Genomic DNA, 72089 nt, shown 5'->3' with positions numbered 1-72089 from the left:
ACATGGAAAAGTGCCCTTCCGCTGTGTAGCCAGTACTCCTTGTTTGAGGGTACCTCGGGTGCTCCCAATATCTGCACGCACAAGCTTGTCTCTATAGCTTGGATTTTTCTTATTACAAATAAGGGGCGGATTTTTAAATTCCTTGATCTGGGGGTACGCTTTGCCTAACAAACGTGGGAATGTGAACGCCGGAGACTTATTTCATATGAGCTACATGCGACCACCCTGGCAGAATACTTTAAGGTCAAAAGGATTCCTAGAGGTCTAAGGGTTCATTTACGCCCTACTTTCTTCTCTAACGATCCTGAATACACCAGCGATTTTGAGAAAATTATCAACAAATGTTCCTATGACCTTATTCTGCTGACAATCAAACGTCTGCATACGGCGATCACTGAGCTACAAACACAGAATACAGCCACCGAACAACAGCTGAGAGACTCCTTAACTTCAGAGGAGTTCGGGAAACTGAAGGAATCTGTGGACAACTACATCGCTACCTACCGGAAAGAAACGGAGACAAAGAAAAGATCCAAGTTGTTGCGGGATAACGAGGACTATCATCTGAATCGTGTCTACAAGTGGCAAGACCCTGCATGGCACCAGAAACCAAGTTACAGACGCCCGACGAGACCCGGATCTTTTACCTCCAGCTCCGGAAGCGAAGATACCCGCTCTGCTCCTTTTTTTCGGAAAGGCAGTCAACGTTCACGAGGAGGAGGAGGCGTGCGGGACGCAAGCACCGCAGCCGCCACATCGAGACCAGGACCGAGTCAAGCCGTTCAAACCCGCTCGCAGGTAAGAACCGGTCCCTGCTGATTAATCTCTCTTCACAGATATTGAGTCCTGTTCAGATGTCGGCCCTCCAGAAAGGACTGTCATTTAGTCCTTGTACTCATTTTGATACTTTTTAATTTGATATTGATTTAAACCAGTTTTTCCGTAAATTGCGCCTAAAAGCCCACTTTATGGACAATGGTGACAGAACTGCTGGTCCGGGTGACGGTGAGAGACCCAGTTTACGTTTAAGCGACTTGGGTCTGAAGAACCCGAGCAAATATATGCCCCCTAAATTTTACCATCCTATTGAGACCTATATAGAACTGGTTAGCAGGGATATTAAAACGCACATAGATGGAATCAAGAGAGGTGAATTGCGGTTTACAAATAATGTAACACCAGAAGAACGGACCGCTATTAAATCATTAATGGAAGACAAGAGAATTGTTTTGAAGCCAGCAGATAAAGGGGGCGCTATTGTCCTTATGAATAGGACAAAATATGTAGCGGAGGTGAACCGTCAACTTTCAGACCACGATACATATGAACTTCTAAATACTGATCCTGTCTTTTGTATAAAAAGGAAAATATTGAAAGTTATGGATCATTTTGCTGCATTGGGTGTTTTTGATAGCAATATGTACACCTTTCTGGTTAATCAAACACCGATAACACCTGTTTTTTATGTGCTCCCCAAGGTGCATAAAACCTTGATTGACCCCCCAGGTCGCCCTATAGTGGCCTCGGTAGGATCTATCTTGTCTCCCTTGGCAATAGTGCTTGAGAAAATTCTTACACCTTTGATAAGAGATATTCCTTCCTATCTGGCAGATACACAGGATTTCTTGAACACTATTGCAACATTGGGTCCAGTCCCGTTGGACAGTTTGCTGGTGACGATTGACGTGGTCAGCCTGTATACCTCCATAGAACACAATGGAGGTATACAGGCCGTCAAGTCATTTCTAGAAAAGAGTAATTATTCTGCCATAGAACGTGAATTTTTTATAGAGCTGCTTCACCTCGTCTTGCATGAGAATTATTTTATGTTTGAAGACTCTTACTACCTGCAAAAACGGGGTACCGCGATGGGGTCGAATGTGGCCCCGCCCTATGCAAATGCATACATGTCGAAATTTGAGGATGATTTTGTGTATAAGAGCCATTGGCATCATAACCACATTTTATTGTGGAAAAGATTTATCAACGATATCTTTTGCATATGGGCGGGGTCACAGGAGACCCTAACGTCATTCGCCTTACACCTGAACCACGCATGCACTGGTTTACAGTTTACAGTCACAAGTGACAACCACACGGTTAGCTTCTTGGATACGAGGGTTATCAAGGACTTGAATGGTAATCTTTCAATTGATTTATTCCGGAAGGAGACAGACAGGAATAGTATCCTCCACTTTACCAGTGCTCATCCACCTTCTTTAAAAAAAAGCCATTCCGAAGTCCCAGTATCAGAGGGTTAGACGGATTGTTTCTGATCCTTCGGTACGGCACTTTGAACGGAAGAGATGACTATGAGATTTGAGGAGAGAGGGTACCCACAATCTATCCTAACTAAAACCTTGAATGAATTAAAAACATCTCATAGTTCTGAAAAAGAACATGATAAAAGCCCACGAGTGGCATTGATTCACAAATATCACCCATTCAATCAAAAATTAGATAACATCATGAAAAAACATTGGTATTTGTTAGGCAAAGCGTACCCCCAGATCAGGGAATTTAAAAATCCGCCCCTTATTTGTAATAAGAAAAATCCAAGCTATAGAGACAAGCTTGTGCGTGCAGATATTGGGAGCACCCGAGGTACCCTCAAACAAGGAGTACTGGCTACACAGCGGAAGGGCACTTTTCCATGTCTCCATTGTTTCCAGTGTTCCAATGTTATCAAAGGACCCAATATCCACCACCCACACACTGGACGTACATACGCAGTGAATGGCTTTTTCACATGTGAGTCAGCCAACGTCATATATCTAATAAAATGTCCATGTGGGCTGTTATATATTGGGGAAACCATGCAGAGTGTTAAAGACCGCATTGGAAAACATAAGTCTACGATCAGGACAAAAAATCTACTTTTACCAGTTCCCTCCCATTTTGAAAAGTATAATCACACAATTGCTCAATTAAAGTTCCAGGTCATAGAACAGATCGTTAGACCCAGGCGGGGCGGTGATATTAAAAAACTACTTTTGCGCCGGGAGGCTTACTGGATTCATACCCTTGATACCCTCCATCCAAGGGGTCTCAATAGAGACTACGAAATCATGCATATCTGATCTGTGTTCATAAGTGCATTTTTTCTGTTTATCATTATATATCAACTTCCATGAATTTGGTATTAATTTTCTTTGTATCATTATTTTCTAGACATCAACTACATAAATGAAGGAGTATCTCAGCTGTAATGGTATTTGATAATATTTAATAACATGTAATTACTACTGACATGTGTTCTGATACCTGTTTCGTTTTCGTTTTTGTTTTAGGCAGCCTTAGGCTGCATTCACACGTCCGTGGTGTGTTGCGGACCCGCAAATTGCGGGTCCGCAACACACCAGCCCGTCACCCCCATTGAAATGCCTATTCTTGTCCGCGAGTTGCGGACAAGAATAGGACATGCTCTATCTTTTTGCGGAGTTGCAGACCCAAAGATCAGGGGCCGCGCACCGCAAATGCGGACAGCACACTGTGTGCTGTCCACATCCATTCCGTCCCTATAGAGAATGAATGGGTCCGCACCCGTTCCGCAAAATTGCGGAACGGATGCGGACCCATTTTGCGGACGTGTGAATGGAGCCTTATAAAGACTGGCATTGTAACAGCCTCATTCGTTTCATTGGAGCTGAGCTGCAATACCAGCCATTGTCAAAATCTCTTCTTGCAGTTAGTGAATGAAAACGGCTGGTTATGATCAGAGGTTGAGAACACAATGCAGGGCTTGCTACATTTAATCTTTATAATGAGTTATGCATTATTCTGTTGGTTGAACGGGGATTTCTGCCTGCTAATGTAAGCACAAATTGTTCCATTCACTGACAGCTAACATCTTGAAAAGGGTGAGAAGTTGAAATGCAAAGTATACAAGAACAATGCAGAACTTTTTGTGTATGAAACAGGAATATGTCTTTAAGGGTGCATTCACACAACTGTTTGAATCTTGCCGTCAACAAAACACAGATGCAACCATATAGCCATAGGCTATATTAAGTCTGTTCGTGGCCTATTATCTAAAAAGTTATTTATTTTTTTTACATTAAAAATACAAATAACCAAAAGAAATTTTGTGTTGGTGTTTCAAAAAGCCTTATTGTGACAAATATTCAAAGCTCATACAGTGAGGAACAGAAGTATTTGAACACCCTGTGATTTTGTTTTCCCATTTAGAAATCATGGAGGGGTCTGAAATTCACATTGTAGGTGCATTCCCACTCAGAGACAGAATTTAAACAAAATTCAGGAAATCACATTGTATGATTTTTTTTTTTTTAAGAATTAATTTGTCTTGCACTGCTGAACATAAGTATTTGAACACCTGAGAAAATCAGTGTTAATATTTGGTACAGAAGCCTTTGTTTGCAATTACAGAGGTCAAACGTTTCCTGTAGTTCTTGACCAGGTCGCACACACTGCAGCAGGCATTTTGGCCCATTCCTCCACACAGATCTCCTCTAGATCTGTCAGGTTTCGGGGCTGTCGCTGAGCAACATGGAGTTTCAGCTCCCTCCAAAGATGTTCTATTGGATTTAGGTCTGGAGACTGGCTAGGCCACTCCAGAACCTTGATATGCTTCTTACGGAGCCACTCCTTGGTTATCCTGGCTGTGTGCTTCGGGTCGTTGTCATGTTGGAAGACCCAGCCACAACCCATCTTCAATGCTCTGACTGAGGGAAGGAGGTTGTTGCCCAAAATCTCACAATAAATGGCCCCATTCATCCTCTCCTTAATACAGTGCAGTCGTCCTGTCCCCTTCGCAGAAAAGCACCCCCAAAGCATGATGTTACCACCCCCATGCTTCACAGTAGGGATGTGTTCTTGGGATGCAACTCATCCTTCTTTTTCTTTCAAACACAACGAGTGAAGTTTAGACCAAAAAAATTCTTCTTTGGTCTCATCTGACCACATGACTTTCTCCCATGCCTCCTCTGGATCATCCAGATGGTCATTGGCAAACTTCAGACGGGCCTGGACATGTGATGACCTGAGCAGGGAAACCTTCCGTGCAATGCATGATTTGAAACAATGACTGCGTAGTGTTCTACAATGACCTTTGAAACTGTGGTCCCAGCTCTCTTCATGTCATTGACCAGCTCCCACCTTGTAGTTCTGGGCTGATTCCTCACCTTTCTTATCATCAGTGATACCCCACGAGGTGAGATCTTGCATGGAGACCCAGTCCAAGGGAGACTGAGAGTCGTCTTTAACCTCTTCCATTTTCTAACAATTGCTCCAACAGTTGATGTATTTTCACCAAGCTGCTTGGCAATTGTCCCGTAGCCCTTTCCAGCCTTGTGGAGGTCCACAATTGTATCTCTGGTGTTTTTTGACAGCTCTTTGGTCTTGCCCATGGTAGTAGTTGGCGTCTGACTGACTGTGGGGTGGACTGGTGTCTTTAAAGAGCTCAGAAAGGTGCTACTAAGTTAGATTAATGAGTGGAGTAGAGGTGGACTTTTCAAAGGCACAGTAACAGGTCTTTGGGAGCCAGAATTCTTGCTGTTTCTCAGGTGTTCAAATACTTATGTTCAGCAGTGCAAGACAAATAAATGATTTAAAAATCATACAATGTGATTTCCTTTTTTTTTATTTTATTTTTTATTCTGTCTCTCAGAGTCGGAATGCCCCTACAATGTGAATTTCAGACCCCTCCATGATTTCTAAGTGGAAGAACTTGCAAAATCGCAGGGTGTTCGATTACTTGTTCACAATATCACTGTATGTGTTGTTATTTCTATTTTCTTTCTTTCTTTGTCTTCTTATTTTACTGATTACTTGAGATGGTAATATATCTATTATGTGTGTATACACTAGAGAGAGATTTTCTTTTCACATTATTTCTATTTCTGCTGAAAAATAGAAATAAAGTGTATACACACAAAACAGATATATTACTATCTCAAGTCATCAGTAAAATAAAAAGACAAAGAAAGAAACCAACATATGAACTTTGAATATTTTATTGTCACAATAAGGCTTTTTGAAACACCAACACAAAATTCCTTTTGGTTATTTGTATTTTTAATGTAAAAAAATAAAAGTTACGGTACTTTTTAGATAATAGGCCACAAACAGAATTAATATAGCCTATGGCTATTGGCATATGAGAACTTAAAATATTCTGGGCCAAAAAATGGGTCTTTTTTTTAGAAACATGCCAATAATAGGACATGCTCTGTCTTTTTTTGCAGAGCTGCGCAACAGATATATGCTGGGACCAGAAATATAGTTGTGTGAATGGGGCCTTAGGAAACCAAGCAAGAGCCTCCCCCAATTCCTTTTCTTTCTTTGTATCTCTTTCTCCAGGTCAGTGAAGCTCAGCCTTTCACTACATGGCTGTATAGTCAGTAAATGCGGAATACAGCAGATATGTATTATACCTTCACCACCTTTAGGATGGGGCAGCATGGTAATCTTTGCCTCAAAACCCGACGCGTGACCAAAGATCTCTATGCAGTGTCTTAGGCTACTTTCATACTCGCGTTTTGGGCGGATCCGTCATGGATCACGGATCCGTTACAATAATACAACCTCATGCATCCGTCATGAACGGATCCGTTTGTATTATCTTTAACATAGACAGATTCGTCATAAACTCCATTGAAAGTCAATGGGAGACGGATCCGTTTTCTATTGTGTCAGAGAAAACTGATCCGTCCTGGCACACAATGTAAGTTTTCTCTGGCACAATAGTCTCCCATTGACTTTCAATGGAGTTCATGACGGATCCGTCTTGGGTATGTTAAAGATAATACAACCGGATCTGTTCATAACAGATGCAGATGGTTGTATTATCAGCAACAGAAGCGTTTTACTGAACCCTGCCGAATCCAATTCCTGCGGGTTTCACACTGGCCACTAAGGCTACTTTCACACTAGCGTTCGGGGCTCCGCTTGTGAGTTCCGTTTGAAGGGGCTCACAAGCGGCCCCGAACGGATCCGTCCAGCCCTAATGCATTCTGAATGGATGCAGATCCGCTCAGAATGCATCAGTCTGGCTCCGTTTGTCCTCCGCTCCGCTGGCGGACACCTGAACGCAGCTTGCAGCGTTCAGGTGTCCGCCTGGCCGTGCGGAGGCAAACGGATCCGTCCAGACTTACAATGTAAGTCAATGGGGACGGATCCGTTTGAAGTTGACACAGTATGGCTCAATTTTCAAACGGATCCGTCTCCCATTGACTTTCAATGTAAAGTCAAAACAGATCCGTTTGCATTATCATGAACAAAAAAAAAAAAAATATTTTTTTTTTTTTTTTTTTTTGTTCATGGTAATGCAAACGGATCCGTTCTGAACGGATCTAAGCATTTGCATTATAGGTGCGGATCCGTCTGGGCACATACCAGACGGATCAGACCTAAACGCAGGTGTGAAAGTAGCCTAAGCCTAATAAATAGGTGCCACATCTTGGTCTGTACAGATCACTTTACTGATATCATTACAGGCAGGATTAGAATGACAGATAAGACGAGATCCGCCATTCATAATAGGTGATTGTCAAAGCTTATCTATTCTTTCCTTATGTTGTTATAGCCAAGATGGCAGCCCCCATAATCACGTTCAGGAAATAGAATAAAGAAAATCTACAATCAGAAGATAAAAATAGATTAGAAAAAAAGTATATGATATCTGTTTTTAACTGGCAGGAAAAAAAAATTGGTAACAAATTTCCTTTAACAATCTTCTAGTCTTTTAGTCAGGTGTTAAGGAGTTTCACAAACTGTAGACATAGAATAAAGATCAGTCAACAGCAGCTTGCTGATGGTTTCCATGGAGAAAAATTAGAATTGTTTTAGAATAAACTAAACATTTATTAAGACAGACATTTTAGACACCGGTCTTAATAAGCCCTTTAGCTGGCGGTGGATCCTCCGAAGTTCTGGAGAGGGGCCAGCACCAGTTCTAAATGTAACACAGCTTCCGAGCTGACTTAAATTTAGACCATTTTCTACACCTAAAACAGCCATAGAAAATGATGAATGAGGCTGGCCTGGTTGCCCCTCCCCTTCTCCGCCCACACCACACCCACCTTTTTTTAGACTTGTCTTGAACGGGGAAATGTCACAGATTGTTGTGCAAATAACCTTTGTGCCGCAATCTGCGCCAGAAATGCACATAATATAGGTGTATTTCTGATAATAGATGACCCCCAAAGTGAATACAGCTACTCACGATATATTCCAAGGTCTTAATTTCACATTTGCGGGCTCTAGAGACAAAACTAACTGAAGGGGAGGCCATGTACGTGAAGCATCACTTTCTACGGATCTATTGGTTGTACTGTTCTGCAATCGTTTGTATGACCTGATCCATTAGCTAGCTGCTTCCTGGGTACATTATTTTCGTCTTTGCAGTTCACTCGTTGTTTGCCTAGGATGTTCCTGTGTACGTCAAACAAAGCAAACTTTCCTGGGAGGGACACGGTTAACTTTCTCGGGAGTGTTCTCCTTGTAGACGATTTTACGTCAGCGGCATGTAATTTCATTGTGTCAGGTCAATGCCCTGATTAATCTGGTGTACGATAATAGCCTCACAATATATGCAGAGTGAAAATCTGTAAATTACTAGGATGGGTGATGCCCAGTGGCGGCACCTTTGTGTGATGTATCTACACGTCTCACCCACTGCACCTTCCCTAATTACCTCATCAGTGGGTAACCCTGGGACCCATATGGATCCTGACAGGAAGCCTCTACAAGCCTGAAGTAGTGGGCCTCCATCTTTAGGCAATGTTGTCCCTGTCTGGATGTCCCTGTAAAGAGATTGCATATGGAAGACTGTCTGACAACTCCATATAAAGGCTGTAGTTGTTAGGCAGTGTATCCATAGCAACCAGTAAACACTGTGTCCTTCCACCTGCTGCATTAGGCCTCATGCACACGACCCAATGTATTTTGCAGTACACAAACCGCAGATCCACAAAAAACAGATACTGACCACATGAATCCTCAACTTTCCTCGGTCCCTATTACATTCTTGTCCACAAATAGGACATAAATAGGGAATGTTCCTAAGGCCTCATGCACACGACCGTTTTTCGGGTCCGCATCCGAGCCGCAGTTTTTGCGGCTCGGGTGCGGACCCATTCACTTCAATGGGGCCGCAAAAGATGCGGACAGCACTCCCGCAAAAAAAATATAGCATGTCCTATTCTTGTCCGTTTTTTGGACAAGAATAGGCATGTCTATAATAGGCCTTTTTTTGCGGATGCGCAGTTTGCGGACCGCAAAAAACGGCACGGCCGTGTGCATGAGGCCATAATTTGAGGAATGGATGTAGACAGCACACGGATGACATCCGTTTGCTGCCTGCATTTTTTGCTGCCCTATAGAAATGAATAGGTCAGCTTGAGATCCGCAAAAAATGGGGATCGGATGCAGACCAAAAATACAGTCTTGTGCATGAGGCTTAAATCTGATTTTTCTAGAAAATAAAATTTGGCATTTAGATGCGTTTTCATTTTAAGATAAAGGAGGTCATTTATCAAAGATCGTCTTTTTATGCCAGTCTGTGATAGCTGCCAGGAGAGGCGCCTAATTTATGATGAGGCGCAGTAAGTACACTTTTGGCAGTCCATGCGTCTGGACTGAAAACTACTCCAACCACTGACTGAAGTCGTTTTCACTCCTCTCTTACTCCATTTTCCAGGCGTAATTATTAGTAAATTTACCTGGACTGATGTTCTGGCCCTGCACCCACCACTCCGAAGTGGCAAGGGCAGCGTATAAACACCCTTTCCACAAAATATTGGCATTTTTAAAAAAATCGCAAAAAGGGGTTTTGCAACTTTTTTTTACGCCAAAGTCTATATATGTCTATAAAATAATGAAAACTAGAAATGTGAAATAAATCCTGCAGAAGGGACGTTTCAGACAGCAGGTAACGCACAACACAGGAGCCATTGTACGAGGCCGGGCTCTGCAGGGAGCAGAATAGGAGAACAGTGTTTCCTTGCCTTGTGTACTGAAGGATCAGGGTCAGTGAGGTCTCCTACCTGAAGAAGGTTTGAGGTGGGGTGTTAACAGGAAGAGCAGAGAGGAGGGGGGTCTGTACAGAGGACTTTACTTGTAAGAGGTATTCACAATTATGTAAGACGGCTTAGCAGCACAGTGTTCTATTTATACCCGTCTCTCGGCTTACACAGGGGCCAGTGATCCTCCAAATTCTGTGAAATAATACCAGCCAGGCCGCCGACAAGGAGCCCTGTCATGATCAGGATTTTACTAAATTTACCAGTTTGAGCTTTGCGGTCTCCATTTCCATGAATAATGAACAAATTAAAATAATACAAATATACCGGTAAGTAAAAGCTCTCCGTATCCTATATGAGACGCTCTATTCACAAGCTCATTGGTTTATCAACTAAAAAATGTTCTTAAAGGGGATTTCCACCCAAAATGTCAAATTAGTTATAGCTTAGTATATCGAGTCAATTGAAACTTGGCTGTAGTTATAATGAATGGGCATCCAAGCATAAATGGTATGTTAGGCTATGCTGTGTGTGTAGCTCCCATTCACTGTCTAGGGAGTTCTGGAAACAGTGGAGCGCCAGCCACTCCATTTCCGTAACTCCTACTGTGGGTTATTAACAAAGATCAGACAACCCCTTCAATTATTGTATGGTATAAAATTCTGCCACTTTCTATGATTAGAACATGGACGGCAGGGGGCAATATAACAGGCCACTCCACTACATAGGAAAATATCCATATTATAAATGGCCTATTCGAAGTCAGAGCTCTGGGGCTCAGGAGCTTTAAGTTACAGCCATAATGGTCAGGACATTTTTTTGGCTCATTGTAAAAACGTACACTGACGGCAAGCAGAGATCTTGAAAATGGATAAGAAATTATATAGAAGTTCAATGTGAAATTATGAGAAAGATCAGTTCTGACATATGATAACGGCTGACCTCACTAATATCAGATTGGCTGAGCGTGCATGAAGCATGGGAAGATCAGTGGCCACCAGATACATATGGCACTGCTTATTTTATATAAAAAGAACGAAAAATTTAATATGTAAAATAAAATCCTGGTGAATCTTCTTACTCACCAGGCTGGGTTTCCACAATGACTGTGAATGATCGTTCGGCTGATAACACTTGGGGTGCTTAACAATGACACACTGGCACTTGGGGTACAGGACAATGGCACACTGACAATTGGGTTATATGGAAATTACACTGACACTTGGGGTACAAGAACATGTCTGACACTTGTGGTACAGGACAAGACCACACTGACACTTGTTGTACCAGAGAAGACCACATTGACACTTGGGGTACCGGAGAAGACCACACTGACACTTGGTGTACCGGAGAAGACCACACTGACACTTGGGGTACCGGAGAAGACCACACTGACACTTGGTGTACTGGACAAGACCACACTGACACTTGGGGTACCGGAGAAGACCACACTGACACTTGGGGTACCGGAGAAGACCACACTGACACTTGGGGTACCGGAGAAGACCACACTGACACTTGGGGTACCGGAGAAGACCACACTGACACTTGGTGTACTGGACAAGACCACACTGACACTTGGGGTACCGGAGAAGACCACACTGACACTTGGGGTACCGGAGAAGACCACACTGACACTTGGTGTACTGGACAAGACCACACTGACACTTGGGGTACCGGAGAAGACCACACTGACACTTGGGGTACCGGAGAAGACCACACTGACACTTGGGGTACCGGAGAAGACCACACTGACACTTGGGGTACTGGACAAGACCACACTGACACTTGGTGTACTGGACAAGACCACACTGACACTTGGTGTACTGGACAAGACCACACTGACACTTGGGGTACCGGACAATGGCACACTGACAATTGGGTTATATGGAAATTACACTGACACTTGGGGTACAGGACAAAACCACACTGACACTTGTGGTACAGGACAAGACCACACTGACACTTGGGGTAAAGGACAATGGCATACTGACACTTGGGGTACAGGACAAAACCACACTGACACTTGTGGTACAGGACAAGACCACACTGACACTTGGGGTAAAGGACAATGGCATACTGATACTTGGGGTACAGGAAAAAACCACACTGACACTTGGGTTATATGGAAATTACACTGACACTTGGGGTACAGGACAAAACCACACTGACACTTGTGGTACAGGACAAGACCACACTGACACTTTGGGTACTGGACAAGACCACACTGACACTTTGGGTACTGGACAAGACCACACTGACACTTGGTGTACTGGACAAGACCACACTGACACTTTGGGTACTGGACAAGACCACACTGACACTTGGGGTAAAGGACAATGGCATACTGATACTTGGGGTACAGGAAAAAACCACACTGACACTTGGGTTATATGGAAATTACACTGACACTTGGGGTACAGGACAAAACCACACTGACACTTGTGGTACAGGACAAGACCACACTGACACTTTGGGTACTGGACAAGACCACACTGACACTTTGGGTACTGGACAAGACCACACTGACACTTGGTGTACTGGACAAGACCACACTGACACTTTGGGTACCGGACAATGGCACACTGACAATTGGGTTATATGGAAATTACACTGACACTTGGGGTAAAGGACAAGACCACACTGACACTCGTGGTACAGGACAAGACCACGCTGACACTTGGGGTACCAGAGAAGACCACGCTGACACTTGGGGTACCAGAGAAGACCACGCTGACACTTGGGGTACCAGAGAAGACCACGCTGACACTTGGGGTACCAGAGAAGACCACGCTGACACTTGGGGTACCAGAGAAGACCACGCTGACACTTGGGGTACCAGAGAAGACCACGCTGACACTTAGGGCACAGGACCACGCTGACACTTGGGGTACCAGACAAGACCACACTGACACTTGGGGTACAGGACAATGGCATACTGATACTTGGGGTACTGGAGAAGACCACGCTGACACTTGGGGTACCGGACAAGACCACATTGACACTTGGGGTACTGGAGAAGACCACACTGACACTTGGGGTACTGGAGAAGACCACACTGACACTTGGGGTACAGGACAATGGCATACTGATACTTGGGGTACTGGAGAAGACCACGCTGACACTTGGGGTACCGGACAAGACCACATTGACACTTGGGGTACTGGAGAAGACCACACTGACACTTAGGGTACTGGAGAAGACCACACTGACACTTGGGGTACTGGAGAAGACCACACTGACACTTGGGGTACTGGAGAAGACCACACTGACACTTGGGGTACAGGACAGTGAGATACCATCGGGCACAATGTATCAGTGCAGGTAAAATGTTTCCATCTAGAGTCCAGGATAGCTCACAATGGACTGTCTAGCCTGGTTACAATTGTAGCAAACCCCCAGCTGTGAGAAGTAGTAGAATTGCACCCTCCAGATGTAAAGATGAGTGAACCCATTCACTTTAAACAAGCAGATTTAATGATCGTGTTGATGAATTGAAAACTGCAGAATTTTTCACTGTATAATGATTTAGCTTTATTTACATCAATCCTTTAAGATGGTTTCACACTTTTTGACCATGTTTCTGCACTTTTGAGCAATTTGAAGCATATATTTGTTGAAACGTTTGAGATGTTAGCTGATGCTGTGTGTGAAATACAGCATGAAACGCAGGATACACAAATGTTTTTTAGTTTTTTTTTTGTACTGCTATTTTTGTTCATTAGATGGTGTTTTTTTTCTTTCTGGCTTCATTGAAAAAAAAATGCAGCAGGATGAAATAGCACTTGATGTATTTCAGGCATTTTCACATCAACTTCTCTCTTGCACCAAAGGCCTACTTTGCATATTAAGAGCAAGGATCATAACTCAGGAACGGTGCGTCGGATCAACAAAAGAAAACTGCATTTTAATCAGCTGAACCACAGCTGTGTGTCTATGCAAACATTTGGATAGTCGCAAAATTCATGTGAGTAGGCATCCTAAAGGTGGGGGTGTGGGGTGCATTAACACAGAGTCTTCATAGACATGAACTTGTTAACCCTTTAGTCACCACTCATACGCCTTTTTACGGAGGTCACTAAAGGGGCCTTTTCACGGCAGACAGGTTTAAGTGCTGCACGGGTTCCCCATTCAGCGGAGAGCCGTGCTCCTGCTCGGACAGCCCAGACCGACAGGAGTGCCGATTCTGGCTGTTTAACCCCCTACATTGCACGGGCAATGACAGCAGCCGCATGTACGTGGTGACAGAGGGAGCGGACTTCCTCGGTCTCCCATCGGCACACCACAAAAGGTGCAGGGTGCCAATGTATGTATAAGAAAGCTGGGACCTGGTATAGGCCCCAAGCCGGTCTTGAGTGCTCTCCAGCAGGTTGCACCTCTCTGGTCTGCTGGTCAATGTCAGTAAAGCACTAACATTAAAATGCAATGCACTATGGATTATAATTATAATTTAAAAGCAATCAAAAGATTGCCTGTTATAGTCCTCTTGTGGGACTATTAAGTGGTTAAAAAAAAATAAGAAAAAAAACAATCTCCCCCGTCACTTTTTTTTAAAAAGTTATGAGCCTTGGGATGCAGTGATGCCAAAAGATTTTCTTTTCTTTTTAAAAAGTGGTTTTATTGCACAAAAGTAGTAAAACTTAAAAGAAAAAAAATATGTATTTTGTATCGCTGTTTTTATTTAACGTGAAAACTGAAAAGAGTTCATAAAAGTTAATAAGAAAGTTATGTGTACCCCAAAATGGCGCCATTAAAAACTACAACTGGTCCCGCAAAAAAACAAGCCCTCATACAGCTACATAGACAGATTTTTTTTTTTTTTTTTTAAAAAGGGTTATTAGTCTTGGAAGGCAATGATGAAAAAATGAAGAAAAACACTTGGTCAGTATGGCCCAAAACTGGCTGGTCACTAAGGTGTTAATATCTAATCACTATGGAAATTCCCTTTAAATGTGGTTTAATGTGATGTCACCTGAGTTAATCTGAATCTCACATTTCTGTATAGTGTCCAGGACAAAGTAATCTGTGCAGTGTATCCAATAATAGACAGAACTATCTTGTCTGACCTGGAATACGGGCTTCCAGTGTCCTGCGGGATGCCGCTGCCTTCCCTTTGAAAAACAGGAGATTATTTCTGGAGAGCTGTGCCGCTCCCAGCTGTCCAAATCCACTGTTCACACCAGGCAGAGACATTTACATTCCTATTGTACTTCTCACACTGTCTCATTTCACTATCACTTGCCTTTACATAGTGTATTTATGTAGCTTTTCACTGTCTACGCCTTGCTGCATTCCCCTGGAGAGAGTCAACAAACCTTTATGTTCCTGTTAATTGATTATAATGGTATGTATACTTTTTCAGTCATTTTATTGCTTCACTGCATGTACTATATAAATTAAGCAACTTAATGGAAATAGAGTTGCTTGACAAAATCTCCTATGCATACAGCTCCTATACAGATCTATGTGTCTCCATGGTTACAGGCTACATACAACCCCTGTATGTGGTTTGATTCTGTAGTTATGTGTTATCCTCCTCCATCTGCCCTCTCATCTAGATAGCCTACAGGCAGTAGGAGAGGGAGCAGGAAAGGGGCAACCTATACCGTAACTGCAGGATCAGACTACACTCTGGATTTATTTGTAGTCTGTTACCATGGAGACACATAGCCATAGACACAAAATAGTAGATCTTTACTTTATTTTTTTTCTATTTGACTCGTTTGCAAAAGTATCCATACCTGCTTTAATCTAGCCATAGATATAATGATTTCTTAAAGGTGGTATCCAACAAATGTAAAACTGTTTTTCACTCACACATTTGAAGGACTTGCTTTTCTTTCAAACGAGCACCTGCATCTCCCACAGCACATTTTAACCCCTTCCTACCCTGCATAAAAAATAGTCCCTTACATATAGCCCCAGAGATATACCCCTCAACACAGAAATTGGAGCACCAAAAAGCACATGCCGTAATGTTATGTAAATTCAGGAAACAGATTATCAAATTTTCAAGCACCTAGCTCCAATCTGTGGCATGTGAGAGGACAAAAGCCAGATTGAAAGCAAACTTTATAGCCACTTGAAACCTCAAAAATCGGATCAAGTTGTGTGGAATGATTGTGTTATCGCCCCTGTTTATTGGCGTTCATCACCACTTGTTGCAAACTGAGAGGGACAGAACTGAGACACCTTGGTTTATTATATTATGGCAGCTTGCTATGTGGCTAGGCCAAGATGTCAGCACTGTTCAACATTGTGTGTCCCGGTGGTTGGGAGAACAACGACAAACTGGAATGATAGAAAGAGGTGCACAGAGGGAAATCTCTGCACAAATGTATTGTCTGATTGGACGAATGGTGCATAGTGCCCTTCTTTACTGCAACTGAAAGTCATATCCAAAACCTAGGGTGGCAAACAGTGTCTACACAAACCATCAGAGGGCATTTGCATGACATTGGGTTATGAGCCAGATGTCCAGCTACAGGTGTTCCAATTACCTCACCTCTCAAAGGCTATGATGGTGCACAGCAAGATGGCAATGAAGGTCTCTCCTCTACAATGATGAATCCCGCTTTTATCTCAGATGCAATGATAGCTGGTGACTGTTCTGGAGATCACGTGGGCAACTCCTTAAGGAGGCCTTCACAAGAGAACGTCACACTGGTCCTACTCCTGGGATTATGAAGTGGCATAATGTACGGTAGCTGGACCCTTCTTGTCTTCAGGAAGCTCATTCTACTGTGAGCATCCCGAGTGGCCTAAAAGTGCCAGTAGCGTCTCCAGACTTGTCTCACATTGAGCAAATCTGGGACGTCATTGGTTGAAAATTGCAAAAGGGCATCCAGCATGGCAGAACAACCATTAATAACTAAGCATGCCAAGGAGTGTAAATGCGTGTATTTGTGCTCGTGGCATCCATACTCGATACTGAATAAATCCAGATGTTTTGAATATTTTTCTTTTTATCACACCTACCGATCCTGTGATTTCCATAAATCCATGACTTTTTATTCTTGATGTTGAAATTTCAATGTTGAGGAGCGTATACATGGTATGTAACACCTCTACAATTTTATTCTCTACTGTCTACAGCAGGTGTCAGCAACTTCCCTCACTCCAGCTGTTGTGAAACCACAACTCCCCGCATGTTCCATTCACTTCTATGAGCGTTTAAAAAACAGCCAAGCAAGTGTGCATGCTGGGAGCTGTCATTTCACCACAGCTGGAGTGCCGGAGGTTGCTGATCCCTGGTCTAGAGGGAGATATAGCGCTATAATTCTATGAATTTAGAACAAGAGATGAGATCACTGAGCGTGGTGCAGTACCCAATCATGGCCACTGCTTCTGGTGTCGGCAGCTGACGACAACAATGCTGATCAGAGGGGACACAGGAGGATAGGTCATCAATATCTAAGTCCCAGAAAACACTTATTTAAAATAAATAATTCTAATACACTTAGGTGGAGATTTATCAAACTGGTGCAAAGTAGAACAGACTTAGGTGCCCATAGCAACCAACCAGATTCCACATTTCATTTTTCACAGCTCCTTTGGAAAATGAAAGGTGGAATCTGATTGGTTGCTTTGGACAACTAAGCCAGTTCTACTTTATACCAGTTTGATAAATCTCCCCCTTAGTTTTTTTGTTTGGCACCATTCTTATACGTAGAGATTATAGATGAGCAAAGCGACTTCGGATGCCACATCCGAAGTCGCTTTGCTAAAAAATTCATTCTAATACTGTACGGAGATTCTCCTTACAGTATTAGAATGTATGGGCTCCGATGAGCCAAAGTAAGTTATTCACGAAGTCGCACACGACTTCATAGAATAGCTTCGGTAATTGATTATTACAGTGAAAAACCTTGGAACCGAACTCGGCTTCAGTTTCAAGGTACCACTCTGAACCGAATCCGAGTTTGGTTCCAAGTTTTGAAGTGTTTTTTTCACTGTAATAATCAATTACCGAGGTTATTCAACAAAGTCTCTCGTGACTTCATGAATAACTTACTTCAGCTCATCGTAGCCCATACAATCTAATACTGTACGGAGACTAATCGGATGTACCCTCTGAAGCTTGCTTCGCTCATCTCTAGTTGAGATCACTGGAGTGCCCCACGCCGCCTATGGTTCCCATCTAGTTGCTGACACTGCTTTATCGGTGCCAGTTTTTTTTTATTTTTTTTTTAGCATTGTCAAACATTTGAACTTGATTTTAGGGAAAGTAATACCCCTTTGGCTACATGCACACAAACATACTTTGTTTCCGTGTCCGTTCCATTTTTTTTTTTAGGATAGGATGCGGACCCATTCATTTCAATGGGTCAGCAAAAAATGCGGACAGCACACCCTGTGCTGTCCACATCAGTATGTCCATTCAGTAGCCCCGCAAAGAAAATAGAACATGTCCTATTCTTGTCTGTTTTAGGCATTGTTACAATGGATCCGCAAAAAAAAACGGATGCCATACAGATGTCATCAGTTTTTTTTGCGGACCGCAAAACACATACGGTCGTGTGCATGTAGCCTTTAAATGGTCACTGCGGAGAGTGGATCCCCTTGTGTCACGTAACTATTTGTCATGATGTAAGTGCAGGGCAGCCAGTGTGCGATACTTGTGTCACAATCGCAACAAAAGTGCGAGTCTCACTGCGATCCCATTCCTATGTGCCTGCCCTGCTACACTGTTATACTTGGGTGCGCAACAAGTGTCACGCCCAAAATTGTCATGTAGCTGTATCCTAAAGGTGGGTTTAGACGGGCCGATGGAGTGGCCAGTTGTTGGGAAGGAAGCGTTTCTTCACGACAGCCGGCTGCTCGCTCAGTGAAGGCGAGCGCAAATTTACATGCAGCGATCTCCTTCACAGTATGAGGACAAGGAATCGCTATTGCCATCCCTCATCCCCGTACAGAATTATGGTTTCTGGGCGGCAGATCACTCCTCCTGAGGAAGCAGAACGGCGAAACGTACGTCGAGGAGATAGCGTCCACCTGTCCTGACACTAACTGGTATGACTATTGCTTTTCATCTCTAGTTATCTTTCCAGATATCTTATTATAACTTAACCTCGATCTATGATGTTCAGAGAGTGTGGTTTGTTGTGAGCACATTGAGATATTTTCAGAGGGTGGTTCTCTCTTTCAAACTCAGTGTATAGCATGTTCACTAGACCTTACTCTCTGTCCAGCGTTACTCTATCGATTCACTACCCTTAGATGTACATATTCTGGTCAGGTGGCGCTTCTAAATGGATATTTTCACTATATGCTCATTATTTTGTTATTTTATATGATTATGTTCGGTTAATTTTTGTGAATTTTTGAATAAACATATATTTTTAATCTATGGGATGTGAATCTACTCTTTTTTTGTGTGGCATTTATATAATAAGAATAGAGTATCCCAGTTATTACAGCAACTGTAGCAGCATTTGACCTATTGGTGATTAACAGATCACTCTTTAGACAACACGATCTGCCGACCAAAAACGATAATTGGTGGTGCCTGCACGAACGACAGGATCACCCGATGAACAAGCGTTTTGCTCGTTAGTCAGGTGATCAGGAGCACATTTAGATGGCCAGATTATTGGGAACGAGCGTTTGCAGAAACGGTCGTTACCGATAATCTGGGCGATTATTGGTTCATCTAATTCCATTTTAAGGACTTGGGGGCAGTTGTTCAGAGCAAGTATCTAATGTCTATGACCTCCTTTAACAGAGCTGGATAAAGCTCAGCAGGTTACTAATCAGTGTTCCAAAAAAATGACCACATTTTACTATGAATGTGATCTAGAGATGCTAATTGTGACCTGATTCCTGAAGTCACACTTAATAAAGTAATGGTGTAAAATGTGTAAGGGATCGCTCGCTCTCTGGGGGTCGCAATCACAGAATTCTTCGCAGACAACAGGATTTAATGTCCGAACTGGTGCTTTATTGTGGCACTTCTGCACCCGCACAAACAGAAGCATGAAAATAAACACCTGCCCGTCTGAGCTCTAACTAATACATGGTTCGCTTCCCTGACTCACCTTTAAGCACAGCTTATACACAGGGTCTCAAGGTCCAGGCCTTAGCAGGTCCACTCATCGAACACAAATACATACAGGGAAGAGATCGGGCTACACGTAGCCTCGTGGCCCCTCAGCCCTCCTAGCTGAGACCACCCAGAGCCTCTGTTTCCAAGACTTCTCTTCTCAGACTGACACAAAGAGGGTTGATTTTATCCCTCCTTGATTACAGCAGGCCTCAACTGCGATCATCCTTCGGCAAAAGACAACACCCTTACTGGAAGGGTGTGGACTGACATATCCCACTACCAAACCTATCCACCAGTCCAAATAAAATCCAGCCCAGAACAAAACATAAACAAAACTGTCTCGGCAAACTAAGCTTTGCTGAAACCCCGGCAGCTTTCTGGATTTTCTTTATGTCACCCAGCTGAGGTACCTGGATGGGATATACACGCCTTCCAGCACTGTATACATCACCACAAATGTTGTCAAGTCTTCATCTTCCCTCAAGAAGTTACAAAAATTCTATTCAGTCTTTTCTCAGTTGTACCAGCTAAGCGTTAACCAGTATAGCCACCATCTGAGGATGTATCTGATTCATACAGTTAGACCATGTAGTGGTGAATGATCAGAGAATAAGGCAACACAAAAAAAGTACCAACCTCAAATGAAAACATTCGTACAATGATCCCACTAACTGTCATGGTGGCAGTGCTATAATATGAAAATTCATGGGGGGGGGGGGGGCATGCGGCCCTAGATAACCATGGTGTTGGTATAAGACTAAGAAGGTTACTTGGGAAGGAAGGTCACCATGCTCACAGTATGGGGTGCAGGGCTAGTTAATGGGGTGGGAGTTTCTGACAGATCTGGTGTGGATGGATAGGGCCTGCAGCTAAGTGGATATGGAATAACCTTATTTGATGGGGAAAAACCACATAGAGTACAAGAAAGAAGTAAGGAAGTAAAAGAAGGAATTGCTACTTGCCCTCAGAAATTGAGAGGGTTCTTAAAGTGCCTGCAATTCGGGTGCCACCCCACAGAGTTGAACTTTGTACAAGCTACTGTAAGTGCTTCTCAGTCCATCTGAGAGGTAAAGAACTCTGTGTGTTGCTATATTTTTATACCCCTTGCAAGGTTTAATAGTTGAACCTTTATAACGTTTATTCTGCATCTATGCCTAGCTGTGTCAGTGTGTGGTGCTGCTCCTCCCAGTGTGAGTGTGAAGAGATCAGGACCTTACACTTGGACTGCAAACACCAAGGGTAGACTGCCTGTAGACCCTACTAAGAAGATTCCCTATGGGCCGATGCCTAGGTGTACACCCAAGTCCTTCTCCAGCTGGGTACATAATGTTCTGACATTCCCAGCGTTAATTAATGCCGGGAATACCAGGCACTTATCTACCTGGCCGGTCCTCTTCCTGAATTCAACCGTAGAATAAGGAAACAGAATGTCTACATCAGAGGAGACATCCTGTATGGTAGTGCTGAAAGATCAGGCAGAAACTGAAGGTGCTAGGGTTGGCATGGTGCTGTGGCCTGCATCTCACTCTGTATATTAATTAGAGACAAGTGGAGGAGCAGGGGAGGACAGACCACCTATGCAGCCGTTTCCGCTGCACAGGGGCCCAGGGTGGGAGGGGGGCCATTCTTGAATACTAGTGATCGCTTCCATTTTGGAAGCGCTCACTAGTCTGCAGGAGGCGGGGAGTGAAGTGCTGTGAGTGCTGTACTAATGCCTCATCCCTGGTCTCCTCTGGGCCGCTCTGCACTGTCATAACTGAGGATCTGTCACACTGGTGAATTATAAGGGGGGCATTTTTCTACTGGCACACATTGTAAGGAGAATTTATACGACTGGGGGACTACGGGAAACATGATTACTAGTATGGGCACTATGAGGGCATTATTACTTTTGGGGCACAATAGGAACATTATTACTACTGGGAACAGTGTTAACACAGAATGCACGCTGGCAGATTATTATTTCTATTGGTAGGACTTTAGGGAGCACTATTACTGTGGGGGTCACCCAAACACAGTATCAGCTTAGTGCAATTTTTTGGGGGGACATTATAGATACACTATTAGTGTCAGAAATACTATTTCTTGGGCGCAGTTATTTTTCTTTTGTTAGTTTGTTATTGTTATTTTATTTATTTATCATTTTTTCTTAAACTCTGCAGAGACAAGAGATGGCTGAAAGAAGTCATCATGGTGGTCTGGTCTGAATGGAGAAGATGAGGAAAGAGGACATCTACATGAGCGGAGACATCACTGTAATGGTTTTCAAGTATGTCTTTAACAGTAGGACTGGAGGGAGGGGGTTAGGTTGAGAATTTGGCATGGGGGAGGACGCCGTTTCAATTTTTGCCTCTGGCAGCAGAAAGGCTAAGTGCACCCCTGCCTCTTGCCACAAAGCAGTGAGGGAAGAGGGGGGAGGGGGCCCAGGCACATTCTTTGCACAGGAGCCCTCTGTGGTCAGTATCCGCTCTTGTGGAGGAGGTACAGGTGGACAGAAACTGGCTACTGATGATAGCCACTGCAGAGAGGCAGCTTTTGGAGTGGTATTTTGTGCTACTGTTTAGGGCTGCTGGGGAAGTATTTTGTGTTGCACTGTGGTATTTTTGTGCTGTTGCTGACACCATCTACTTGTGTTGGCCCTGCCTACTTGTGTTGGCCCCACCTTCTGTCAATCTGGACATGCCTACAACATGGGGCCACATTTAAGGGGTTTTCCAGGATTGAAATATTGATGACTTATCCTCAGGATAGGTCATCAATATCCGATTGGCAGGGGTCCGACACCCGGCACCCACACTGATCAGCTGATTGAAGTGAAGGCCGCGCTCCGTGCGAGCGCAGCCCTCCCTTCATTGTTTACTTGCTCGCTATCGACATCGGCAAAAGCAATTGAAATGCATGGGATGGCTTCTTGTAATTACACCTGCTCACTTGAGTTGACTGTGAGCAGGAGCGCGGCCTTGTATTCAACCAGCTGATCGCGGGGGTGCTGGTTGTCGGAGGATAGGTCATCAACAGTGTTGAGCAAAGCGAGCTTCGGATGCTTCGTTCAAAATTTCTGAATAATAATGTACAGTATTAGAATGTATGGGCTACGATTAGCCGAAGTTAGTTATTCAGAAAGTTGCGCGTGACTTCGTTGAATAACTTCGGTAATTGATTTTTAAAGTGGAAAACCACTTAAAAACTTGAAACTAAACTTGGCTTTGGTTACAACTGGTACCTCGGAACCGAAGCCGAGTTTGTTCCAAGTTTTAAAGTGGTTTTTCACTGGAATAATCAATGACCGAAGTTATTCAACAAAGTCACGCGCGACTTCGCCAATAACTTACTTCGGCTCATCGTAACCCATACATTCTAATACTGTACGGAGATTCGTTTGTGAAAAACCACTTTAAAACTTATTAAAGGGAACCTGTCACCTCCAACAAACATCCCAAGCCGGCAGCAGTACCTGAGAGTAGCCAGCAGCATGAGTGTAACGATCATTTTCTTCCTGCAGGCAGATGAAGCAAAAGCTGTAAAAATGTTCTTTAATCCCCTGCCCGATGCACTTCTCTAATCAGGTTTGAAGTCACGGGCCAGCGGCCTCCATGCTTCAAGTCACGGGAACCACGCCCCCTTCCCTGCCCCTTCGCTGTGATTGACAGCGCTTATGCACGACAGTTCGGCTGGCTTTGCCAAACTGCTGGCTGTCAGTCACAGCGAAGGGGCAGGGAAGGGGGCGTGGTTACCGTGACTTGAAGCATGGAGGCCGCTGCCCCCGTGACTTCAAACCTGATTAGAGAAGTGCACCGGGCAGGGGATTAAAGAACGTTTTTACAGCTTTTGCTTCATTTGCCTGCAGGAAGAAAATGATCGTTACAAAGATGCTGCTGGCTACTCTAAGGTACTGCTGTCGGCTTGAGATGTTTGTTGGAGGTGACAGGTTCCCTTTAAAAATGATTATGAAGTTTTGAAAGAAGCGACTTCGGATGACGCATACGAAGCTCGTTTCGCTCAACTTTAGTCATCAATATTAAAATACCAAAAAAAAACTTTAATAGTTCCCAGTTTTTACAGGGCCACTTTAAAGGGGTTGTCTCGCTTCAGCAAATGGCATTTATCATGTAGAGAAAGTTAATACAAAACACTTACTAATGTATTGTGATTGTCCATATTGCCTCCTTTGCTGGCTGGATTCATTTTCCCATCACATTATACACTGCTCGTTTCCATGGTTACAGACCACCCTGCAATCCATCAGTGGTGGTCGTGCTTGTACATTATAGGAATAATCGCCAGGCTCTCTGGTGCCCAGGACCGTGGGACCACACATAGTCCAGCACTTTTTTCTTATAATGTGTAAGCATGACCACCACTGATGGATTGCAGGGTGGTCGTAACCATAGATACGAGCAGTGTATCATCTGATGGAAAAATGAATCCAGCCAGCAAAGGAGGCAATATGGATAATAACAATACATTAGTAAGTGATTTTCTCTACATGATAAATGCTGTTTGGTGGCGTGAGACAATCCCTTTAAATTTCCGTCCTCCCGTCAGTTATTGTGGGCCTTGTGAGCGACACCACCCTGCAGTATAGGGATGAGGCAGACAGAACCCAGTTGGGCGTAGAGTGTGGTGTCACCGCTAGTTATGTACATCATTATTATTATAGACCATTTATCATTATTGCATATTATTATTGTAATATTACTAGTAATCCTCATTATCATAACAAGCTGGGTATCACTATTATTAATAGTATTGTATTATGCAATTGAAATGCAGGATTATTAATATTGCTGTTATTTCACCACATAATGTATAACATTCTAGGGCTCTGCTTGTAACAACCCGTCCAGAAATGATAGGAAGCAGCACTAGAATAACACAGCTGAGCAGCTCCACGTGGGGGCGAAGACCACTCTGTGTTGGCTGCGCTGATATTCTTGTCCTTATCTCATTGGATGCGCCATCTTTCATCTCCTCCCTATTGGTCTCTTGGGACGTCAGTCAATTCTACGAAAGCTTTTTCAGTACCGGGTTTAACGCTCACGGCTTCCTCTGATTGGCCGGCGGAGTTATCAAACAAAAGTAGCCCAGCCCACATTCCAGTGAACTACAGCTGCGTTTTCCCTAGGGGCATAGAGAGCTCGCTGATTGGCTGAGAGTAAAGCGTCAGGGATGACAGCGGATGGTGAGTGGACGAGACGCAGAGGGGGCGTGTCTTGTGTCCAGGAGGGCGGGCGTGGACTGAGTGAGGCTGTCAGTCTGATCCTGAACGTTGAGGAAGGAGCTTCCTTCAGCTGTGCACTGACTATTATTACCCTGACCTCCCACTGGACCTTACAGACCCTCACACTGGATTGAAGCCACTGTAATCACCCTATTTTCCATAGCAACACTGCCACTGTCCTCCAAACAGATACTGGAGACCCCTGCATTGCCAAAGACCAACTTGTTATTCCTCCAGTCCTCCTTTACACTGCACGTCAGTATTTTGTATCCTAGTAATCTATACTCTTCACATCCCACTTGCAATTAACTCTTTGTGTTGCTTATCGAGAAGACCATGGAGATACTGGAGAGCGGAGACCCTGTCATACAATGGGACCGTAAACTGAGTGAGCTGTCCGAGGTGGCCGAGAGCGACTCGCTCTATAATACGGTAAGGAAACAAAATAGCTAATAAAGTTATTTTATTCCTGTCCGTCACAGCACATAGTGGGGTGAGGTAGTCACCGACTTTATTTTTTTATTTTTAATTATAGGATGGATTCATTTTGGGGGTTCACTTATTTTTTTGGGGGTCTTATTCACCTCCAACATATTCTCCGGTGCTTCCCAATGTCTACATCCAAATCCTTAAAGGGCAGACATTGCAGATGTTCTAACGCTCCACATCTGGATCGGGGCCAACATGTATGAGCACAGCTGTGATTATGGGAATGGGGGGGGGAGGTGACACATCTGAAACCGTTAAAGTTTTTCGCTGCTCTTTTTGGAATTTAAAAAAAAAGTTTCTCTCCAAAGTGGTCGACTTTTCCACCGGCTCTGTGGCCCTGCGTTGCCGGTTACCCTCCTAGACCCTTAGGACCGGTTTTGTAGATGTCGCTTCGTCCTTGTTCCTCAGTTAACACTACTTTTCAGCAGGTGTACTTTGAGGCTAGGTGCCGTAAGTTTTGGAGCAGCTGCTGCTTCTAATTTACATCAGATGTAGGCAGCAGTTTCAGAACTTAAAGGGGAACTCCGGAAATATGTAAAAGTGCATCAGTACATGCTGAAATAAATTCTCCGGTGGTTCCAACCTTGAGTAGAAATGAATGTGGGACGAGGGGTTGTCAAGTTGTCACGCACCTCCGGTAACTACACGTATCCTAGCAACCCTGACAGTTTACAGGACTGACCCTTTCATCCTTGTAGTGCATACATCCCCTTTTCTAACATGCTTTGGTGCACATTTACTAAGACTGATTTCAGACGTCAGTCTTGGTAAAAAGTCCTGTGGAGTCGGAGCTGATGAATTTATTAAATAGCATCTTAAGAAATTTGCTGCTTCTTCAGCCTCCTACAAAAACACGTCATCGACCTAAAGTGCCCAAAGGTTGCTTTTTGTGTAAACTACCCATTGTGCAAACATTTGCACCAGAAACACTGGAGTGGAGATTTATCAAAGCTGGTGCAAAGGAAAACCGGCTTAGTTGCCCCTAGCAACCAATCAGATTCCACTTTTTACTTTTCGGAGCTCCTTTGGGAACTGAAAGGTGGAATCTGATTGGTCTCTATGCGCAACTAAAGCACTTTTCCTTTGCGCCAGTTTGAAAATCTCCCTTAGGCCTTATGCACACAACCGTAGGTGTCCCGTTGGCATATTGCGGACCCGCAATACACGGGCACTGTTCCGTGTGCATTCCGCATCACGGATGCGGACCCATTCACTTCAATGGTTCTGCAAATCTGGAGATGCGGAACGGAAGAGGGGATCCCTACGGAAGCACTACGAAGTGCTTCCGTGGGGTTTCGTCCCGTACTTGCGTTCCGCAAAAAGATAGAACATGTCCTATCTTTTTGCAGAACGGGCGGATCGCGGACCCATTAAAGTGAATGGGTTCGCGATCCGCTACGGCTGCCCCAAGGTCGGTGTTCGTGCATTGCGGCCCGCAATTTGCAGTCCACAGCACGGCCACGGGGTGCACACGTTCGTGTGCAGGAGGCCTTACTGTGTACAGCTTTCATACATTCCCTTTCGCGTGCCAGTTGCTATTGTCAAGATCTCTGTTTGCAGTCAGTGACTAGGACATTTTGGTTTACATTTGGAGGCTGACAGCAGCACAAATCTCTTTTCTGTTCTGATAGTTTGCTACAGTGTATCAGCCTACATTCCAGGCTGCTCAGTTCACAGAGGATTGTCTACCCTGGATACAATTGCAGAAGACTCTCGGCTGTTGTCAGGTCTATACACGTTTTCAGCTTCTGAATGTGAATAACTATTCCCATTCACTGACTGAAAGCAGAGATCTTGAAAAGAGTATTAGAAAGTTGCAGGACCTTTCACTATGAAGCTTTATTTTTATAAAACTGTAAACCTGATTTTCTTGTACCCTATTAGTGCATGCTGAGATAATTGTGGGTTCCCTTCATTCAGGACCTTCAGCTGGAGCAGAGACCACCTATAAAGAACCACTCTTGATGGAGACCCCGGAACGTCCATACATTACATAGACAGCCCATTGATTCATATAGGAACCATGTAATGCTCGATTTGTCCTGTGGGTGCGCTGCAGGGAACATGGTTCCCCTACAGCTTGTAGGTGATCTCTGGAGGACATAGGATATTGTCCAAAGTGTATATATTCATAGTGACAGGCTTGCCCAGGGGAGGGCCCACTATTAGGGATGGATAGGTTGTCAGTTGTCAGCTTTCTGCATTCTAATGCTGGGTGGGACCTGAAGGGGAGGTAATCTGTAACCCTCAGGGTTGGGAGGACTGATAAACAGGATTTACTGAGAAGGTCAACGTATCTGCTCCGAGGTGAAGCAATGACCTTTCCAGCAAACCATCATGTTTGTGTTTTCCTTTGTATTCCAGGAACACCCTCCCCCCCTTCTCCATACAATTAACATATATGATCCAGGTGCGCCGTATAGGGACTCCATTGGCTCTGTTGAAGTAAAGGGTAATGAAGGAAACCTGAGAATGACAGCACTTGTTACATGCTCTCCCACCAAGGATGGTTAATAGGACCCATCATTGACAGCACCCCACTAATCATACCTGAACTAATCATTTTGTGTTTCCATGGTTACAGAATACCCCCCAAACCCTTTTTTCCATCCATCCCTTGCTTTTTGGCCTCCTTCACACGGTCCGTATTTGTAAGCCAAATACAGAAGAAGCACACATTTTCCTATTATACCTTTTCTCTGTAGGTTCCACTACTGGTTTTGGGCTCATGCGCACGACCGTTGGATATTTTGCGGTCCACAAATTGCAGTTCCACCCACAAAACACGGATACTGGCCATGTGCATTCCACATTTTGCGGATCTGAATGGCCGGCCCCTAAAAGAACAGTCCTATCCTTGTCTGTAATGCGGACAATAGGTCATGTTCTGTTTTCTTGCGGAACGTCCATACGGACACGGAATCATTTCCGTTTTTTTTGGCGGCCCTATTGAAGTGAATAGATCTGCATACGGGCCACAAAAAAACGGAATGGACATGAAAAAAAATACGTTTGTGTGCAAGAGCACTTTTTGCTTTCAAATATTGATCAAATACTGACCGTGTGAAAGAGGCCCTTACTATCATACGTTTGGTAGCAGGTAGAAGAGATAATAGGGGTGATTTACTAAGGCCCCCCCTCCCCCTCCATACTGCTGTAAGATGGGCTAATTTATGTCAAGGCGAATAAAGGCTCATCTAAGGCAGTCTGTGCGCCTGGAAAGAAAAACGACTCCAGCCCCTGTTGCCTGTTTCCAAGCGTAAATGTTAGTAAATTTGCCGTTGCCGGAGTCCCATCATGGCCCCGACAGGCCCCCACCCCGCTGAACTGCCAAACGCAACGTAAAACTGGCCGTGCGACTAAATTTAGTTGCACAGCCGGTAGAAAAAAAGAACATGCGACTATTGTTATAACTATAGTTGCAAGTCCCTTAATAATTGATCCCCAACGACTGCTGGATGAGACTACACAGGGATTGTTTGTAGTCTGTTACCACGGAGACCAGAGAGACAAATTTTTGTAAAATTCCTATTCAAACATTTTCAGGTAATACATAGGGGACCCCTTCTTTGGCAGCCCTCACCCTGAACCACATTAATTATTGGGGACAGAGCAGGCTGTGTGGTCAGGATGGCCACCACTGGTCCACAAGCCTCCGACCAGCACCGGAAGTAGACCATCGAGCAATTTCTGGAGTGACTTTTGCCCAATGCCACATTACCAGGCATGGCGGATTCACCAGGTTTTTTGTTAGTTTAGTATGAGCAGTAGGTATTTGCTTTCTTTAACCCTGCATGTCCTTGCTTGTCCACCGCTCACCCTGTAGATGTAGTCAGCCTAAATTCACTGCTGTGGAATTCTTGGCCACGCTACAGAATGTCTGGAAAGGATCATTCTGGTACCAGGAGCCCCCGGGCCCCTGTACCAGGCTCTGAGAAATGACACCTTTGTACTTTCTTCAAGGGCCCGACTATAGGGGAGACCTATCATGACATATTATATACGGATCCTACACATCATAACGGAAACGGGATGCATCCGTTATGCAGCCCATAGACTTCTATTATAACTGGCATTCCGTCATAGAATTGGGTTATGGTCCGTGGTAACGGAATCCATAACGCAATTCACCAAACGAAGTGTGAACGAATTTCATAAGCGGAAATTCCCTCATCTCTCGCTACTATCATACAGTAACTGCATGGTGTTATCTCCTGCACCTCGCCCTTATCTTGATGCCAGTAGATAGGACTGAGGTCTACAAAATAACTGCTTCCGGTAAAATCTGTATAGTGGTTACTAGTCCTAGAGCTTTACTTCTTGCCAAGTTTATAGGGGCACACGGCTGGGTGGGCGGCTGGGCCTCTGTTTTGTTACTAACCCTTTGAAATCTGATCTGGGACAGCTTCCGTCTGCAGATGACAAATATCACTAGAGCAGATGCTGCTGGCACCACTGATGCTCCACGGTATACCACATACAGTACGTATTGGTTTTAAACACTGTGAAAATGGGTAACTGAATGTTTAGTTTTCCCTCAGGGTGTTGGGCACTCCCTACTATTTACAGTATTGCTGGACCCCCCTATGCTAAAGTGATCCTGTCTGTACTGAGTGTAGTTCATCCACCTATACATAGGGTGGGCGGAGCATGACACAAATTCCTGCAGAAATAAAGTTATAGAAGCTATGTGCATAAAGTCAGGGGAAGTATGATTATTATTTTTTTGTAATATTTTTTTTTTATTCAGACGATTTCCCTTTAATTTTCTTCTTTTAAATAAAGGACAATCCATTTAATAACTGGTTTCTTTCACCTCAGCCACAAAGAGCAGTGTAGTTGTAACAGTGTCTGCGGGGTTGGTGCCAGGCGGAATAAGAGCCTTATAATAACATAGCTAAATATATATCTCAGCATACGCTGGATCTGTGTGTGGGGGAAGGGCCCACCATCCGACAAAGAGCCCCTTCACGCCCAGCTTCTGTTCCGCTAGTGAAGAGATAAGTGTATTGTTTATAATGAAATGACGAAACCGAAATGAGGGGTGTAAATGAGGGTGCGCGGAGGGGTGTAAAATCCCCATTAAATACAACAGCTTAGATTCATTCTGGGAAAGCTGGGTGACAACCAGTAGGGCCGCCATGTATGACCAGATCTGACCACCTAAATAACTAATAAAGACCCTGCAAACCCCAGACCCATAAGCACATACAGATCCCAGACCCATACTTGCCAACATTTCAAAAGTCAAAATAGGAATATTTAAAGGGGTTTTCTAAGATTTGTATACTGATGACCTATCCTCAGGATAGGTCATCAGTATCTGATCCTGGGGTCCGACACCTGGGCTGTTTGAGAGGGCACCAGCGCTCCTGTGAACACCGCGGCCTTCTCGCAGCTCGCTAAGCACAGCGCTGTGCTTGGTATCGTGCTCAGCCCCATTCACTTCAATGGGCTGAGCTGCTCCTAGGCCACGTGACACATGAACATGTCACTCGGCCTAGCAGGGATGGGCAACCTGCGGCACTCCAGCTGTTGTGAAACTACAACTCCCAGCATGCGTACTTTGTCTGCTTTTTTCTGAACTCTCTTTAAGAAATGCCTCAGGTTGCCCACCCCTGGGTAGGGAAAGCTGAGAAATACAGACCCCAGACCAGACAACCTAAATAAATACAGACCCGAGACCAGACCACATGAATACAGGTCTCAGATGTTGCACCAAGCTTAATTTGCCTTCTCCTCCAGAAGTCCGGGAGTCTCTGCTTATCCGTGAGTCCAATATGACTGAGCCCATAAGACTTGTATATAATTCAGGGTAGTGTTGAGCCGTTGTCCACAGCAGCCAATCAGATTCCAGCTTATATCTTTGAGAGCTGGTTAGAATATGAGGGAAGAGAACTGATTGGCTGTTGTGGGCAGCTGTTCTTTCTCCTTTGCCAGGTCCTGGATGTGCTTGGCACTATATGGCTGGACTTTGTGAAGGGTTCTGCACATTCCTCTCCCCCCTCTTTTACCTCAAGTGACTTTCCAGCTGCAGACTGACTGGAATCTTGGCTTATCCTCGAATACAGACATTTCCTCAGTGTGGGTCTATGCAGGATCTCTGTTATCGTGGTCCCATATCCTCAGGCAAAGTCTTAACGGCCTAGGTTGTTATTTATTTGCCACCCTTGGTTTGGCCTATACTTGTTTTATCACATCTGGTCAGTCAGGGTCACGCTGCAACCCCGCGGCTCTGAAAGAGTCAGGAATCTGCATCTATTTCAGGCGCCACCCAGCTTTCCCAAACTCCTGAATGGTGGATCCTCCTAAGTATGCCGCAACAAGCAGGTGGAGACCAGACTGTAGAGCTAGACCGATCTGACATTCAGGACTGCTAGAAAACCTTCTTTGGTAGCCATTCAGCTTTCCCAGGAGCAGATATACCTGGAAATGCTGGAATATCATTTTATACTCATGCCACACATCATGGTGGAAATGTTTTTGGAGGTTCATCAGTGACTGCAGCTCCTACAAGGGTTGTCGTTCGGGTTTTCCACACCCCAGAATGGTAAACTCGCCCATTGATGCAGCAGTACAGGAGTGGACAACCCGAGCAGTAACCGTGACTATTCTGAGGGGCACAAGGTTGTCATTAAAGGGGGTCCCTCCAGAGATACGTTACATAAAGTGCTCACTGGGGGATTTTTGAGGGCTTTCCATTGAAGAACTTTAAAGTCAACCTCTTCCCCTTCCAACCCCTGTCTAAAAATGGCTGACAACAGGGAACACTAGCCTGTATTGATGTGCACCGCAAATCAAGACCTTACAATCCGTATCCCTTTAAGAAAGGATTCCAGTTGACAGAGGTTTCAGATTTCCTGCATCCTACATTAATTCCTTCCATGGGAAACTGTGACCTAGCTTCGCCAGAATCCTTCCATCTGACTCAGGGTGGGCTGGACATTTTCTGCCTCCCCCCATTCCCATTGTGGGAACCTTCCATTTTTTGGCATTTGTTTGGTTCCTTTTAAATTTCACTGGAATGCGTTAAAAATGGCCCCCAACTTGTCTCATTGCGCTGGAGAAAAGTCATCTGTTTCTCCAGCTATATTAGTAATTGTAAACAGCAGCCCCCCGAGTGGTAATGTTACATCTGTGTGGAATGTGACTCTGCAGACCGACAGTGCGGTTAGGCCTTGTTCACACTTGTCTTTTTCATGGACGTGTGCTATCTGCATTTTCCACAGACAACACGCGTACCTATTGATTTTAATGTGTTCACTCATCATGGAGACATGCACTACTTTGTCCGTGTTGCAAACCAAACATGACCATTAAAGTCTATAGGTCCTAGAAAAACCACTGACACAACATGGACGGCATCCGTGTTCTGTCAGTGTTTCACCGATCATTGGTAGGAGATGTTCTGGAAATTTATTTTTATCTGAGCAGCGTCCATGGTATATGGATGACACACGGACCAAACAGGGATTCTTCACGGATGGATTTTCTACGGACACTAGACACTAAAATGTGAACGAAGCCTGATGTTTATGATCTGTGGAAAGTTGGGTGACAACTCTTAAAGGGGTTGTCTCATGAAGCCAACATTGTAATCAGCTGATCGCCTTGAGAAACCCCTGTCAATTAGCTTTTAGCCATATCTGCCGGGGCCGTTTTCTTTTCTTGCTCGACCTCTTTTATTGCATTCCCCTTGTAATAAAAATTTTGGAGCACCTATTCTTATTAATTTTATTATTCCTGCTAGGGGTTATGAATGAATTGTTAGCGGTTTACAATGAAGGTCCAGATGGGTGTTACCAGTTGGGAGACTGTCCCTGTGCAGTCTGATGCTGTACAATCAGTGCTGACACCCTCCAACTGGTAACACCCATCTGGACCTTTTATTACAAACTGCTAGCAATTCACTCATAGTTTCTAGTAGGAATAATAAAAGAATGGCACAACACAGTCTTAAGAATAGATGCTCCATAATTATTACATGGAGAATGCAAGTAGTTACCGTACTGAAACAGACATGTCAGGAGAGGTGACGGGTCCTCTTTAATGACATCCATATGCCCTGTAAGCCCACTGTAGTGGTTGTCGCCCATCAGCTTTGCAGGAGACCGCAGTGACTACGACTTGTATTTCTAAGGGAAATGCTCCTGAGGACTGAAGTGCATAATAAGCCATGTATGGAAAACTGAAAATTGCTACCAGGCCCTTCAGTCAGGGCAGAACTGCTCAAGTTGGTTGTCACTTTCCCTTAAACCACCATCAAAGACTCTGTTGTCTCCATACAGGAGGACCAGTGTTCTGTGGGTGCCAGCACCCTCACTTTTGGGGCTGGGCTACTGTAAAAGGGTAATTCAGACAACAAAGACTCATTGAAAGCCCCTACGAGCCGCAGAATTTCTGTGCGGTGCTCTCTCTGTATTCTGGTATATGTTACATTTCACAAGACTTCCTTTTTTCTTCTTCTGTTGCATCTGTTTGTGGGAAAGCTGGATGACACCGAATATGGCCATTGTTACAGCCTTTCCAGATCCCTAAATTTCAAACCAGTTATGCCCCAATCTAGGGGCAATGAATGGAGCGGCCGGGTGGGCATGCTCATGACTTCTCTATTCATTTCTATGAGAAAGCTGAGTACAGCACTTGCCTATCTCCAGAGTTCCCATAGAAATGAATGGAGCAGCAGCACGCATGTCCGACCTGCCGCTCCGTGGGGGACCCTGTGGATAGGGGATAAGGTATACCCCTTTAAGGTACAGTATGTCTACATGGAGCAAATATACGTTGGAAAAATCCAACCTGTATTTGCTGTGGGAATCGGCTGCAAATGCACAGATCATCTTTTTTTTTTTTTTTTACATTGTTCATGTTGCGTAAAACAGGCCTAAATCCATGTAAAAAATGCTATATGAGCATACCCTAAGACCCTTTACATGGGCTGATGGGAACGCCAGTCTGCATCAGGCCATGTACAAACAAATTGCATGTGGGCATGTGGCCGACCGGCGCTCCTTCACGGCTTGCGTAAAAAAACAAACCTTCCTTACATGGGGCAATTTTACCCCCGAACTAACAGCAATCAAGGATATACATACAAGTCAGTTGGCGCCTGTTTAAAAGAGCCTTTCACTTTTTATTAAATAGTTTGAAACTTTTTTTTAATGTTTTTGTTAACCCTTTGAGGACCAAGGGACATATTTGTCCCATGTTTTTAATTGCCTGTATCGTCTGATTAAGAACTTAAAATACTTTTTTTTTTTGTTTGAGTCAAAATATAATTTCTTATCAACAAATGGTTTTAGCTTTTTGCCAGTTATTTCATGAAATGGCTTAGTTACAGCAACTGAAGTGTACGGACTTCAGTTGCTGTAAAAAAAAAAAAATGGAGCTTCTTTTGGCCTTCCTGTAAAAGTAACCTAAATATTCACATTTGTCCCGTGTCATAACTCCTCCCCCAAAAATGACACCAGTGTGGAAATGGTTTTATTTATTGTTCAAATACATTCTTAAATGGAAAAAAATATCATTATTTTTATATTGATGACGGTAATCTTATGGTCCTCAAAGGGTTTTTAACAGGCAGTTGGATTATTTTCATTACTTTCCTGTCTGTTGTCTTTGTACCCGAGTCTAAAAATCTGTATTTGTTCATTGCTCCTATCAGATCTAATCCTGCATATAGTCCGCTCCCCCTCTGAGACTAATGGACTTTCCCTTAGAATAGAAAGTCCTCCTATGCTGCAGCTATATACGGACTGCATCAATCCGACTCGGAGGGGGAATGTAGTTGCAAGTTGCACTTGTAAATGTTTTGCTAAAAGCTGTCTCCATTTTTTTTTGTCTAATACCTGAGTTGTAGCATTTTTTCACTTTAGCATTTTCTTTGTGGTATTTGCATAGTCAGCAAGTTTGTACTTTCCAAAGAACTGTCAGGATGGCGTACAACTTTCTAAACTGTACCTCATCCCAACACTGCATTCACATGGCTGTATGTGTTCTGTGAAATGTGGTCCACGTCATGGCCACGTTTCCTGGACCCACCACAGTTCATGTGAGATGAACTCATTGCACTGTAGTGATCTATGATGCTGTGAGTTCCAGCCCAACCGCCGGTCTACTGTCCCGTACTCAAATGATGCTGTGAGTACAAGAGAGTAGACCTGCGGTGGGGCTGGAACTCACAGCGTCCTAGACATGGGGCCTGAAGAAAAACGCAACATGGATATAATAATGACCTAGAGCGAGCTACTGTAGTGCATGAAAATGCATCCAATGACATGAGAAGCAGTGAATAAACGTGAAGGAGGATGGGAGTAGGCAATCCACAGTGCTGACACAACATGGTATCTTCAGTCTTCATACAAATTGCAAGTGTTGAGCTACCTTCACACGTGAAAAACGGACGTGTGACAGCTGTTTTTGTAATGGCTGTCATATGGATTTTTTATATTTTTTTTAAACCAGTTGATGTCAATGCGACTATTTAGATGGTTGTTTTTTTTTGTTTTGTTTTTTTAAATGGGTGGTGAATAGCATCCATCAAAAAATAGGACGTCCTATTTTTGGCCAGTTTCACCGCCTGACAAGCCCCATTGAAATCAATGGGACATTTTTTAATGGCCGCTTAGACTGGAATACACCCGTCTGACAGCCGTTAAAAAGGGGTACACTAGTGAAAAATAGTGTTTTAAGGGTTAAAATAAAAATGATAAAAGATTAATCACCTCTCCACTTGCACAAGCAGAGACAGTTGATCCTCTTTTTCAGCGTGATCGCTGGGAGAGCATGGTGACGTCATCACACTGGAAGCACTGGTCCTTCTGCATCAAGTGAGGAACGACTGTTCCTGCATGTGGATGAGGTGAGTAAAAGTAATAGAAAATGGATGCAAAAATGGCAGTGAAAAACTAACAGTGTTTCCATTTTTCATGTCGTGTGAACGTAGCCGTAATCTTAAAATATAACAGGAGATGGTAAAAGATAGAGCTAAGATAAAAGGAAAGGGAGGAAGATGGCTAGTGGCTTATATGGCTGGGGAGGCAACAGGGAGAGAGAGTTGGTAGAATGTCTGCCCAGTATTTCCTTTATTCTGGGAGAAAGCTTTAGGGTTTTGGGAATGTTGAGAGCCAAGGAACCCAAAGTTTTAGAAACTTGTTTCTTCAAACTGACCTTATCCACCCAATCTTGGAAAGAAGATGGAATCACTTGCCTCCAATAAAGAGGGACCAGGGATTTAGCTGCAGCAATCAGGTGCGTGGAAGGTTAGATCTGGTAAGGGAAAATGTGTTGTCCTACTTCGCTGAGATGTCCACTGAGCAGACCTTCCAAATGGATAGCTGTATCTGATGCTAATAAGGCGTAATCAAGGGACAATTCCACCATCTGTGGGAGAGATCCTGTCTTTCACACATCGGCAACCAATACCATTATCAGTCAGCTAATGTGCTTGAACTATTCAGGAGTATGGTATCATCTAGTACTTTATAGTGGTTCTCCTGTAATCTAAGGCAAGACGAAAAACCATAAGACTTTTGCAGAACACCTATTTCAGAGTTGGACAGAGAAATACCTAGCTCTCTCCCAAGCACACAAAAATTCTGTTTTTTTTAGTAAAAGGGCTACAGTGACCAAGGTGAGCTTGAAGGTATGACAATTTCCAAATGGATGAGTTTTTAGCTGTAGCTGTTCTCTCAAACTCTTATAAGAGACGTCTGGAGAAGGATGTTGTGTCTACTGTCTGGCACAGGCTTTCTGTATGACGTTGTGCCAGAAAGGATATCTCCTTTCCATTAAGAGCCTGCCTGATTATCTCCTTATCTAGCAGGCCAGGTATTGGGAGGAGTTCCTGTATGGTTAAAGATTGGAATTTGAGACAAAGGCCATGGTAGGTGTCCCTATCTTCCTGCAAGTAATCTGGGATGTAGCTAGCTGAAAGTACAGGAGATGGCATTGGCATCAAATTATGACACGGGAATCCCACATTTCACTTTTTTTTTAATTTTTAAAGGGAACCTGTCATCAACTTTATGCTGCCCATAGTAACGGCAGCATAAAGAAGAGACAGGTGAGTTGATTTCAGAGGTCTGCCATTTAAAAGTTAAAAATAAGGGGCTGCAATGATTATGATGCTGGTTCTCAGCAACCACTTACTTTTAGCTCAGCATTTCTGTCACTATTTTATGCTGCCCTCAGTGAGGTCAGCATAAAATTGATGACGGGTTCCCTATAAGCAGTTAATCTCTCACTTCCCCTGGTTGACTTTAGTCTTAAGTCTTCCAGTGTAGAGTCCTCTCGTCATGATTCTACCCAAAGTAGGCAACCAGTAGATCAGGATCTGCAGGTAGATCTTGTGCGGGTTCTGAGTAAATCTCAATGTCTTCAGCTGGATATACACTAGATTTTGTAGATTGTAAGCCCTTGTGGGCAGGGCCCTCTCTCCTTCTGTAGCAGTTTGTAACTAGTCTTGTTCATGCTTATTGCAGTTGTCTGTATTATGTACAGTACAGACCAAAAGTTTGGACACACCTTCTCATTCAAAGAGTTTTCTTTATTTTCATGACTATGAAAATTGTAGATTCACACTGAAGGCATCAAAACTATGAATTAACACATGTTTGTTATGTATATAATTCCACAAGTGTGAAACAACTGAAAATATGTCATATTCTAGGTTCTTCAAAGTAGCCACCTTTTGCTTTGATTACTGCTTTGCACACTCTTGGCATTCTCTTGATGAGCTTCAAGAGGTAGTCCCCTGAAATGGCTTTCACTTCACAGGTGTGCCCTGTCAGGTTTAATAAGTGGGATTTCTTGCCTTATAAATGGGGTTGGGACCATCAGTTGCGTTGAGGAGAAGTCAGGTGGATACACAGCTGATAGTCCTACTGAATAGACTGTTAGAATTTGTATTATGGCAAGAAAAAAGCAGCTAAGTAAAGAAAAACGAGTGGCCATCGTTACTTTAAGAAATGAAGGTCAGTCAGTCAGCCGAAAAATTGGGAAAACTTTGAAAGTAAGGGCTATTTGATCATGAAGGAGAGTGATGGGGTGCTGCGCCAGATGACCTGGCCTCCACAGTCACCGGACCTGAACCCAATCGAGATGGTTTGGGGTGAGCTGGACCGCAGAGTGAAGGCAAAAGGGCCAACAAGTGCTAAGCATCTCTGGGAACTCCTTCAAGACTGTTGGAAGACCATTTCAGGGGACTACCTCTTGAAGCTCATCAAGAGAATGCCAAGAGTGTGCAAAGCAGTAATCAAAGCAAAAGGTGGCTACTTTGAAGAACCTAGAATATGACATATTTTCAGTTGTTTCACACTTGTTTGTTATGTATATAATTCCACATGTGTTAATTCATAGTTTGGATGCCTTCATAGTCATGAAAATAAAGAAAACTCTTTGAATGAGAAGGTGTGTCCAAACTTTTGGTCTGTACTGTATGTATACCCCTTTTTCATGTGTACAGTTCCATGGAATGAATGGTGCTTTAATAATCGACTAGACTTTCACAGCAGGTCTATAAAGTTCTGATGTCAACGTCATATAGTTAAACAGCAGCTTGACGATCTTGGCTTCTAATGGTAGGCTCAAAGAACTTTACAAGTATTCACAAGGTTTTTCCTAGATGTGTCTTGTGGTGAGGGTCTAAGGGACCTTTTTTGGCAATTAAAGTAAGTTCCAGTTCATGATATAGCATCTCATTTGGCTTCATTTACATGGAGAAGTTATCGGCACTGCATGTGTCCGAACAATCATTTGGCGCATACACTTTTATTGTTGTCGTCAGGACATCCACATTTACACAGTGTGATGTGTTTCTGATGACCGATGACATGAAAGATGAGATCAAGCAAGAGACTATCTCCATCAGTTCCTAACACAGTAAATGGAGTGGCAGCATTCATGCACGACTGCTGCTCAGTTCAAAAAGTGGATGTCGGTTCCAGCAGTAGCACCCATAGTGATCAGACACATCACCTATCTTATGGATCGAAGACAAGTGTTGATTCTGTGAAATCTTTTAAAGGTAACAGTCTGTGACATATACGTGGTCGCTTCTTTTTTTAATCATGGTAGATATTTAGTATCTTCTATACTTCTACCCTAGAGCTCTACCTCAGCATAGTTTGGTTTCCTGATCTAGGTATTTACTACTCTCCTCCTCTTGACCCCCTGATGGACAGTTTGGCCAAGACATCTGTATTTTTCTTCTTGTAAACTTTTTCAGTCTGAGTCACTGTTTCTGGTGGAGGATGGGAAGAAAGTTGAAAAATAGCCAAACAAAATACAGATGTTGGAGTTGGGGCTGATCACTAATGGCTGCCAGATGCGACTGCGATTTCCCCAGCACTTGGAAGGCTTGGGGAGGAGGGGAGGTTTTAGTCATTCTGGTATTGCTAGCCCTTGAAGTAAACAATGAGACTGGTGGTGTCCTGTCATTTCTTCATATTGTTTAGATCTTATGGTCAGACCTAGGTTTTAATGATTCAGCCTAGAAGTTTTATTATAATCACTATCTTAGTCCAGCTGTTTCTCTTTGAGTCCTTGATTTATTGCATTTAGCTATTTTTTAAGTATTTCTGTTGCTTTCCAAATCATACATTTCTGGACCAGTGTTGTACATTTCCACCCGATATCACCTTCCTAGGTCTCTATTTAAAGGGTCCCTCCAAGACTTAAACACTGATGGCTTATCTGAGGATAGGCCATGAATGTCTGACTGCTAGCGGTCTGCCCTCTGGGGCTCGTTGTTTGGTCCCATTTAAGTGCTGATCAAGGGCAGTCCCGGAGTTTAAACCCCACCAATCAAACAATTATGGCCTACCCTAAGGTTACATAGAACTGAATTAACAGAATTTCTCACCACAGTATCTCAATGGCCACACCCAACCTATGTTTTACATATGCTCCCTTGTGAATGGGATGCATACAGGTGCCGGGTTCTAGGGATTTAGATCAGGCATGCTCAACCTGCGGCCCTCCAGCTGTTGCAAAACTACAACTCCCAGCATGCCCGAACAGCCTACAGCAAGGCATTGTGGGAGTTGTAGTTTTACAACAGCTGGAGGGCCGCAGCTTGAGCATGCCCGATTTACATAATCCAGACCTTCTGTATGTGTTATACCAAGCACCAACTTTTTGCAGTGATCTTGTCATCTGCACAGTAGTTGTAAGGCCTCCTGCACATGACCGTATTCATTTTGCGGTTTGCACTTGATTCTAGGTGGACAACTTGTGGGTTTCTGTCTTCTAATAAGTCAGGCATGTGTTTCATAACCATAACTTGCCTTTGTTTTGTTTTTTGTTTTTTTTTGTGAATATTGTGTTTTCAACAACCATTTTGGAAGCATAAAGCGGACTGTTCATGGTACTTTGCCCAGAGGGGCAAACAAGAGTGTGTGGTCTCCTGTATGTATTTCATGCTCCATGTTTACGTCAGTGTCCACGTGCGTTCCCTTTAATTGACATTTTCCATGTGTACAGACACCCAGGCGTACTGAATGGGATTAGTTCAGTGACAGACAATTGAAATGTCAGTTCCCCTTGGGTGATTAGTCATGTGGCATTAGCAGTACCTGGCAGGTTAATTAGGAGCCTGGCATTTAAATCTTCTCCGCATTCTCTATGCTAACAAGTCCTGTTACATAGACCTGTACTATAATATATTTCATTGGAAATCAGTAGGGTGCCCTTGGAGAGGTCACTTCAGGCCACAAACAGTTATTACTGGCCACTAAAAAAAATTGTGCATAACTTTTGTAATGTAACTGGAGTTTTCAAAAAAATGACAACAGGGACTGTAAGTTTAGTTATTTATATTTGATATCATTTCAAATAGAATTTAGAAAGTAGTGCCTAGGTATTGTCCATGTTTTTTCTTCTTCACCTGTTGACCTGTCAAGCAATGTATACTTACTTGTTCCCTACCACTAGGTTTTAGCTCAGTGGATCCCGAGAGCCATCTTCACAGCACTTTCGATCCCTGCATGTAAACTTCCTTCAGGAGCAGGGTCACATGCCCCAGAAGTGAGCCATTGGCTGCAGGGCATGCGTGACCCCATCCCTGAACTAATTTTACATGCTGGGACTGGCCTGGACCCCAAAACTGAAACCCAGTGACAGGGAACTGATAAGTATAGTTCCCTTGACAGGTCCTGCTTTTGGTTTAAAAAAAAAAGTGGACAACACCTTTAAAGTTACATTGTGGAATCAAGCAGGCTTTGTGGCATACAATAGATGAGGTGTGTTTGGCTCCATGAAAGTCTCCTCACCTCCTCCATGAGGAATGCATTATGTCTGTCTGGCAGACCTCTTTTTTGTTAGCCTGCCATCATCCCAAAGCTTCTGCAGAAGAGTTCAAATTGACTATGCATCTATAAAACTATATAAAGCACTGCTGCTCTTGGGTTCTGTGGTGGCATCATAGTAGTAATATACTTTTAAGGTCAGTCTCCATTTTGAAAAAATCAGCATGTCTTGTTTGTCTGCGTTTGACGGCCCAACCCTAGAAGGAATCTTTGAGTCCTTTGAGTCCCCAGCTGAAGATGGAGGATACCAAGAGATGGACACTAGATTTGTAGATAATGTGTATGAAAAGTCCCTAGCATGGCCATATCACCCAACAGAGGCCGATGTATCTGCAGGACTATGAGTATCTTCTAGAACTAAAGTCCCTGTTGTTTGGCATTAGTCAACCTACTTTATTAAAAAGCCTCTCATTTTGAGAGCAGAGGGAGTTAATTTTTTGTGGCTGCATTTTCAGATCCCATCCAGGCCCCACCATAGTTTGTTTTTCTGGTTAAGTCATCCAGTTTGGCCCACAGAACGTTTAGCTTTCTGGAAACTTCACACTGCACTCCATCGTGCTAGCTAGAGATATGCAAAGTGACTCAACATTAATACCATTTTCTGTAAGCCCTTTCAATCCTTGGCCAGCTCCAGGGGTCTCTAAGGGCTGACAAACTGGACAACACCATTATAGACAGTTGCCAAGAAAAATGACGCCGATGCTTAAGTAAAAACTCCTTTGCATGTGAATACACTAGGACTGTTGTCCTTGGTTAAATTATTCAGAAATGTTACTGTACTTTAAAAAAAAATATATAACTTTTGGGGAAATATTAAAAACAAACGCTTGTAGAGTAAGGCCAGATAGCTAAATGAGGCCCTACACGGGAACAAAAATTTGAGCCTCTGTTGGGGCTTATAGGGGGGTAATGGAAGGATGACCCTGTGTGCATCTGGTTCATGGGGCCCCCATTAATTAAGAGAGATTGGAGGTCTCTATATTTCCCATTGGTTTCCCATCAGGTAGTCATGCATGAACAATCAAGTTCTGGGACAGCTTCATTCTTAAATTTGTATGAAGGTGCTACCTGTTTATGGCCTCAGATTACAGCTTCATTCTTAAATTTGTATGAAGGTGCTACCTGTTTATGGCCTCAGATTACAATTTACCTCTAACACTTGTAATGCGTCAATACTGATGATCCATTCAATCTGCCCTAATAGTAGTCCACTTTTTTACCTGGGTGTCTTGTAATACATTCCCCACCCCCTACCACTAACGGTGTTCACTGCATACCTGGTTGTGTCTGTTTTCCTGCTAAAGGGCCATTATGCAACCCTGCGCCTCCGCTATGGACTCTGACATAGGAAATTAAGGTCACCATGAACCATATTGGATTTGGCTCTGATTCTGCAGATACAGCAATAACTAGATGACATGTAGCTGTCATCCACAGATACTGCTGTATTGACTTTTTAAAGGCTGGAATCACACATGTTTTTATAAAAAAAATTAAGCCAAAGCCACGAGTGCATTCAGGGGGAATGAGAAATAAAAAAGGAGAACTTCTTCTGGATCCACTTCTGGCCCTGACTCAAAAAAACTACATAAGAAACGACTTTTTAGCCTGAAGAGTAATTTGGCTCCCAGTTGTATTAAACTTCTATAATCCAGAAAAGTTCCTTACAGACCTATTAAAAAATAGGTTTCGGTAAGAAGATTTGTTCCCATCATGCCTCAGGATAGAGCCCACTCTTTGTAAGAGCGTTCTCATGTACTTATAGTGGACCTCTACTCAATAAATGCATTGTATATGAGGAATAGAAGGAAAGTGACAGCTGCTCTGAATATATGTCAGGATCAGAATAGTTGTCACGTTTCACGCAAGTACAGCCATTTCTCAAGTAAATAAAATATATTGTACTGCCCCCAACGCTTGAACACTTGCTGCCAGGTTCTGCCAAAGATTATGGCTTATTGTGGAGGTACCAGCAGCAGGACAACCTGTAATCCGGTTTTTTTACGCGGACAACCCCTTTAAGGATTTGTTTGATTGATGATATCACCATCATGATGTCATCAGAAACATTCCCTTTGTAAGCAGAAATTGAATTAGTTGTTCCCGAGCCCTGGTGCCTCACAGAGAGCCCTAAGGCTCTTCTGCCACTTAAGAGGGTACACGGTAGGTTTGGTACCCCTTTACTTCCATCGTCTGCCCCTGAACACCCTTTGTGGCCCCATATGGAGTAAGTCTGCTTCTCGTTTCTGTTTGTTACATTCTGACCCGCTGTGGACTTTAACAGCCCACACATGGAATCCAAAAGTTCAGATAATTGCTGACTGGCTTACATCACTTGCTGCCTTCTTAAAGGGCCAGCACATTTTCACAGATATGACTGTAGAGAACTGTGCGTTTATATACAATACACCTCAGGAGCGGTGAGTTTCTGTTTTTCTTTCCACAGCTTTACATACATGAGGGCGTTAGTGTTATGCAGAAAGGTTTTCTAGGAAGAACATGGTGTGATGTGACTAGCCATTTTAACCCCAGGGTAGCGCCTATCAGTTTAGTGTCCTGGCATTGTAATGGGTCACTGCTTCCTATTCTATGCTATTAGAATTATCCAACTCTTACACTTAGTTATACCACCGACAGAGGTCAAATTCTGACTGTCGCCTAACTTTCCTAGAGCCCTGAATGGCAACTATGTCTAGTAATGTTGTAGGACAGCCATGCTTCTTTTTCATATATAAATAGATCTGCCTTTCAGAGGCTTGGGAAAGCTAGGTAACAACCTCTGGATTGGCAGCCATACTGCTGTTTACCCATTTCTTGGAAACCACTCTAACCAACAATAAAATGGATTATTAATGACGCAGTTTGGATGTTCATTAGCTCACCGCTGGACCCCCTGCTGCGTCCTAGCCAGGGATTACAAATATCGCCAATTAATCCTTCGCTGCCTGTGGAAGATGATACCGCATTTATGAGTAAAGTTCCTGGAAAACCGCTTTCAGTAGGCCTATTGATTCCAGGCGTAATTAACACTTCACCCCCCGCAAGGCCTGTGTTTTGTTACTGGTTGGGGCCTATAATGAAGGCAGCGCCCCTATACACGTGAAACACTGATGGAAAGCAGATCTCTATAATGTGGCTGCACTGGAGGCCTCATAGTGTTCACACCTTTCTTAGCTGAATGTCTGAGAAAGTTGGGTGACACCATTACAGTCCTTGCAAAAAAATATGTTTTGGCTCACCTATAGCTCTGAATGGCATATCCGCTATGTTTGCAGTCGCCCCCATCCGAAATGGTTCACTGTAATCATACGATACATACAATAGGTACATTTCTAAATCGTCATACAGTATGATATCCGTATATCAGCATCTCCATACAACCACCTAAGCAGCAGAATCCCGTAATACCAAAGTGAATGCTCTAATACCAGACATACAGTTACCAATGGTTCCATATATAAAGTTATCTAATAAAAGCTCTATACAGCATCTAAATATTACCGCTGTACCGGTTCGGGGCAGTCCAGGACCACACAAAATCTTGATCAAGGTCGGGAATGCTAAAATATATATATATATATATATATATATATATATATATATTAGGCCGCACACTATATCGCCAAAGCAATCGCAATAAATCGCAATCGCCAATTGGCCGACCTAAAAATGCTGCAATTGTATTACCAGAATTTTCGCTTTATAAGACAAACTTTTTTTCCCCCAAAAGTGGGGGGGGGGGAAATGGCAGTGCGTCTTATAAAGCGATGGTTGACTTTTTACGTGGCTGACACGGATGTATCTCCGGCCGCTATGCTGCACCGCGCGGCCGGCGATACATCAGTTACAGTGCAGGGAGGGAGGAGGGGCTGAAGGCAAGTCGTTATTTTAATGAACAAATGTTCTTCTATTTAGTCTATTTATTTGTTCTGTGCAGTGCTGTTAAGAAAATGGCAAGTTTTGTATTTTGTACTTTTGCAGTAATGCAAATATGTTATTTAATTTAGTAAAAGATGTTTTATTTTAAAAAACACTGCGCATTTCAGTTCTTGAGTTAAGCATAACTACATTTCAACATTATCAGTAATTTCGGTGTGCTTTTGCCTTGAAAATCCAAGCAAATAGACCTCTAGCACAATTCCCTTCAAATATCGCATCGCATATCGTTATCGCAATTTTTAGGGCCCTAATCGCAATCACACAAAATTCCCATATCGTGCAGCCCTAATATATATATATCATTGGTTGCTATGGGCAACTTTACACCAGTTTGATAAATCTCCCCCATTGACTCACTCTGTCTGTCTAGTCATGGGGAATTTAAAGGGAAACTCCCCCAAATAATGTGGTCTCCTCTGCCCTGTGTCTCTGAGGCCAGTAGTCTATGCAGTGATTGTTTTATTTGAATGTCGCACCCCCAGCTTTGCGGCCAACTGGAGTCATTCCTTGCTGGGAGGGGTTCTCCTGTGATGGACTCCAGATGTTGTTTAATGCTGGCTGGACCTGGCAGCCTCCATACACAAGACACTGATTTCCTGATCAAGGCCAGAATCCTGCTCATCTGTGTGCAGCGAGGTCCTAGAGATCCGGCCATTGTAATTTTAAGTCTGTTCAGTATACACACACACACAGTAAAATTCCTTTAATCTGGCATTTGATAATCCGGTACTCATTTCTGCAGCAAAGAACCACAATATAATGTGAATTAGGAACTTTTTATGGTTGCAGATTTTGTGTCCATGAAGGTTCTCAAACTTTACAAGTGAGTTTTATTTACTGTCCGATAATCCAGAATATCTGATAAAGCAGCTCCTAATTGTTGTTGGTGCTGAATTAAAAGGGTATTTAGGGCTTCAGTGGAGGGGCTGTTCTCCGTTTATTTTATTTATTTATTGTATGCACTTATATAGCGCTAACATATTCTGCAGCGCTTTACAGACATTAGCATTAAGCTGCCCCCAATGGGGCTCACAATCTAGGTTCCCTATCAGTATGTCTTTGGAGTGCGGGAGGAAACCCACACAAACACGGGGAGAACATACAAACTCCATGCAGATGTTGCTAACCACTGAGCCACCGTGCTGCCCGTGACACTGTGTGAACTGTATGGAGAGTGCACCAGGGTGAGGGACTAGGTGGATAGAAGTCATTGGACCCCCATTATCTTCATTCACTGGGACCCTCATCTATCAGGCATTTATGGCATATGGTGTAAATAAACTGCTATAACTGGGAACACCACGTTAAAGAAATGTTGCAGTGTAGCACTGCTGCAGTGTCTGTGGGCGCACTGTAAGGCTACTTTCACACACGCGTTTTTTGAGGATTCATCATGGATCTGCAAAAACGCTTCCGTTACAATAATACAAACGCATGCATCCGTCATGAACGGATCCGGTTGTATTATGTCTTCTATAGCCATGACGGATCCGTCTTGAACACCATTGAAAGTCAACGTGGGACGGATCCGTTTTCTATTGTGTCAGAAAAAACTTATCTGTCCCCATTGACTGACATTGTGTGCCAGGACGGATCTGTTTGGCTCCGCTGCAGGCAACGTTTTGGTGTCCGCCCCCACAACACAATGGTGACTGATCGGGGGGCAAACTGATGCATTCTGAGCGGATCCTTTTCCATTCAGAAGGCATTAGGGCAAAACTGATCCGTTTTGGACCGCTTGTGAGAGCCCATGACGGATCTCACAAACGGAAAGCCAAAACGCCAGTGTGAAGGTAGCCTTACAATTATAGAGCCCACTGAAAGGATGACTGATAGGAGCGGTAAGGCTACTTTCACACTGGCGTTTCTGGGTCCGCTTGTGAGATACGTTTCAGGGCTCTCACAGGCGGCCCAAAACGGATCAGTTCAGCCCCAATGCATTCTGAATGGATAAGGATCTGTTCAGAATGCATCAATTTGGCTGCGTTTGATCTCTGTTGCGTTTTTTAGACTGTCACTAAAATGCAGCTTGCAGCGTTTTGGTGACCGTCTGACTATGCAGAGCCAAACGGATCCGTCTAGACTTACAATGTAAGTCAATGGGTACGGATCCGTTTTTCACTGACACAATATGGTGCAATTGAAAACGGATCCGTTTTCCATTGACTTTCAATGTAAGTCAAGACGGATCCGTTTTGACTTAGACTTTTTTTGAATGAGTAATGCAAACGGATCCGTTATTAATGGATACAAGTGTTTGCATTATCTGTGCGGATCCGTCTGTGCAGATACAAGACGGATCCGCACAAAACGTGAGTGTGAAAGTAGCCTAAGACTTTACATATGGGGACGGCCACATTTTACCTGTCACATTTAACCCTTGCCTAGGATGACCATTACAGATCAACTCTTCACTATGACACTTAGAGGGGGTACTGAGCCCGGGTCTCCCACTCTATGACTTCCCAATGCTGTATTGTGGGGGAATGTGGGCATGGCTCTGTAAGTTCTAGTTTTCCAGAATAAGGTACAAGGCAGTTATGAAGCTTCTTCAGGAGCTGCCACCAACCTTTGAAGAACCCACACTTTCTCTATTAGATAACTGCATATATAGCAATTTAATAAGATACAGTTTATTAAGTTAGAAACTTTAGCTTTAGCTGAAAATTTTGCATGTATAGGATAATGCATTCTGTTAAGGTTGTCGGAAGGCGCAAACTAACAGCAAAATTTACCTTCTTGTCGACTTTGCTTGCTTTTGGTCCTCCTAGAAGGAAAAAAAAAAATCAAATTCCATCAGCATTCCGTAAAGAGAGTGTGTGAGCTTTCAGGTATCTCTCGTCCTCGGCTGGCATGCCATCCCCCCTCCTCTGCTGGACGATGATGGATTCCTGTCTCATGAAGAGATTCTTTGTACTTTTTTTCCTTCCAGGTAACACCTGGGCTCGCATTTCTGCGCTCAGCGAGTCTGGATAACGCCGAGACTTGTTTACGTACCTCTAGGCTTGGAATATAAAACTGTAGTTCAGTGATATGGCGAGGCTTAGAGGCTAGCTTAACCCCTTCCCCCGCCCTGCCCTCCCAAATTCTAGGGTAAGATTAGAACTGCATTCCAGTACCATAATAATGCTCATCTAGTGGGTTTGAAAGTACCCTTCAAAAAATTCAGTCAGGGCGACATAGAATTGATTGTGCTCGCAGAAATTCAGAGTCAGTAAGTTAGTCCCATGACACTCTGAAGCCCATCTAGGAACAAGCAAGGCGTCAGGAGGATAGGACTGGCATTGAATGGCCATTTAGTGAATACAGTTGTCCACTGCTCTGTAAAAACAGTGGGTATCTAATCTGATGGGCACATCACCCTTGCGAATAAGTCATATTCATCTGCCATCCACCAATAAAAAATTAAAAAGCAGTATGTTATGAAGATCTTTTCACAGGTCAAAATGGCTGCTGACCTGCTAGAACAAGTAGTCTTCAAGTCATGGTGAGGCTAAGTGTGGGGACATTACCACTCCAGCAGCATCGCCATCTTGAGATGTTGCCAACTTAACCACATGGCCGGCCACTGTTTTGGGTTAACCTGTATGTGACAGATATTTTGAAATGTGTCACGTTTTGGACTTCTCATGGTAGACTCCATCCTAATATATGGGAGCTTGGGTCATGGGTGACCATATGACCTGGTAGTGCAGAGATTACCAAGACAGATGATTGTCAGTGTTCTGAGGGGCAGGTCACCTACCAGGGGCTGCTTACTTTTCCTTTTTGCCCCCTGCTGCTCTAGTCAACACTGAGCCCGGGGCTCCCTTTGGTCCATGGCCAGTAAGGATCTCAGTAGACACCGTAATGAGAATGTGGATTTGGTCAGGGGACCCTCGGCTGGAAAATAAATCAGACTCTGTTCCTGCCTATGTTATCAAGGAGGGAGAATGGGGGCTGTATGTGCGGATGATGCAATGCTGCCCGACTCTGTGTAATCCACAATGTGGAAAGTATGAGCAGCCACAAACATCTGGTCCTCATCTCTCCTCTCTGGCCCTGCCTGCCTGTACTCAAACCTCATCCTGGACACCATATTGCCTGGCATCATGGGGCTGTTATTGTCTCCGTCGCCCTTTTCTCTTCCCATCCCTTTCCACTTCGATGCCAATTTCCAGTTCACAGTCACTTGTTTCCACTCACTGACAACAAGCAGCGACCTCATGAAAGTGATGAAGAATTGACACTCAAAGTATATTAGAAAGTGTCACCCCATTCCTATGCCAGATCCAACTGTTTCCAAGGAGATATCCTGGCATTATCCGCCTTTCCCCACATTCCTGCAGTTTCCAATTATTTTTTTTTTGTCAGAAAATGTGCCATGAGTCATGGAAAACTGATCAGGTTTCAGACTCGGAGTGTTTGTCTGGATATGTGGTTACTCCACGTAACTGTCTGGATTTACTTTTCTTCTGTGGATCTGACCTTTTTTAACGCCGTCGCTGCTGTAGATGTCTCTTTCTTTATTACTTTTCCTGCAGGAAAGGGTTAAAAGGGTTTTCTGAGATTGTATTATTTTTTTTACTGAAGACCTATTCTCTGGATAGGTCATCAGTTTCTGATGGATGGGGGTCCAACACCTGGGACCCTCTACCGATGAGCCGTTTTGAGAAGGCACCAGCGTTCCTGTGAGCACTGCGGCCTTCCGTCAGCTCACCAAGCCCAGTGCTGTATCGCCCTCAGCCCCCATGCACTTCTATAGGACTGAGCTGCTCCTAGGCCACATGAATGATGAACGTGATGTCGCTGGCCTAGGAAAAACAGAGGAGCACTGCTGCCTTCTCAAACAGCTGATTGGCGGGGGTCCCAGGTGTTGGACCCCACCAATTAGATACTGATGATCTATTCAGAAGATAGGTCATCAGTATCAAAATCTCAGAAAACCCCTTTAAGGCTCATAAAATTTAAACTGACAGATCACCCTCTCCTTTCTCCATTTTTAAAGTGGCCGTTCAGAAATTAAAGAGACGCTAGACTTTAAATCAACAGCGTACAATGGAAAAATATAGCGGTACAGTAAGTGTTCCTGGAGGTTGTACTGACGATGATGGGGGGCATGGATTAGATGTAAATATATATAGGCCTCCTGACTCACCCCTGGGAGATAATCATAGAGCAGTTGGATTTTAAGCCTGATCCTCTTATTTTTGGGGAGATAAGCCACCTCCAGAGACTTCTCACCCATTGAGAATACATGCACACTCACAACTTTCGAGAAGTGTGATACTGAATTGCAGTACATTAAAGAGGTTGTGTTTTTTCAGATATTGATGACCTATCCTCAGGATATCAGATCGACCGGGGTCGATTACGACCTAGTAAGTGGTTTGTACAAACCTTTGAATTGTCGCATTGAATACCAGTTAGAAAAATAAACTGTCCGCACCCCAGAGGCTGATGGGAGATGCCCGTAGCCCCGCACTGCGTCTTTGTACATATGTGTTTGCAGAGGCATTTCACACTGATGGGCGGCTGGTTCATGACAAGTTCACACTCCGCTTTGCCTGTACTGTACACACAATGGGCGTTTGTATTTGGACATCCATATGGGATGTGCTCAGCTGGGGAGAGGGCCGGAGACTGCTGTTTACTTAGGAGGGAGGGGAGGCCTGGTAGCATCCTGTCCTACCCTGCGTCCCATCACCAAAACAATAAAATCATTATACAGTCATTCAGCAGTTCTGTCTCTTCCTGGGAAAGCTGGGTGACAGACAGTATGCCTTCTACAGGGTTCACCCTGAAACAGATGTAGACTACCTTGCTAGTAATGGCAGCCGTATTGATTGTAATCTACATTTCCTAGGAGAAAATGCATGAGGACATTTGATGCCGCAGTGCTTCCTAGCCCAGAAGGTTCTCCAGAGATATAGCTTCATGTACTTGCATTGTTCACTAGTGTCCACCATACTTCAGGAACTTCAGAGACTCTTTTAGGAAGTTGGAGGGTGTCAGCTGCTGAAAATAGCAGAACCGACTTAAAAGGAAGCTCAGGAAAAAAAAACAACATAAAATGTCCTGATCTCCCTGTGTAGGGTTGTCTGTATCATAAGTGACGCGGTGGTGACATAGTCACCAAAGAAAAGGAGTACCCAGAGCACATTGTATTGTCACGGCTCCCGGATTGGTCCAGGATCTTGAACTCTTATGTTTTGTGTTTATATGGGGCCTTTAAGATGTTTTACAGAGAACTTTTTGCTTCTCTTGCAGTATTCACATTACTCGGCTAGAAGTCATCCTGTTTACACTGTGCTGCTTGTCACTTGCTGTGGTCCTAGTGGGAGGTCTAGGCCGACCTACTGGTGGCCTGTTTACATTCCCCCATACACCCTGTCACCCAAACTATAAACACTGTCCCATATTGTCTTTTCCCACTATTGTAGTGCTGTCCTGTCATTATATACATCCTATATCTTAACTATATCCATCTCCAGAAATGCTGGGTAACTACCATACTCTCTCTTCTTGTATCAATGTATTGAAAATTTTAATGTTTACGAGTCTGGCAAAGTTGGGTGATAGCCCTTGTGTGTACGATAATGATTCCCAATCAGTTTTGAGGTGGACGTTAGTAACTGTGATTGTCGTAGCGTTCCCAAAATATCTGCCCTTCCTAGTCATGTGAGTAATACTATTGTTACCCAGTAATAATATGAGAGGCCTAACTTCTGTTTTTTCCTTTCACAGCACTTCTCGGAGCTCCTCGATGACACAGCCCTGTTAGATGCCATTGGACAACTCATTGAGGACCCTTTCCTGACAGAGAAATATGAAATGATGGAAGTGGATAATCCGAGTTCTCCATCTCCCATGATTAAGGCAGAACATAGTTACTCCCTATGTGGAGATTCACGCCCACAGTCGCCCTTCACTCATGGATCTTCAGATGACAACTTTAGTGATGGTATAAATAATTATTTTTTTGTATGGGGTGGTGGTGCTGTTTGGTATAAGAGGAATATACTGCAAGTACCTCATGATCATTCTGGCCTCATGTATGATCTTGTCACCGGTATGATTGCTGTAAGTTGGGGTGTGATAAGTGGAGACTGAGGTGAAATAATGTGGCCCCAATGAATGTAAGGCTCCTATACTTGGGGTGTGATAAGCGGGGCCTGAGGTGAAATATTGTGAAATAATGAATATAAGGCTCCTATACTTGGGGTGTGATAAGCAGGGCCTGAGGGGAAATATTGTGGCCCCAATGAATGTAAGGCTCCTATACTTGGGGTGTGATAAGCGGGGCCTGAGGTGAAATATTGTGAAATAATGAATATAAGCTCCTATACTTGGGGTGTGATAAGCAGGGCCTGAGGGGAAATATTGTGAAATAATGAATATAAGGCTCCTATACTTGGGGTGTGATAAGCAGGGCCTGAGGGGAAATATTGTGGCCCCAATGAATGTAAGGCTCCTATACTTGGGGTGTGATAAGCGGGGCCTGAGGTGAAATATTGTGAAATAATGAATATAAGCTCCTATACTTGGGGTGTGATAAGCAGGGCCTGAGGGGAAATATTGTGAAATAATGAATATAAGGCTCCTATACTTGGGGTGTGATAAGCAGGGCCTGAGGGGAAATATTGTGAAATAATGAATATAAGCTCCTATACTTGGGGTGTGATAAGCAGGGCCTGAGGGGAAATATTGTGAAATAATGAATGTAAGGCTCCTATACTTTGGTGTGATAAGCAGGGCCTGAGGTGAAATATTGTGAAATAATGAATATAAGCTCCTATACTTGGGGTGTGATAAGCAGGGCCTGAGGTGAAATATTGTGGCCCCAATGAATGTAAGGCTCCTATACTTGGGGTGTGATAAGCGGGGCCTGAGGGGAAATATTGTGAAATAATGAATATAAGGCTCTAGGGCTGCACGATAAATCGAAAAAATAATCAAATCGCGATAATCGGCAAATGCGATATGGCGATTTGGCCGACCCGAAAATGCAGTGATTATATATGAAGGGGCCCCGCGCACATAACTGGCTTTGTGTGTAAAGTATTTTACTAGTGTGTGAAACAATCTCTCTCCTATTGATAACAGGTCCAGCCTCTGTACTCACTGTCACGATGAATGCACTGCAGCGAGCGGACCGGCCGGCGCGTGACTGATGTCACTTAGTAACGCTCCTGCTTCCTGAAGTGGGAGGAGCGTTACTAAGTGACGTCAGTCACGCGCCGGCCGGCCAGCTCGCTGCCGCTCGTTGTAGTGCATTCATAGTGACAGTGAGTACAGAGGCTGGACCTGTTATCAATAGGAGAGAGATTGTTTCACACACTAGTAAAGTACTTTACACACAAAGCCAGTTATGTGCGCAGTTTAGGACACATGAGGGGACACATAGGGCCATGAGGGGGACCAGCATAAGATGCTATATGTCTTATGCTGCCCCCCCCCCCCGGCCCTATGTGTCATAGCACACATCCCCCATAACAGTGTCCTCCACAGATCCACCCCATAACAGCGTCCTCCACAGATCCACCCCATAACAGCGTCCTCCACAGATCCACCCCATAACAGCGTCCTCCACAGATCCACCCCATAACAGCGTCCTCCACAGATCCACCCCATAACAGCGTCCTCCACAGATCCACCCCATAACAGCGTCCTCCACAGATCCACCCCATAACAGCGTCCTCCACAGATCCACCCCATAACAGCGTCCTCCACAGATCCACCCCATAACAGCGTCCTCCACAGATCCACCCCATAACAGCGTCCTCCACAGATCCACCCCATAACAGCGTCCTCCACAGATCCACCCCATAACAGCGTCCTCCACAGATCCACCCCATAACAGCGTCCTCCACAGATCCACCCCATAACAGCGTCCTCCACAGATCCACCCCATAACAGCGTCCTCCACAGATCCACCCCATAACAGCGTCCTCCACAGATCCACCCCATAACAGCGTCCTCCACAGATCCACCCCATAACAGCGTCCTCCACAGATCCACCCCATAACAGCGTCCTCCACAGATCCACCCCATAACAGCGTCCTCCACAGATCCACCCCATAACAGCGTCCTCCACAGATCCACCCCATAACAGCGTCCTCCACAGATCCACCCCATAACAGCGTCCTCCACAGATCCACCCCATAACAGCGTCCTCCACAGATCCACCCCATAACAGCGTCCTCCACAGATCCACCCCATAACAGCGTCCTCCACAGATCCACCCCATAACAGCGTCCTCCACAGATCCACCCCATAACAGCGTCCTCCACAGATCCACCCCATAACAGCGTCCTCCACAGATCCAACCCATAACAGCGTCCTCCACAGATCCACCCCATAACAGCGTCCTCCACAGATCCACCCCATAACAGCGTCCTCCACAGATCCACCCCATAACAGCGTCCTCCACAGATCCACCCCATAACAGCGTCCTCCACAGATCCACCCCATAACAGCGTCCTCCACAGATCCACCCCATAACAGCGTCCTCCACAGATCCACCCCATAACAGCGTCCTCCACAGATCCACCCCATAACAGCGTCCTCCACAGATCCACCCCATAACAGCGTCCTCCACAGATCCACCCCATAACAGCGTCCTCCACAGATCCACCCCATAACAGCGTCCTCCACAGATCCACCCCATAACAGCGTCCTCCACAGATCCACCCCATAACAGCGTCCTCCACAGATCCACCCCATAACAGCGTCCTCCACAGATCCACCCCATAACAGCCTCCTCCACAGATCCACCCCATAACAGCGTCCTCCACAGATCCACCCCATAACAGCGTCCTCCACAGATCCACCCCATAACAGCGTCCTCCACAGATCCACCCCATAACAGCGTCCTCCACAGATCCACCCCATAGCAGCGTCCTCCACAGATCCACCCCATAGCAGCGTCCTCCACAGATCCACCCCATAGCAGCGTCCTCCACAGATCCACCCCATAGCAGCGTCCTCCACAGATCCACCCCATAGCAGCGTCCTCCACAGATCCACCCCATAGCAGCGTCCTCCACAGATCCACCCCATAGCAGCGTCCTCCACAGATCCACCCCATAGCAGCGTCCTCCACAGATCCACCCCATAGCAGCGTCCTCCACAGATCCACCCCATAGCAGCGTCCTCCACAGATCCACCCCATAGCAGCGTCCTCCACAGATCCACCCCATAGCAGTGTCCTCCACAGATCCACCCCATAACAGCGTCCTCCACAGATCCACCCCATAACAGCGTCCTCCACAGATCCACCCCATAACAGCGTCCTCCACAGATCCCCCATAACTATGTCATACCCAGCCGCGTCAGCGGCTCATATGGGAAAATCCAAGCAAATAGACCTCTAGCACAATTCCCTTTAAAATATCGCATCGCATATCGTTATCGCAATTTTTAGGGCCCTAATCGCAGTCGCACAAAATTCCCATATCGTGCAGCCCTATAAGGCTCCTATACTTGGGTGTGATAAGTGGTGCCTGAGGGGAAATATTGTGGCCCCAATGAATGTAAGGCTCCTATACTTGGGGTGTGATAAGCGGGGCCTGAGGTGAAATACTGTGAAATAATGAATGTAAGGTTCCTGTAGTCAAACAATTACCAAATAGACACTGAAGAAAGAGACATGAACAGCGCCTTATCCTGGACTAAATATTAGTCTGGTCTCATTGGGGCCCCTTTTTTATGTTTTGCTAAAGGGGCCCATGGTCACTTGGACATCAGGAAATGAAAAAATAAGTTTGACAGAGTGAGTGGAGAATGTAACCATCCCTGATGTTTGCTAGTGACAAGGAACAAGTTGGTGTTATTTCCTGGAGCTGAAGGCAGGGAAAGGGCAGACATTACAGGTATAGCTGGTCTTTTATGTTTGGATAACCTGACACTTTCCCTGAGAAGCAATGCAGGAGATGCTTCCGCCTATGTATTTAGATATTGTACCGAAGAACATTGAAGGATTAGGAAGGGTTAAAGTCTCAGCACAGAAACACCCGGAAGCCATAAGGTGGTGTGTCCTGCTGACGTCAAGATCACACTTTACAGGCCAAATGTCTAATTCCTTCCTTGCTGGATGGCTGTCAGGTCCTCAGTGCTTTGTCCCATGGCGGTAGAGGTTTGGGAGAGTATGTGGGTCAGCCAGAAGTGTGACACATTTCAGGGTTTCTCAATGTCATCCCATTGTTCGCCTCATGAAGATATGAAACCTATCTCTCGATAAACACTACATGCTCTGTGTAGCTGGATATAAACCGCTTATCCTCATAATCGGGGAGCGGCCCTTGATTTAAAGAGTACCCGTCACCTCTTCTGACATATCGTTTCTGGAGCATTGTTTATAAGAACTGTGTATTGTGCCACTCCTCTGTTATTCCCCCTGGAAATGTATCCACACATTTCCAGGTGGAAAAACTGAGGGACGTCACAGCTTGTTCTAAGAAGGGTGCACTAGATCTGTTATTTCATGGAAAGTTCATTGCTTATATGTGTCACTGTGCTTTCTGCAGACCCTGAGTGGCTTATGCATTGCTGTGGCAGGGGTCATTATAATTATTGCACTCTCCTCTCCCATTCTAATCCTATATTCTTTTCTTCAAAGGGGATCTTACAAGTGAGGACTGGTGCCTTGGAGGGCAGCTCACTCCTACCAAAGTTAAGATGGAAGTCCCTGTAGAAAGTCCAGGCTTGGCTCCTTCTGTTACCCTTACCACCAACACGGTGACAACACCTCTTGAGGTGGAAGTACTGCCACAACTGCCAGAGACAGACCAGGTAAGTGCCATGTCACACCTAATGTCACCTCGTGCACTGCCACATGGCTATTTCCAGCTGTCCTGTACAGAATGAATTGTGTGGCAGTTCATGCCGCTCCATCAGGACAGAGGAACGTGACCCCATTCTTGGGATCCAAGAGGTCCACCTTCCACCAGCTAGGTAGCTATCACCAGTGTAGAGGGGATAACTTTAATACTTGGCACAACCCCTTTAATAGAACCTGGAGATAAGTGACTGGTGGAGAAATGTGGCTTTGCTTATCTCTTTTGGGTACTATAAGGTCAGGTAAAAATATAATCTGCCATATAAATGTTTCTTCTCACGGCGTACTGTCTGACATGCCTCAAACATCCTACAAAAGTGCTTTATGGTCAAGAAAACCTGATAATCTGGTATGTGACAGAAATGGCTCCATACTGGATTAGCAGGACTTTACTTGATAGTCTGGCATTTCCCAGGTATTTGGTGGCTCCTGATGACGATCAATATCCACCTTATCCCGTATGTTTCACAACTTACGATGATGGTAAAGTCCAAGACAAATGTGCTGGCATCCACCCGTGTGTCAGTGATGTCTGTGCTGTCAGAGCGGGGACTTTGTCCGCTCTCATCAGTGTAAACGGGGTATGGGTGTCAATAAGCTGTGCCATCCGATTGTGCATGATATCCCCTAATCCAGCACCTCTGTATTACAATGTGTGGCCTCATCTCACTGATCTTCCTAATATCTGCCCTATTGTATAATTGCAGCACAAGCCTGTGAGCCCAAAGTCCATGCCACAGATTAAACTGGAGCCCCATGAGGTGGATCAGTTCCTGAACTTGTGTCCTAAAGAAGGTGCGATCCTCTCCATGTCCCCAAGTTTCTTCCAGTTGGATCATCTTTACTCTACTTACCTATTCCTCCCTCCCTGCAGCTGCCTCATCCGATGGTCTACAGCTGCCTCCGACTCCTCCCAGCAGTCATGGAAGCGACTCTGAAGGAGGCCAAAGCCCCAGCAGATCCCTTCCACCCTCCAGCCCTGTCCAGTCACAGTCTGGAAACAAAGGAACTGTTCGCAGTCCATCAGCGCTCTCCAATTCTCCTCTGCTGACTGCTCCCCATGTAAGTCCCCTGTGATACAGCAGCCACAGGTGTAGCAGAGCTGAGTTGGTAATTTCAAACCAATTATTTCATGATATGTAATCTATTGTTTACCTGGGACTGTAGTTTTCACAAGGCAGCCACATTTCTGTATATATCGTGCTAGTGGAGCAAGGGGTAACGCCACTGTCCTGGGTGCAATCATGGAGTCCAAAGTCTCCTCTGAAAAGATGTGCTAGTAGCAAGGCCGATAACACCGATCAATAGCATCAATGTTGTAGTGTAGCTTGAAATCTGATGCTCCATTGAGTCCATGGGTTCCAGCGTTTGTTGTGTCATGTTACTTTACTTAAAGTGAGCTTCCAACTTTACAGATTTAATTTCTGTGTTGATCACTGTGAGCTCATTTACATCCCTTTCTTCCCAGAATTCCAGAGGAGCATGTATGGCCTATAAGTCTCCTCACGCCGACTAAGGCGCTCTCTCCCCAAGGAGAGATAGTACCCCCCCATGTGTTGATTACTTTAATGATCTATAGTTATGAGCTTTGGAGCTCTGTTTTTCTGATTCGGAGCCCCAGATCCACTGCTCCCCTTCAAACCGCTATACCGTTATATGACACAATTCTACCGTCCTGCAGTCCCCACTAGGGGGAGCATGCTGCATGTGGATTTACTATTGAATTCAACTGAAGCAGTGAAACTCTGTCTTCGGGGTGCTGCTTTTAGTGGAACGTTATGTTATATATTTATGTCTATGTAGGGGGTTTGGAGCGTTGTAGCAGAAAAATAAGGCTCTGACGTCTATAAAGGTCCACTATATTATAGACAGTATACCCATGACTACATCTCTGGACAGGACCAACCTATTGATCTTACTCTGGCATACAAAGGGTGTACATGCAAAATTTCCTATAGACTTTGGTGTAGTAATGAGAAAACAGTGCCACTTCAGGTAACAGGTAGACATTGCAGACATATTTTAATTTTTTTTTTTTTTTTTTTAATAGAAGAGGTTTAATGCATAGCCTGTCACAGATTTACAGAAAGTTTTATTTGCAGAAACTGCAGGGCACTGGACCCCTCATCCTCACGGAAGAAGAGAAAAGAACGCTAGTGGCTGAAGGATACCCCATTCCCACTAAACTACCACTCACTAAGGCTGAAGAGAAGGCTCTTAAGAAAATCCGCAGGAAGATCAAGAACAAGGTACAGAACCTCTGCTTGTCTATCACTATATGGGGGTAGATCTGGTAGGAGGCTTTAGGACTAAAGTGCAGAGTTAGAGATAAAGCTTTCCCAGCATCTAAGGGGTTACATCACACTGTAATGAGATCATCACTGCACTGATAGATATGTATACATGCATGTATACACATTAGTGAATCTATTACGGGTCGGCAGTGGCTTATGTAGGCCTACATGGCTACCACAGCCTTGCATTCAGCCTTGTAATCGGTAGTTTTAATGTCGGCACTTACCGCAGGGACTTCAGTGCCACTCATTGAAACAATGTAAAAGGCCCCACTATAGGACCCTATGTAAAGTTAGTGTATTATATTATTAGTATTACTCATGATTATCTCACAATGCATAGGAGCCGTCTGTCAGGTTACATACATTTGCCTCTGACTTGGGACTATTTTGCCCCATGCTAGATTCAGGCCTTCTGTTTTGCCCCATGCTAGATTATCAGGATTTCTGGACCATTGGTCTGTACAGTGATGCTCAGGTACAACTCTAAATAAACAGTAGGAAAGGCAGAACCACCACTCTTCTCATAAACTCCTCCCCCAATTGCTGGACACGCCCACATAATGACAGCTGGATTGCCCCTATTAAGAGCGCCTGCCGATGCAGTGCCAGTTTTAGTAATATATACAAACATTGTATAAAATGAGAGAAAGCAAAACCGCATACAAAGGCTACACATCTTGATATTAAAATGTATAATTTATTTAGAAACACAAAGCCAAAAATTAAAAACATTGTATACAATTACAACATTGTGTTAGGACCAACAATACGTCCAACACACATACATACCTATAGTCACCAAGTCCTAAATAGGGACACATATAAGACGCCAAAGGAGTACACAATTCATGATATATAATAAATATGACATCAAAATGGTACAAATACTCATCGAATGTAGAGATAGGCGGACATGGTGTAGAGGTATAACGCCCCACACATATCGCCGGATCAACCAGCTTCCTCAGGGGTCTCTGAGACAAAGCAATTGTTTTCGTTCATTACAAAAAATATATAGAAAATTTGGTAATAATCATCATGTTGGTCAATAATTAAAAAAATATGATAATAAATACCTTCATAGAAAAAATGTGGGGGATACAGTCAGCACAACCCTATATGCAGGTGCACATCGCTATGGCGAAATACATATACAAAGAAAAAGACACAAATGCAATAGCACTCTGAAACCAGCACTCCGCCCTGCCTCCATGCTGGATGTTGAATGAGGCATTTGTGTACATTTTGGCCAAAGCGTAATAAGCCACTCACCACGTCAAGGTCGCCTCTATGAGTGGTCCCTAACACTAGTTCCTACCTGTTTATGGGCCATGACAGCCACACAAAGTCCAGGGAGCGCAGGCACAGCATGCACGCCAAGCACACTCTGCTTTTAACCCCGTCCAGTGCCATTACAGCTTTCATCGGATCCAGGGATGCAAGTACCAACATGCATGCTGAGCCCACCATATACTTCTCCTGGAGCCAAATGGCTACTGGTAGGCCCTGTAGAAGTAGACTCGGTTTTATACTGACTTTAAAACCAGCCTCCAGGGCAGATTAACTGGTCAGGTGTGCATGACTGCATGGAGATCACCACGCCTCCAATATATACTACAAAGAAAAAATGTGGGGGATACAGTCAGCACAACCCTATATGCAGGTGCACATCGCTATGGCGAAATACATATACAAAGAAAAAGACACAAATGCAATAGCACTCTTGCCTCATTCAACATCCAGCATGGAGGCAGGGCGGAGTGCTGGTTGCAGAGTGCTATTGAATTTGTGTCTTTTTCTTTAAATACCTTCATATTCCAAAATAATAAATATAAATACAAAAATAATATATGCGTGCATATATATATTTATATATATATATATATATATATATATATATATATTAACATAATAGTGGTGGTCCAAAATATCAATCGTGTTCACACCATAAATAAATAAATACAATGTATTTTTTGTAATGGACGAAAACAACTTTGGTTGCATTGTCTGCATATAGGGCGCATTGTGGAACATAACATTGTTATTTTTTGCATATGTATGCTAATATACCTCTATATAATCCTGAGTGCACTTCCTGTATTTGGAGTGCATGGTGGAACGCATCATTGTTGTTTAGCGCATGCGCATACTAACATGTAGGGCAATTTAGATATATTTCTGGTGAATGGAATGCATTGTGTTCATACTTCCGGTTGGATGCCATTTTGCGCATGCGTGATTCTGTTCTAAACACGCTGGCCTATCTAGGGTAGCGCCACCTCGCTTTATATCGCTGCGATGTGGGCTCTGCACCGGGGACGCTAATTTACCATCACCACACCTCCTTGCCTCCCTCAATATACTCTCAAACAGGTGACTATTATTTTCTTTGAATTATTAATGTATATATACTTTGGGCACAATTGCTTTGTCTCAGAGACCCCTGAGGAAGCTGGTTGATCCGGCGATACGTGTGGGGCGTTATACCTCTACACCATGTCCGCCTAACTCTACATTCGATGAGTATTTGAACCATTTTGATGTCATATTTAATTATATATCATAAATTTTTATACTCCTTTGGCAGCTTATATGTGTCCCTATTTAGGACTTGGTGACTATAGGTATGTGTGTTGGACGTATAGTCGGTTCTAACAAAATGTTGTAATTGTATACAATGTTTTTAATTTTTGGCTTTGTGTTTCTAAATAAATTATAGAATTTAATATCAAGATGTGCAGCCTTTGTATGCGGTTTTGCTGTCTCTCATTTTATATGGTTTCAAATTAATTTGGTGTGCCCCTTGACTCCATCTTTTGCTTGATATACATACATTGGGTCTTTTCAGATCTCTGCCCAGGAAAGTCGCAGAAAAAAGAAAGAATATATGGACAGCCTGGAGAAAAGGTAACGACATTTCATCAGCCCTGGCTGCCCATACCGTTTCTGGGAAAGCTGGGTGGCAGCCATTATGGCACTTATCATGGAGCATCTCACTTTCCCAGGTTCCTAAATGGAAAATGCATAGCTTTCTGAGACACTTGAATGGCAAACTACTATGTTCTCTGCTGACACATCATGTTTAGCTAGACATATGTGCCACCCAGGAGTCAGGGAAAGCCTGGTGACAACCCATATGGGAGCTATAATGGGGACTATAAATTGGGGGTCACCCAGCTTTCCATTTTAGGGGGACTTGCTCTTTCATTACCACCAGATCTCAACCCCGTTTCTTATGCTGACTTCTCTGACATTGTCTTCCTTCAATAGGGTTGAGAATTGTTCCTCTGAAAATAACGACCTGCGCAAGAAAGTGGAAGTCTTAGAATCCACTAACAGGTGAGACGATACTCCAATATTTTTCCCTATATCTCCCCCTTTGTATGAGCTGATCTATGTGGATGACACAATTCTTTGCAGTATAGGGGTTTACTATTGGTTACACACCTTTTAGCCTTGTGGATCTTATGTGAAGCAAATCTAAGACTCTTCCCGTTAATATAGGTAGGATATACTAAACCCCTCCTAAAATTGTGTTTTATTCCTCAGGACCCTCTTACAACAGCTACAGCGTCTACAGGCAATGGTGGCCGGAAAAGTATCCCACTCATATAAAGCCGCCAGCACCCAAACAAGTACCTGCCTCATGGTGAGTGAATGGCTGCACTCCTTGACTTCTTCACAAACATATTTACATTCCTTTAATTGTTTTCCCTTTTTACTGCCACCACTAGAGGGAGCTCACTGCATTCAGCTTTTTTTTTATTATTGAGAACAATTTGAACAGTATAAGGCCTCATGCACACGACTGTATTTTTGGTCCGTGTCCGATTTGCATTTTTTGCGGTTCGCACATGGACCAAGGGTCTGCACACATGGGTCTGCAAAAAAAAATGTCATCCTTGTGCTGTCTGCAGCCGTTTCACAAGAATAAGCTTTTATTTTCAGTGGGTGCTGTGAAAAATGCGGGATGCACACAGACCACACCCATATTTTGTGGATCCACGATTTGCGGACCTCAAAACAGATATGGTCTATATGTGGTGAGCTCCCCCTAGTGGCGTTGGCTGGCAGGTAGAATTTTATCATTTACCTATGAAGATGTTTGCATAAATCAGTGTACTGCACCAGAGCTCTAGGACAATCCGGTCACATGATGGACATGATGTCTCAAGAATAAGACGTTGTCGCTACCATATTGTTATGCAGCCATAGAATTTGAACAGCAGGGACATGATTTCTATGGGGGCTGTACTGGTACCTTTAGACTAGATACTTTGATACCATCACGCGAGAGAGTCATCACCCAGTCTATCATCACCTTGGAATCCCCTTATGATTCCTGGAAGGAGACAGAATTCTTTTTAACGATCATTTGTTGCCCTTTTCCTCACCTGACTATGGTTTCCATTACGTTGTTTATCTGGGCCATGCTAAATCTAACGTAACTAGAGCTGTCAGGGCCGTGGGGTTTCCGTGTGCTTTAGCTCATGTGCTGATCTAATTGTTACATGTACATCTTGAGCATGCAGGAACAATAGAAAACTGCCATGTTGTGGCTTGTTGAAAAATTCAGCCTGCCCAGTTGAGTATTATACCCTGTGGGCAGTTCGTCTATTCACAAGTCTGGATTCCAGACGTGTGACCGGCCTGACCACTGGTTTACTGATCTGAACTCACAGCATTATACGGGTACTCTGATGGGAAACACGACTGGAATCGGGCTCAGACTGGCCCACAGGGCAATAGGTGAATCCCCCGGTGGGCCCCAGACAAAGTTAAGGCCCCCAGTCCCCCAGCACAGCATCTTAACCAGCCCTAATCCATGTAAAAACTGGGTAGATTATTTAAAAACTACCTGGTTTATTATTATAGATGCACCAGGTGGCTGAGATGACTTCTAGATACAGAAGCAGGCCAACTCGTATCCTCTTTCCCCAGGAACCTGCCTTCTTGAAGTTGTTGCAGGGACCCTCATAATGAATCATCCTGAGCATCTTATTGCTGCCTGCCGCTATGTGAGCAGGTAGTATTTGCATGTAGGTCCATAGTGGGCCCCCAGAATGAATTTTACCAGTAGGCCCTAGGCACCCCAGTCCAACGCTGTCTGGAATACAGACTTGGGAAGTGCGCAGGAGCCCCCTGACCACCTTTTACATGGTGCGCATTATGTGCAGTCTTTCAAAATCTCATCTACATAGTGCAGAAATGTTTCATGCTTAAATTGACCTGCAGAATGGATTTTTAAATCCACAGCATGCCGACTCATGTCGTAGATCTGGAGCAGATTTCATGCATGGGGAGATTTTATAATGGCGGATGCAGGTTTGCTGAAGATCAGCATTAAAAAATGCACATCCTAAATAATAAATACATTATTTAAAAAAATATTTATTTTCCATGGTTATTTCCTTCCATGCTGCTCTGTGTATAACCTGATCTCCTGTGATGATGCCTTATACCGTGTGAATGCTGCAGACATCATATGCAACAATACATGATCACAGGAGCCTGGATTATAAAGAGACTGGCATGGGAGCAAGGTAGTCCTCATGGGAGGTGAGTAGTCTTCTCTTTTTATTTTCTCGTCAGCTCATCCTCTGTCCGCAGATTTGCTGCTGATTTCCCTACAGATTCTTGAAGAATTACTGTGGAAAAAATCACAACAATTCCACGTGTGTGTATGTAGCTTAAAGATTCTTCCTGCCACCACTAGGGGGAACCCATTGCATTGGAATTCATTGAGTTTAAGTGGAGCTTTAGAAGGTTGGAGCTACACCTAGACTTTTTGTTGCACTTTTAATTCATTTTAACTATTGTATGACCGCTACAGTGCACAATATTGCATACAAGTCTGTTAAAATGCTTTGGACTACAGTTGTCCCAGTTAAAAGTGCTCCAAAATGTCTAGGTGTAGCTCCAGCCTGAATCCAGATGCAGCGAGCTCCCTTTAGTGCTGGCTGTGTGAACGGAGGAATTAGAGCTCCAATAAAGAGTTCTGGATTCATAGCTTAGAATTATAGGTACACTTTCCTACAAGAGACCCCTACCATTAATTAGTTTACCAAGCATTATAATAACCATATAAAGACATTACCCACTAAACCACCGTAGGCAGCCATGGCTGTTGGATATCATTATTAACCCCTTCTTCACATTAGTTATTAGGTATTAGCTGCAAAAGCTCTACAAACCACCAAAAGAAAGACAAGAATCCGAGCACTAACCCACTCCTCCGTACTGCACGACCCTAGTGAGGAGGAGTTTTGGTGGAGCAGCAGATGAGCATGCGCTCCATTCAGTATCTGTGAAGCAGATGCAAACAGCAGGTTAGAGCGCTTATCTTGCAATGAACTTCACCCACATTCTGCAAGTTCTCCATATGGATACAATGGATGGTGGAGTCGAGATTGGCTCACCCTCTGATGTAATGGTTTTATTTGCAGGGGTAATATAAGGACCTCCACAATTGGCTTATCATGTAAATCTGTCCAAATGTCACTATATGACTTCAGAAAAATACTCACTTCCTTGCCTGACGCCTTCTATTGTTTTGTACCCCTTCAGGTGGTTGTCTTGTGCTTTGCAGTCATTTTTGGCAGTTTTACGCAGACTTTTGACCCATACCCATCAGCCACCAAGACGTTACCAGAGCCAATTGTGCATTCAGCGCAGGAGTCATACGCAGCATCGATAGGTGAGTGCCCGTCTTCAGATGTATATGGCCTATGAAGAAGTCTAAATTTATTTCCTCAGCAATGACCATGAATGGTTTCTCTCATAGTGAGATCTAGAAGCATCCTTTCCTTCGAGGAGCATCATGGGTGGGAAGAGTTATATAGCTCCGCAGTCACAGTGGATTCTCCTGACTCCTGGGAGAGGAGCAAAGAAATCATCTCTCAGCATCACAGAGCCACAGAAGAGGAGCTCAGCCTTTCACAGGAGAAGCCACACACACTGTCCAATGACAGCAGCCTGGATCCAGCAGTACGGCATAGGTGAGCGCAGAGGATTGGGGTACACCAATGGAAACTGTGCAGAGTGGTGCAGTGCCCATTATGTAGCTGAATAGAGAGGAGCAGTGTGCATAATATATGAAAGAATAGAGGGGTACAGAAGAGATGTGGGGTACAGAGGCACAATTTATAGCAGAATAGAGGGGAGCAGTGCACACAATATGTAGCAGAATAGAGGGGAGCAGTACAGCAGAGATGAGGGGTGCAGAGGGCACAACATGAAGCAGTGCACACAATATGTAGCAGAATAGAGGGAAGCAGTGCTCAATATATAGCAGAATAGAGAGGAGCAGTGCACACAACATGTAGCAGAATAGAGGGAAGCAGTGCTCAATATATAGCAGAAGAGAATGGAGCAGTGCAGCAGAGATTAGGGGTGCAGAGGCACAATATGTAGCAGAATAGAGGGGAGCAGTGCACACAACATGTAGCAGAATAGAGGGGAGCAGTGCATACAATATGTAGCAGAATAGAGGGGAGCAGTGCACACAACATGTAGCAGAATAGAGGGGAGCAGTGCACACAACATGTAGCAGAATAGAGGGGAGCAGTGCATACAATATGTAGCAGAATAGAGGGGAGCAGTGCACACAACATGTAGCAGAATAGAGGGGAGCAGTGCACACAATATGTAGCAGACTAGAGGGGAGCAGTGCACACAATATGTAGCAGACTAGAGGGGAGCAGTGCACACAATATGTAGCAGACTAGAGGGGAGCAGTGCACACAATATGTAGCAGACTAGAGGGGAGCAGTGCAGGAGGCACAACATGTAGCAGAATAGAGGGGAGCAGTGCACACAATATGTAGCAGACTAGAGGGGAGCAGTGCACACAACATGTAGCAGAATAGAGGGGAGCAGTGCACACAACATGTAGCAGAATAGAGGGGAGCAGTGCTCAATATATAGCAGAAGAGAATGGAGCAGTGCAGCAGAGATTAGGGGTGCAGAGGCACAATATATATCAGAATAGACGGGAAGGGTACAGGGACACAATATGTAGCAGAATTGAGGGGAGCGGTACAGCAGAAATGAGGGTGCATGGGCACAATATATAGCAGAATGGAGGGCAGCAGTACAGGTGAGATGAGGGGTGCAGGGAGAACAATATGCATAGCAGAATAGAGGGGAATACAGCAGAGATCAGAGGTACCAGAGAACACAACATACAATGCATTTAGAAAGTCTTGAGACCATTTTGATATGTTGCGCCTTGTGCAAAAAAATTTTAACTTTTGTTTTCCCCCATCAATCTCCCCTCAGTACTTTAAATTGAGAAAGTGGAAACAGAATTCTAGAAACATTTGCAACTTTATTAAAAAGGAAAAACAAAAATTTTGCATGGACATAAGTATTCAGACACTTTGCTATGACACTTGAAATTTAGCTCTGGGGACTCTCATTTCTCTGCATCTTTGAGATGTTTCTACTAATTTCTCTCTAATTTCAATTGATTGGATGTGATTTGGAAATACACATCCCTGTCTATATAAGATCTCACAACTGATAATGCATCACAGAGCAAAAACCAAGCCATGAGGAGGAAAGAACTGCCTGTAAAGCTCAGAGAAAGAATTGTGTGAAGGCACAGATTTTAAGAAAGTACACTGAAAAGTTCCCAAGAGCACAATGGCCTCCATAATTCATACAAGGAAGATTTTTGGAACAACCAGGACTCTTCATAGAGCTGGCTGCTTCACCAAACTGAAGTAATCTGGGAAAAAGAGCCTTGGTAAGAGAGGTTAGCAAAAACCTAATGGTCACACTGGCTAAGCTCCAAAGAGAATAGGTACACATGGGAGAAACTACCAGAAGGTCCACCATCACTGCAGCATTCTATCAATCTGGGATTTATAGAAGAGTGGCCAGAAAGAAGCCTCTCCTTTAGTAAAAAAATAAATAAAAAAGCACCTAAAGGACTATCAAGACAGTAAGAAACAAGATGGTCTGCTCTGATGCATCCAAGATTGAACCTTTTGGCCTCAATTCTAAGTATCAGATCTGGAGGAAACCTGGCACTGCTCATAACTTTCCCAAAACGATCCCTAAAGTGAAGCATGGTGGAAGCATCATCATAACATGGGGGTGTTTTTCAGTAGCTGGGACAGGGAAACTGGTCAGAGTGGATGGAAATCTAAATGGTTCAATCCAAAATAGAAGAAATATATAGTTGGGACTATCCTCCACTGAGACTGTTCACAATGTTCCGTGTAGGTAGTCAGGGCCATACAAAGTCCAGTGGTGCTCAATGTGTGAGAAGATAGGTCCATAGATCAATTCACAAGTAAAATGAAGCAACATGGCACTCATCATAAAGTGTCTTCTTTTATTTATTCCACAATGTGCAAGAACAGAACGAGAGGAATACAAAAGGAGAGCAAGCGGCTTATGAGACCGGACCTTGAGAAAGTGTCTGGAGATGCAAAATGGCCATTAGCTGCTTACTCTCCTGTTTTATTCCTCCCGTCCTGTTCTTGCACATTGTGGAATAAATAAATCAGTTTACTTGTGGACTGGGAAGCTGAATGGAGAAATATTCTTAATGAAAATATATCTGGACCTCAGACTAGGCCGTAGGGTCTCCTTCCAACAGGACAATGACTCTAATCACACAGCCAAGACAACACAGGAGTGGCTTAGGGACAACTCTGTGAATGTTCTTGAGTGACCCAGCCATAACCCCAACTGGAACCCAATCAAACACCTCTGAAGAGACCTGAAAATGGTTGTACACTGATGGTCCCCACCCAACGTGATGGCTTGGTGGATCTGCAGAGAACATTACAGAAAATCCCCAAATCTAGGTGTGCAATCCTTGCAACATTATACCCAAGAAGACTGGAGGCTGTAATCGCTGGCAAAGTTCCTTCAACTAAGTTCTGAGTAAGGAGTCTGAAAACTTATGTCACTGCAAGATTTTATTTTTTTTTTCTTTTCAATAAATTAGGACCGATTTTGGACATTCTGTTTTCACTTTGTCATTATGGAGTACTGACTGCAGAATGATGGAGGAAAAACTTGAACTTTTTTTTTTTTTTTTGCCCAAGGCCACAACATATCAAAATGTGAAAAAACTGAGAGGGTCTAAAGACTTTCCAAATGCACTGCATATAACAGAATGGATGGAAGAGAAGAGGGGTGCAGGGGGCACAATATATAGCAGAATAGACATAGCCATACAGGACAAAGACCGTTCAGGAGAGGGAACCATTCAGGAGAGATTAGGGGTGCAGGAGGCACAATATATAGCAGACTAGAGGGGAGTGGTGCAGAGAACACATTACATGGTAGAATATTGGGGTGCAGTATGAAAGTTTTGTGTGTGCTGATTATTCTTTCTCCTTCAGGTTCCATTCGGATTTTGGACAAAATGAAGTGACAAAAGTAATAGAACTGGACAGAAGAGTAAACGCCACGTCCTAATATCCGCTTCCCTCAGCTTTTCTTCCTTCAGCTCCTGCTTCCCCAACTGACGCAGCCACCCCTCAAGTTCCCACTCTGAGCCGGCCCTTCGGACTTCATGCCTCTCTTGTCAGGTGGAGGAGGCTGGGACTCTAGACTTGACACTGGCGGATGATAACAGCAAGCAGAGTTCTAAGGAGCGCCCCCAATTTCCTGCTGCTCTGACAACGAGACTTTTAAAGCGCATGGTCGCAGGATAATGATGATTCATAGAATTGTGAAGGAAAACGTTTCCACTGTCCATCGCCAGAGAGTGAATAAGATTGGACTTTTTATTTATTCAGTGATACTGTTAAACCTTTTAATCCAAGATCTTAGATGCATGTTCTGTAGACCTTGGGTGGCGGAGAAGATCGAGAGGATTACATTCCATCCCAGACATTACTATTATAATTCAGCCCACCAAACGTGTCATACTCTAACAGGCACTGCCAGTAGAAGCCTTGCTGGGGTTTATGGCACCGCTCATTCTAAACGGCCTAAGGTTTTCATAATCCCACGTCCTTTACCACTTTGCCCTGTATCAGTCAGTGCCTTATATACTTGGATTGTATTCAACCCTTTGCCTATAACCCCCATCACTGTGCCTCTCCAGTGCTCTTTATGTACTGAGACAGTTCCCACGGGGTTGTTTCTCAATAGTCCATATAAATGTGTTGCATTAACATTGACCCAATTGGCTCTGTTTCCAGTACTTCCCCTATTGCCACAGAGCTGTCCCTCCTGCTGTTGTAAATAGTATTTATTAGTTTTATTTGCTACTTTCCATCATTGATGGCCCAAAAGAGGGCACTGATCCCCCAGCCCCATTATATGATATTATTAAACCCTTATAAGCGGCACAGTGCCCCAAGGACAATCCGATGAGTAAGATGCAGGTAGCAGTCATCCTACCAAGGAATATAATTCAAATCCTCGTCCCCTGTGGTCCCATGATTCTCTGCAAACCAGTGGTCAGCTGGGAATCTTGGGAGGGAGGATTCATCCAGAAGACCTGTTTCAGTTTACGGCCTATTTCTTCTGTATCTCCTTAAACCATCCGGTCTTTGTTGGACACTTCTGCCTCACTGCTGTGTACCGTTTACAGCTATAGTATCCAATAAAGAACCAATGGTTTATACGGCTACTTTCACACTATCGTTTCTATTTTCCAGTATTGAGATCCGTCATAGGGTCTCAATACCGGAAAAAACTCTTCCGTTTTGTCCCCATTTATTGTCAATGGGGACAAAACGTAACTGAACTGAACGGAATGCTGCAAAATGCATTCCGTTCCATTTGGTTGCGTTCCCATACTGGAGAGCAAACCGAGCAAGACGGATCCGTCATGACCCACAATGCAAATCAATGGTGTCTGATCCGTTTAACTCTGACACAATAGAAAACTGATCCGTCCCCCATTGACTTTCAGTGGAGTTCATGACAGATCCGTCTTGGCTATAGAAACATAGAATGTGTCGGCAGATAAGAACCATTTGGCCCATCTAGTCTGCCCAATATACTGAGTACTA

The 72089-nt window shown here is 44.1% G+C and overlaps 1 protein-coding gene across 1 annotated transcript; it reads left to right on the top strand.

The window, feature by feature from the left end:
* Positions 1–25290: 25290 nt before the first annotated feature.
* On the top strand, positions 25291–71821 carry CREB3L2 (cAMP responsive element binding protein 3 like 2). Its single transcript, XM_040438461.1, has 12 exons — positions 25291–25681; positions 52711–52927; positions 57584–57756; positions 58510–58597; positions 58677–58864; positions 59905–60051; positions 62948–63006; positions 63370–63438; positions 63649–63748; positions 66667–66796; positions 66884–67097; positions 70464–71821. Exons 1-12 carry the CDS (start codon positions 25586–25588, stop codon positions 70537–70539), a joined length of 1557 nt encoding a protein of 518 aa, XP_040294395.1. The 5' UTR covers positions 25291–25585; the 3' UTR covers positions 70540–71821.
* Positions 71822–72089: the final 268 nt, after the last annotated feature.

The sequence above is a fragment of the Bufo bufo genome, chromosome 1 (genome assembly GCF_905171765.1).
Source record: "Bufo bufo chromosome 1, aBufBuf1.1, whole genome shotgun sequence".
Lineage (NCBI taxonomy): Eukaryota > Metazoa > Chordata > Amphibia > Anura > Bufonidae > Bufo > Bufo bufo.
The sequence above is the reverse complement of the archived record's forward strand: the minus strand, read 5'-3'. Positions and strand labels throughout refer to the sequence as shown.

What these genes read in the sequence shown, in the direction of transcription:
- CREB3L2 (XM_040438461.1), top strand. Translation starts at nt 25,586, where the DNA reads ATGGAGATACTGGAGAGCGGAGACCCTGTCATACAATGGGACCGTAAA. An exon ending in GCGACTCGCTCTATAATACG is followed by an intron (nt 25,682 to 52,710) that starts GTAAGGAAACAA and finishes TTCCTTTCACAG; the next exon opens with CACTTCTCGGAGCTCCTCGA. An exon ending in AGATGACAACTTTAGTGATG is followed by an intron (nt 52,928 to 57,583) that starts GTATAAATAATT and finishes TTTTCTTCAAAG; the next exon opens with GGGATCTTACAAGTGAGGAC.